The 72,089-nt window shown below is 37.1% G+C and overlaps 2 long non-coding RNA genes across 2 annotated transcripts; one reads left to right on the top strand and one right to left on the bottom strand.

Moving 5' to 3' along the window:
• Positions 1–24,037: 24,037 nt before the first annotated feature.
• Positions 24,038–58,309, bottom strand: LOC131517108 (uncharacterized). Its single transcript, XR_009264398.1, has 3 exons — positions 58,232–58,309; positions 41,645–41,780; positions 24,038–24,776 (listed from the first exon to the last, which is right to left on the bottom strand). It is a non-coding gene; the product is annotated as an uncharacterized LOC131517108 (long non-coding RNA).
• Positions 58,310–58,437: 128 nt separating this feature from the next.
• On the top strand, positions 58,438–71,812 carry LOC131517107 (uncharacterized). Its single transcript, XR_009264397.1, has 4 exons — positions 58,438–58,524; positions 67,159–67,257; positions 69,792–69,947; positions 71,149–71,812. It is a non-coding gene; the product is annotated as an uncharacterized LOC131517107 (long non-coding RNA).
• The last annotated feature ends 277 nt before the right edge of the window (positions 71,813–72,089 follow it).

Here is a 72,089-nt window from a genome sequence, read left to right as displayed (position 1 = left end):
TGCCAAGAACAAGGTTGGAAGGATGATGAGCCTTAACCCACTATATCTGCTACAACTCTTGCAATAAGGCTGCAAGGAAAGTACTTGACATTGATCTTTGTTTGCGTTGCTGTTTACTTCCTTCGGGTAGATTCCTGGAAGTGAAGTTACTAAGCCAAAGAAGAGAAACTGTTTAGATTCCTGATATATAAATACTGCCAAACTACTTTCCAGAAAAACTAATCACTATACACATATAAAGCAAGATGTGAAAGTGCTCATCTCACCATACACTTCCCAGTACCAAGTACTGAATCTCTTTTTAAAAATCTTCAAGATCACCATCAATGGTGGAAATCTGATTCTAACAATCTGGTTATCCTTGTATTAGTAAGAGAAACCAAGAATTCCTCTAGGATATCTAAGGGACTTATTAGATTATACACATTCCTAAAGATCCATTACAAATGAATTCCCCAACAACAACACAGCTAATCATATTATTGCCTTCGGAAAAGGCACTTCACAGCCTGTACAGGACTTCTGACATAAAAGAACCGTGGTACAGGATGTAAACAGAGACTGTGCAATAACAGCAATTTCTGAGATAAAAGGCAAAGGATGGGATACAGATGTTTGAAGCTGTTTTTCCTACTAGGAACCAATAGCAGTGTTGAGGTGTCAACTGGGGCTTCTTTCTCCACCCATTGTAATTTCCATCAGCACTTCTAAGTCACACCTATTAGACAAACAATCTAAATAAAAACAGTCCTCTTGCTAGGCAAATTGAACTTCACAGCAAGTCCTTCTGGTTGTTTCAGTTCTATTTAGACTAAAGCCCTTGAGTCCTTCCTGTATACAAATCCTGTAGCTGCACTCTTTGGACCTATATTACCACTTCTACCCCTCTCACAGTAAGAGTAGAATGTAAAAGATTCTTAAACTTTATCTCCGCCCCTGTGTAGGTTTCAATAGCTCTAACTATATACAGCACATAGCACTAACACCAGTGTCCTCAAAACTCAAAAATGACCACAATCATCATTTCTCTGTAGAGTGGGATTCATTTCATGAAAGCCCCTCAGAGGAGTTCTCTCTCTCTCTCTCTCTTTCTCTCTCTCTCTCACTCCCCTTCTCTGTCTCTCTGTCTCTCTGTCTCTCTGTCTCTCTCTCTCTCACACACACACACACACACACACACACACTGTCTTCCTCTTTCTCAACCTTACTCTATGTTTCTAAACACATTCTCCTCTTGCTAATCACTGGCGAATCCCCTGTATCAGGTGTCCACCTCTGGACCAATCAATGGCCACTACTTCCCAAAGAAATGTCTATGACTTCTTCTGAGCTGAGGACTTAGAGGGAGGCTATTCGGTAGAACAGTTCTCAAAGTGTGGCACTGGACAAGCAGCAACACCTGGGAACTTTTTAGAAAAGCAAGGCTTTTCTCAGGCTTCACAACAAATCTACTGGATTGAAACGAGTTGGGGCCCACCTGTTTAATAAGCCATCCAGGTAGTTCTTATGTGCATTAAGTTTGGGAAATACCTGGCTAAAAGATACAGGTGTGGGTAGCACTGTGACAGATGTGCATGGTATGGTATCATAGGGGAAATAATTTGGCTTGGATTATATGATCAGGGGAGTGGACCCAGGCAAAGTCATTTTATAAAAGACAAACAACATGCAGCCAATTATACGACTCCATGTACTTCTACTCAGCACATTCTTCTCACCAAAAGAGAGAAAAAGATTTGAGGACATTATTCAGGAGCCAATGCCTATAGCAGTGCAAAAAGGGAATCAAAGTTCAGGATAAAATGTTAATGTGGAGTTCCATTTCTAAAATTTGTAAAAGATGACAGTACTGGGATTTTAGCAGTCTTTAATGCTTTAACTACTATCTGATGTGGTAGACCCCCAGACTGGAAGTCACAGGACCTGGGTTCTAGTCTTACCTCTTTTCTTCAGTTATTTTATCATAAGGATAAATCAGGATCTCAGTTTCTTCATTGTAAAATGAGTGTTAATTAAGGTCTCATTCAATTCTAAAATAACTTTATTATCTTATGAGACTCTTTGAGATGGAGTCTCAAAGTTGTGACTACAGGAAAGGATCCTAAAAGAAAGCAGGGCATGGTGGTATCAGGAAAGGAAAGAGTGGGGGTAATCTGAGTTAGTGGAAAGTATGGGCAGGGCCCAGCATAAAGAGAAAAAAGAAATTGCAGACATAAGGAATTTCAATCTAGGCTTTACAGCTTCTAGAGCTTCAACTCACTAGTAAATAAGCCTGGTTGAAGATTCCCTTGAGCAAAGTCTGGAGGCCCAACAGAAGATGGAGGGAGTAGGAAAGGAGCAACATAATTAAGGGAAAAAACACAGAAAAAGGTCAAGCATTGGCTATTTCACTTCCAGAAAAGAAAATTGCTTTCTGCTGAGGAACTCTGAACAAATCCCAAGTTCTCAGCCAGTATTTCCTCCTCTCAAAAAAAAAAACAAAAAAAAAAACAAAAAAAACCCCAGAATGTCAAGGTCAAAAGGAGACAACAGAAGTGAAGTTTGTAGCATGTTCTTGGCACAAAGGATCTCCTTTCTCTGCCTCCCATCCAACCCCACAAAAAAGTGACTTGTCCAGGCCACAAGGAAGAACCAGAACCCAATGCCAGCCTCAGGACCCATGAAACTCCTTTCCAACGGAACCAGTGTACTCCCACTTCACATTCCACCCTATTATCCACTTGGCTCAAAACATCAGCTTTGTTTGATCCCTGTTTTGGTTCAGAAACAAAACGCACACACATAAATTCAACCTTATGGGTACCATATAAAGCAGCGCTGGTTTCTACCAACAGCAACCTAAGGGGGAAGAAAGTCATACATCTATCTCATTTTCATCATTGTCCATTGTAGGAAAAAGTAAATTTTATTAGTGTTTATTTATGTCAAGGTTTTAGATGACTTTTTCAAAGACTGTATTTTCTCAGAGAAGTTTGCCTGGATTAGCAATTCTATAAAGTTGTTATGCACTATTTTAATCTCTTGCCTGACAGAATAATTTCTGCACAGATAAAAGCACAAGTGAAAAGCAGCTATTGTGTATGCACAGTAGCACATTTTTAAACCCTATCCTATTAAGAAAGAGAGAATAACAACAAAATGTGCCCTAAGAATCAAGGTCCACACTTTACATTACTGGGAGTTATGCCATTAAATCAATGCATGCTGGGTGAAAACTTTTCCCCTAATGTGTGTACAATTTCATAGGTTCTTCAACCTCAGAGCAAAATGCACAGGTACTGTGAGGCTTCTTAAGTCTATAATTCTTTAATAGCTTTTGCTTTTAGTGTTTCCCTCCCCATCTGTTCAGTAAATGGTTCATTTTATATTGAAAGTCAAAGATAATTGAGCACAAAAGTGCTGAGTTGGTATGCTTTCTTAAAGGGTCAATGACCAACAGGTAGCGAGTTAAAATTAAAGTAGGTGAGAGGAGGAAGAGGTGCTGGGCTGTACCCTAAAAACTGTTCCATTTTGAAGGAGTTTAATTGACTATATCTGGCGATTTCTGAACCAAAATCAATGCTGATATATGATGTCAGAAACCAGACCCTGACAAAGTTAGTGTAATCTCTTTAGTCTCTCTCTATCTTAAGGGGGTCATAGGGAACTGAGAGAGGTTTAATATTGAGCAACAAAGATGATAATAAGATAGAAAAAAAGGAAGGGCCCCAAAGGGCTTTAGAATGAAGATGAAGATCCAATGTTCCAATTTCTACTTAAGGAGAGGAAATAGCATGGCTTATAACTAGCATGATATTTCCTAAACTTGGTTGGAAAAACTGGCTAAATTAAAAGAGTAGGGAGGTGGGGCACCTGGGTGGCTCAGTCAGTTAAGCATCCAACTCTTGATTTGGGCCCAGATCATGATCTCACAGTTCACGAGATCTGACAGCACAGAGCCTGCTTGGGATTCTCTCTCTCCTCTCTCTCTGACCCTCTCCCTGCTTGTGTGCTCATACAGCGCTCTCTCTCTTTCCCTCTCTCTCTCTCTCTCTCAAAATAAATAAAATTTAAAAATTTTTTTAAAAAGAAAGAAAAAAAGACAAGGGAGGTATAAATTTGACACAAGAGTAGTCAAGGTAACAAAAAGTATAGAGGTAAGGTGAGAAAAAAGAGAGCTAGAGTATCCTAGTGGATGTAGAGGAGATATCAAGGTTTCAAATGGGAGAGAACACATTCATCTTTAAACTGCACACACTTCCTCACCTGCCAAACAGAATTTTCAGAATCATGGCAAACGTTTCTATAGGTGCCAGCAAATACAGCAAATCTGGAAAGTGATGTCTTGTCCAAACCAAACACCTAAAGGAGGTTCTCTTCTCAGAGATCTAGAGATAATTCTTCTCTGTGGAATGTCTAGTTATAACCAGTCCAGAGCTGCAGATGTCTGAGAGCTGAAGAGGCTCCAAAGAGCAAGATGAGTGCCTTAGCAAAGACAGCTGCGATGACATTCAGCCTCAGCAGCCAGGTTACCCACCAAGCCAGACAAATCCTTAAAGAGACACACACATGTTCATTGAAAGAGGAAAAGGAAGAAATCACTCAAGGCAGAAATGGGGAGTTCGAGCTTTGTGTTTAATTAAGGTATTTATCTGTAAAGTCCTGAGAACTCAAACGAGAATGCTTTTGCTTTACTCTCCTTAAATAGTATTTTTTACTCTTTAGTTAGAGCTTATTTAAAGAAAAAAGATGAATTAGATAATTCAAGAAAGGAATTCTGCCCGTCAACATGCTTCAAATGCAGACCAGTGCTACTGTTCACCTATACCCAGATGAATCTAGGAATCCCATCTATTTGCTCAACATGGTACATATTTTGCAACCCAAAATGTGTTCTGGGAATGAATGAATTTACCAAGAAGAAACTGGGAAATTGAATACACAAAAGGAAGTTACAAATTCTGGGGCCATCTTGTCTTTGGTTCTTTCTTTTATACTTCTCTTTCTATACCTCTCTAGCCCTTAATTTCTTTGCTAGAAAAAAAAAATGTTTTAATTCCCTCCTCTGCCTAACTTACAGAGACGTTGTGAAGTTTAATGAACGATCACTCATGAAAGCCTTCTTTGAGCTCACCTCAAAGAGCCTTTGTACTCTCTTTGAGCACACCTTTCCTTTGGCCGAGGCCTATGTATACCATGTTATTATTGTCCCTTTAGATTAATAGCAGTTTTGTCCTTTTCTTCCCTCACTGTTAGCACCCAATACAGTAATAATAAAATTCTTGTGCATTTCCAACATTTTTCCTACCAACTGCTATTAGGCTATTTAAGGCCTATATTTCATTCAATAGATCACATACAACAGTATTAGTATAACAGAACTAGCAAATACATTAATCCACTAACGAAAATAAAACCTTACCACTCATATTCTCCATCTCTGATCCATAAGGTAATTTTTGAGAATAATATGCTGATGATAGATACCTGGAAATATGGATTTATTTTTCTTTTTTTAAAAAAGTTTAAATGTTTATTCATTTTTTGAGAGAGAGACAGAGCGCGAGCAGGGGAGGGGTAGAGAGAAAGGGAGACACAGAATCTGAAGCAGGCTTGAGGCTCTGAGCTGTCAGCACAGAGCCCAACGCAGGGCTCAAACCCACAGAGCTATGAAATCATGACCAGAGCTGAAGTTGAATGCCTACCTGACTAAGCCACCCAGGCGCCCCTTGAACAGTTTTTCAAAGCATCTTTGTTTTGAAATTTGGTTCAGATAATCTAGATAATCTCTTATTCTACACAAGACAATGTGTTCATCACTGAGCTCTCAATTCTTTAGATTAAAACTTTAGTAACCAGATCATGTTTTGTTAAACATGAAAAGTACCCAAACACTTTCACTGGAAGAAACTAAACCAATTCTAGTTGTCAGGGAGAAGTGAATACACAATGATATCAGATATATCAAATATCAGTGTTGCAACTACCAGAGGGCCAGTTTCCCTGAGCTGGTCTATGAATCACACTCACCAGAATCTCCAGAGAATTTGTTAAGAGGCAGATACCTGGGCCCCACACCAGACCTACTAAATTCAAAGCTGTGCTGGGGCTTCAGTTGTCAGATTTAACAAACAAAAATACAAATACAAAAATATACATAAAGCATGCATCAGTAGGGACCCAGAAGTCTATAGTTTAATAAGCACTCCAGATATACCTTAAGCACACCTAAGCTTGCAAACCACTGGCCCAGGCAATGTGGATTAGAAATAACAATGAAATATTACTACATACCCTCCAGAATGGCTAAAATCAAAAAAGACTCATAGCACTAAATGTTTCTTGAGGATGTAGAGGAACCGGAATCTTCACATGCTGGTTGTGATAGTATAAAATGGTACAAGCTCTTTGTAAAAAGGTCAGACAGTTTCTCATTAAACTAAATATATTCCTACTTAATAATTTAGCAATTCCACTCCTAAGTATTCACTCAATAGAAATGAAAACATTATGTTTACACAAAGACTTAGGAATGTTTACAGCAACTTTATACATAATAGCCCAAAACTGAAAATAGTCAATAGTAGAATGGACCAACAAACTGTCACATATTTATTCAATGGCAATATGACTTGGCAATAAAAGTGAATGATGTATCGATATACACAATAATAGGGATGAATCTCAAAAACATGCTAAGAGAAAGAAACTTTATACAATAGTAGATACTGTAAGATTTCATTTATTTGAAGTTCTAGAACAAGGAGACCTGTTATATGGTGGAAATAAATTTGAAAGGTGGTTTCTTCTGATGGAGAAGAGGTAAGGGTTAACTAGAAAGGGGTACAAGATAACTTTCTGGAGTGATGGTAATGTTCTGTGTCTTGCTAAGCATTCGAGTTAAAATGATGTACACAGTTGTCAAAATTACCTGAATAGCACACCTAAGAATTGTACATTTCATTCTTTGTAAACATTACCTCGAAAGAAAAACTGTAAACCAATATTCAATTCTAGTTCATGAGATATATGCTGAAGTATTTAAAGAGAAGTATGCTGATGTCTGCATCTTACTTTGAAATGCATCAAAAAAATTTTTAATGAATAGAAGGTGGGTACACACACACACACACACACACACGCACACACACACTATAAAACAAACATTGTAAAATGTTAATGGTAGGGCCTAGATGATGGAAATATGAGTGTTTACTATAAAATCCTTTGACCTTCTGTTTGAAATTTTTCAAATTAACTACTGGAGAAAAAAATCACTGACCCAGAGGAACCACAGTTTTCTGACTGAGGATACCAATTTTAAAGAGGCTTCTACTTCCATCTTTAGGCACCTCTTCCTTCAGCACCTGGGAAGCACAGACTCACCCTCCTGGAAGAACCTGTCCTTCTTGTCACAGTCCTTCCTTCACTCCCTTCTAAACACTCACTTTGATTCTTTTTTTTCCTTATAAACTCGAATTTTCTGCACTTGCTTTTGTTTTCTGCTGAGGAACTCTTTTTTTTTTTAACTTGTCTAAGTCATGACACAGAGAGTTGTTCTTCAAACACTTGAACATTCACCTTTAGCATGGTGACCAACTTGCGCTTAACACACATGAATGGTGCTTGCTTCAAGAGAGAGAGCAAATAGCTCACAGTGTAGCTTTTGGCTCCCATGGCTCTTAGCTCTGGGTTCTCAAGTAGCATCAGAGTCTTGGAGGTAGCTCCATCGCTCTCTCAGATAATCACTCAAGGAATAGCTTCAGTGAATAATCCTTTGTACTGGCCACACTCTGATGAACACAGAAGATGAGAGTTTGCTTTTCAAGTTATATTTGTAATTTGTCTTACCTGGTTTCTCTCTTTCAGATCAGGCCTAATTAGCTCACAATGGCCAGCAAAGTACTGGCAATTATTAGTCTGCTACCTGCTCACTCTGTAGTAGCCACACTATGGTGATTCATTAAGCAAAGTGGGTTCCTGAATTCAAATGATTTCTTCCTGAATCAAGACCCAGCTAGGTCTTGTTTATTTCAGGTTCTGATCAGTCATTGTGGGCTAAAAGATCATTTTAGTGTGTGGGAGCCAGAAAATTATAACTGTATAACAAGAACTGCTGAAGGTCAAGCTAATGCTTTTATATCTTTGGAGGATGTGTTCCTGGTTTAAGAGAGATTTGAAGAGAGAAGAGTAGTATTATTTGAAAGCTTTCTCATTTTTTAATTGCATTTGCAACATCTATACTTTAGCTTTCTACTTAATTACAAATTTATTATATTCTCAACACAGAATATTTGGAAAACACAGAAAAGAATAAAGCAAAAATAACAAAATTTATCTATCATTTCACCACTTAAGATTAGTACTATTGTCCTTTTGATATATATCATGTTTTGTTTGTTTTGTGTCAATTGCTGTCCTCCAGTAATTACTGACTTCTACACATAAGAATTATTAACTATTTGTTTTTATTGTTTCCTATTCCAGGAAGTATTCAAGACAATCAAAGTCACCAAACTATGTGCATGATTTTTAAATTGAGTATTATTTTTTATTTATTATAAAAATAAGAAATTCTGAAAAACATTGAAATTATTGAAAAATATACTTAGCAGAAGAGTATATCTCCCCCTGCCCCATACTCTATAGCGATATCATTAGCAGATTGACAAATCTTTTCAACTATCTCTGCTGGTGAAACTATACATGTATAATTTTTATAAAAAATGAGATTATGCTCTATATATCATTCTATAACTTATTAGTGGATATTTAGATTATTTTCAATTCCTGGCTATTACATATAATGCTGCGATGGTGATCTTTCAACAGAATTCAATTGCACATATCAGTCTGAGTAGGGTTTTATGCTGTAATAATCAACTCAACATCTCAGCTTCTTAAGACAAAATAACTTATTGTTTGTGTAAATCACAGCCTAATATGGATTGATGAGCAATAGTGGTGATGGGCTCTGTTCCACACAGTCATTCAGGAACTCAGGCTCCTTCATCTCACAACTCCACTCTTCTTTTGGTCCTTCCCTCCTCTGCATTCTGCCCATGGCTGAGGAAATCAAGCAAGAATAGAGAATGTGCTCCACTCACAATCACCTCAGCCTAAAGGTGACCTACATCAGTTCCATTCATATTCCATTGGAATAGGTAGCCACATGTCTCTATCTTTATGGAAATTCAGACTCATGCTAGAAAGAAAAGAGCTCAGATACTGAACAACACTAACAGTTCTTATGATAGTTTACTAAACTTTCCCCACAGGACACATTCATAAACATGGGATTGCTGAGTCAATTATGAATACTTTAGTTTTGATAATGTCAAACTATGCTCCATGAAAACTGAACCAATTTATATTCTGCCAATAATGTGTTGAGTGTCTCTTACCCCATATTTTGTCAACACATTTTTCATTATTTTAAGTATTTCTCAATTTGAAAGGTAAAAAGTACTATCTTGAGAGTTTCATTTTGCACTTATTTATGTATAAGTGACGGTGCATATCTTTTCATACATTTTAGTCATTTATGTGAGCCTGTTCCTGTCCTTTTGGGGTTGTTCATCTTGTTGATTTATAGTAGATATCCATGAATTGCATTAACTTCTGTCATATATTTTGCAAATATTTCCACAGCAGTTATTATTTTATGTTAACTTTGTAAGATCATTTATCATACTGAATTTTAATAGTGTAGATATTTCTAATATGTTTTTCCATTTATGGTTTCCAACTTTAGCATTATACTTAGAAAGATCCTCCCAGAGGCACCTGGGTGGCTCAGTCGGTTGAGTGTCAGACTTCAACTCAGGTCATGATCTCACAGTTCATGAGTTCAAGCCCCACATTGGCTCGCTGCTGTCAGCCTGTCAGCGCAGAGGCCACTTTGGGTCCTCTGCCTCTCCCCTTACCTGCCCCCACTTGCACTCTCCCAAAAACAAATATTAAAAAAAAGACTTTACCAAACAACAAATTATAAAAATTCTCACTACTGTTTTCTTATAGTGCCTTTATGGCTTTATTTTCCATACTTGAACCAATGTAATAAACTTGGAAAACAAGTTAAGGACAATAGAAAAATGTAAAATCACTACCAATCCACCACCTAAAGATTACCACTATAAACGTTTGGGGTATTTCTCTTTGCCTGGTTTTACATTGATGTAAGACCACCTAGCTGAAAAGGCAATATCTATATACCATTTTACATTGTGATATATGTTCCAGAAAAGTATTAAGGCAACTAGCTACGTGTGTGCTATAAATGGACCTTTAAAATATTTTAAGAGTTTTGATTGGCTTTTATAAAACCTAAAAAAATGTTTATTACATTGAAGAAATATACAGAAAAATAATTCAGCTGACAATGTGTATGAAAGTGAAGTGATAAAAAGAAAGGTTTGTTGTCAGTGATGTCAAAAGTGAGAGAAAGCAAATTCAAAACAAGAACCATGCATCTGACTTTACTGTTTTTGAGTAGCTATCCTCACTAGGGAAAAAAATCTTCCTATTCTGATTCCAAAACTCTTTACAAACCTTTTGTTAGGTACCCTTTCATAACTATTTTTAAACGAGGCAATCAATGCAAAATACATAGTTACTAAGACAACGTTGGAACGTGTGGGGAGATTACACCTAAAAGTAGTCATATATTCTTTTTTTTCATTGAAGTATAATTAACATACAACATTATGGTCATACATTCTTTATATATTTGCCTTGTGTAAGCATCCTTGCAAATTTTTATAAATTTCTCAGGCAATTTATTTAATGGAATATTGCCATAGGATAAATTTCCCTTTCCCAATATTCCAAGAAATCCCTTGACAAAGTTATTTTAACTGAAGTAATAAAGAAATTTTAGCATCTAATACAATAACAATGAGGATGTAGACAGTATGCAGGTAAATCTCAGTCCACAAAACCCACTCCCCTGTACCTCTAAAACCATCATTGTTCTGAGTGGAGTCCTAAGGTGACACAGGGAGTGAGACCACCTCTGAGAGCAGCCTTTCAGCTCCCTAGGCCTCAACTGCTTTCATGGAATATGAGAAATCACCAGGAATTCTTTCTCACACTCCCTAGCCTCAACTGAACTTTCATCTCTTTGTGGACACTGGTTCCACAGTGACTTAACTTTAGATTGCTTTGTTTTTCAGGCTGTGAGAACCCTCACACAGTTTAGATACCTGTCGCTGCCTAACCTATCCTCTTTCACACATGGCTGAGGTCACTGGGAGGCAGACAGAATAATCACAACCCCTTCCCTTCTTCTACATATGACTTTTCCTGCTGCAGCCAGAACCACCTTTCTTGACAACTGGGCCCCTATCTTTATTTATCACTTTATTAATTCTTCTGTCAAATGACTCTATTGAAAATATTATATAAACTTATTTTTAGAGAAATGATGGCTATAACTAAAAAAAAAAAAGGTTGTTTTTGTTTTGTTTTTTAAGCTGACAGCCATTTTTGTTGGTTGCTCTGGCAGAACAGTAGAATTCTTCCTGAAGAGAAAACTTCTATTTTGTTTGGGAGGCATCCAATGGGCTTTTTGAACTGAATGAGGCTAGACCCCAGGAGAGTCTGGACAGGAGAGGGTGAGCCTAAGGGAGAGCCAAATTTCTTTGCATCATAAAGCTACAGGAATTTTGGAGTGGGTTCCTCCCACCATTGCAGGGCTGAGGAGGATCAGACCATGAAAGAGGGATTGAAAACAAAAAGTTTTCTTAGAGTCTAGAGAGCAGAGAGCATGCCCCAGAAATGCATAATGAAAGGGCTGCCAAGAAGGAGTCCTTGAGGTAGAGATGTTAGATAACTTTAGCCTTAGTGCTGCTCCATACTCAGTTTTAAGTCGTTCCCTGCTATATTACATACACAGAGGAATATGCTACAATTCCTCTGTGTTATGCATATAAAATAAAAATGTAATAAAACACTGCTACTCACCACAGCATTGTCATGAAGGTGAGAGTGAGTCTGTATTTTGAAGCAAAGCAGACTTGAACCGCCTGGAGCAGCCTGTAGGAGCCATGGACAGATGAAAAGAAATCAAGAATAGTCAGAAGCAAGAGGTGGAACAAGAAAAATTGGGAGGACTAAGTCTCAACCGCAGAATCAGCAGAGAACTTGGAGAACACATTGGACTTCCAACAATTTATCGTATGGTTATTAAACAAAAGATGACCTTGGAAGGATAGAGTTGAGGACTTTGGATTATATGAATAACCTTTATATGGAATATTACATTTTCTCACTGCTTAAAAAACAATAGGCTTGCACATTTACTGGCAGTGACCTACACCAGAGAAATGGGCACAGAAAATGAGGAAAGGCTGTGTCCTTGCAGTTTGTCCCATTAAACTAAAACAGTGAAGCAGGAAGCCTCACATGTAATAATGATGAGAAAAAGCTCAACAGAAAGTAATCATACTTTCAGAACTTATATAATATCCAAAGACTTTACTGAATTGGTTCATGGTTCACTTTAATGCTGTCATTTGTTCCTTCATTTCTTTGCAGGGTATCTGTAGGCATAGCTACCCTACACTCTATTGCTGCATCAATCTAGAACCACCTTGCAAGTACTACTAGGCTCAGTTCCAGAAATTCCTCTGAAAAATCTATAAAGTACATTTACCTTGAAACATGAAGAAATGTTTTTTCCAGCAGAAATATCAGAGGCCAGGGAGCTAATACAAACTCTCTCTTCAAGCAGCTCAGTATCTAAGACATCTTAAATTTTTGAGGAGTGATGTACAAAATACTGGGAGGGGGGCAGGGTGAATTAGTAATGGCCCAGGAAAAAAACACAAGGACTGAATTTTTTTTTCCTCTAGAGATAAACAGGATTCATAAATGAAAGAGGCATGAAGAGGAAAAAAGTGATCTGAGACTAAGGCATTTCTTTTTATCCTACTTCTACCTCGTGTGTGAGAGAAGATTGTTCTGGAAAAGTCAACTCAGAGGCACCAGGTCAAAGGCTGAATGGAATAAGTGTCAAACCCAAGATTTTGCACTGAGAAGGAATACTCAATCATGTGGATAAACACTATTTTTGTAATATGCTAGTTTTTCTTTAGATAATGACATTTCAGCTTGTGTTGTAGCTTCCTGGTCATTAGCTCATGGTTATTGCATCTTTGATGTATCACTCAAAGGTATAATTATATTGCATCAGTATACCATTTTGGTCCACTAAGACCTTAAAACTGTACTCTAGAAAAACAACAATCTAATCACTCATGACATTATGTATATGTACATATATATATAAATATATATATATGTATTTATATCATTTTCTTAATTGAAAAGACTCCTACTTCTTTAATACTACCAAACTGCTATTTGCTGCCCAGATTTTCCTCATGTCATTGGTTTTTTGCTTTCTGGATGAATTCAATATAATTATGGGAGTAAAGCTCTTTTGGAAATTAGGAAAGCCCTCCAAAGTTATCGTCCCAGTTGCCAAACTGGAAACCTGTTTAATTTTGTAACAAAACTACAACAATGATGCTTAATCGCAGGAAGTATCTTTCAGAACATACAGTCAAAGCAAGTTACAAATATAAATTTAGAACTAGATTTCCTTAGTTTTCAATGAAGTTTCTCCAGTGATTCCGAACAAAGACAAGTTAAATTATAGTTGTAAGCCAAAGATTGTAGAGTAAGTTGGCAGATAAGTCATAATGCTAAGGAGTGGGTTCTTCTTTCCACTTTCTTTCTAATCTATCTAGCAAACAATTTAATAATTCATAAAAACATGTTTGTGCCAGGCACTCTGCCAGACATGGCCTATATGATTCTGAGTTTGAAATAATTAACAGGAACTTTTACCTAAGTTTTTACAACTGGGGTGGGGATTATGTAATGACAATGCATAGAAAATGCCATGGTGCCTATGTTTCTGCCCAATGCAGAATGTGATTTCAGGTAGGACTGAAATCAAGAAATCACTCTTGAACTTCTACTGCCAACCATGATGGGGTGATTGATACTGGATGAAGCCAAAACGATTCCAAAACTGGGCAAAATACGTGAGTCAGCTGATTTCGGGCATTGTCTAACAAGCAATGTAAAACTGTGATTCTTGAGAGAGGGGAAATGCATGAGGTGAGCTGCACAATTGGCTCAGCTCTTTGCCTGGAGACAACTTCCTGCCCACGGTACAGATTATCTGGAGTCTAAGCAGAGCAAGCAGGTCCTGTTGAGCTGAGGAGGAAGATATCAGAGTTCACAGTGGCTGAAATAGTTAGAACCTGTGGAAGAGGGAGCAATGCAGAGAGGGGATCCCAGAAATCTATTAGGGTTCTCCTGAAATCCATGGCTGAGAGCTGGACTGCACATGTGCAGAGTAAGGCAACCTGGGCCTTTAGTATCAGCTGCTATGGAGTCAAAAGTGGAACCAAGATACTAGAAGTTGAGCAATGTTTGGGGAAGAGCAGTGGCAGGGGATGACAGAGTCCTGGCCCTGCCAGAGTAAAAAGGTTATTGAAAACTGCCGACATTCAGTTAATATACCACAGAGTCCACATTTAGCAATGAGACATACCTCAGAGAGAGACCTACTCTAGACCTACCCTAATAAAGTCTAAAACCAAACTTCAAAAAGACTTGTGGGGAAGACTCTGTTTGAAGAGTACTACCAAGTTAGAGAAGTTTGGGAAGTGCCTGAGGCTTTCCACAGATATACACTAACAATACAAAACACCAAGATCACACAAGTTAAAGTGATCAGCCAGTAAATGTACTGCCTTCTTAAACAAGAATCAACTTTCTTCAGAGGAAGATTACAGACTCTAGAATTTGTAGAATCGGTTATCCACAAAGTTTAATATTTAATAAAAATTCACTAGGCATACAAATAATTAAAGGAAATTATGTTAAAAGAATTCAAAGAAAAATTCTATCTTAATTGAGAGCTCAAACAGGAAATCTCAGCAGGAAATGAAGACTATAAATACAGTCAATCAAACAAAAATTCCAGACCTAAAAAGTACAGTAACTGAAATAAAAACTGATGGGCTTAACAGCAGGTCAGAGTTAGCAGAGTGAAGAGTGAACTGACACAAGCCAATAGAAATTAACCCAAAGAATAGAAAGAAAAAAGATTGAAGAAAAACAAACATTAGACAATAATGAGGTATCACTATGCACCTATTATTGGAATAGCCAAAATCCAGAACATTGACAACACCAAATGCTGACAAAGATGTGGAGTAATAGGAACTTTTATTCACTGATGGTAGGAATGCAAAATGGTACAGTAACTTTGGAAGGCAGTTTGGCAGTTTCTAACAAAATGAAACATATTCTTAACCACATGATCCAGAAACTGTGCTTCTTGGTATTTATCCAAAGGAGTTGAAAACTTACATACACACAAATAGCTGTTTATGTGAGTTTTTATATGAGTTTTATTCACAATTGCCAAAACTTGGAAGGAACCAAGATGTCCTTCAGTAGGTGAATGAATAGACTGTGATGCATCCAGACAATGAAATATCATCCCGCGCTAAAAAGAAATGAGCTATCAGGCCTTGAAAAGACACAGAGGTAAGAAACATAAATGCATATTACTAAGTGAAAAAAGCTAATCTGAAAAGCTTACATACACTGTATGATTCCAACTATATGACATTCTGGATAAAGCAGAACAAAAAGACAGTAAAAAGATCAGTGGCTACCAGGGATTAGGATGGAATGAGGGATGAATAAACAGAGCACAGAGGATTTGGAAGGCAGTGAAACAACTCCGTATGATACTATAACCATGGATATGTGTTATTATAAATTTGTCCAAACCCACAGAAGGAATAACACAAGAGTGAATCATAATGGAAACTTTGGACTTTGGGTGATAATGATGTATCGATATAGGTTCATCAATTGTAACAAGTGTACCACTCTGAAGGGCAATGTTGACAACGTGAGAGTAGAGAGTATATGGGAAGTCTCTTTACCTTCTGGTTTTTGCTATGAACCTAAAACTGCTCTAAAAAAATAAAGTCTATTAAAAAAATGAAGATTAAAAAATAAATCTAAAAAACCTCAGAGACCTGTGAGAGGATCAGTCAGCCTAGCAAGAGAGTAATTGAGTGCCAGAAGAAGAGAATAATATAGGGACAAAAATAATTTGAAGCAATAATGACTCCAAACTCCCAGGGGTCAGAAAAATACTGAATTATAGACACAAGAATTCAGTGAATCCACACAGGATATAAAGAAAACCAGACCAAGGCCCTTCATAGCCAAACATCTGATAACCAAAGATAAAGACAGAGTCTTGAAAGCAACCAGAGAGAAATAAAGGCACTTTCTCTATAGGAGAACAAGAATAAGAATTATCACTGACTTCTCATCACAGACAATGGAGGCCAGAGACAATGAAATGACTTCTTTAAAGTGCTGAAAGAAAAAATCCCCATCAACCCAGAATTTTATATCCAACAAAAATAGCTTTTGCAAGCAAAAATTAAATAAAAACATTTGCTAGAGAATGGAAGCTGAGAGGATTTGTTTCCAGCCCAGCTGCACTCCCTGAAAGACAAACTTGGATCTACAAGAGAAAGAACAACAGAAATAGTAAATAAGATGGGGAGCTGAACTATGAAGAATTGGACAAATTTCCTCAAGACCATGGTAAAGATAGAGCTGATGATGCAACTGAAGTGCCTGCAGACTTTCAATTCCAAATTACCTCTACCTAAGAATTAACTGTCTTGGGGCACCTGGGTGGCTCATTCAGTTAAGTGTCTGACTTCAGCTCAGGTCATGATCTTGTAGTTGGTGAGTTTAAGCCCTGCCTCAGGCTGTCTGTTGTCAGCACAGAGTCTGCTTTGGATCTCTATCCCTCTCTCTCTGCCCCTCCCCCTGCTCTCTCTCTCAAAAATAACCATTAAAAAAACCACCTTAATATCTAGCCCTTATAATCAGAATGAGGCCAAAAGGTAGCCGGAAAGTTTTTAAAATTAAGGTATTACTTTTCTAGTCTTGTCTGGGAAACTGCTACTTTATTTAATTTAACTTAACATTGAATATAAAAAGTTCAGACTCTAGTTTCACAGTACCCATCTACTTCCTTTGGCCAATAGAATAGAGCTATAAATCAGAGTTAAATTACTGATTGCTTCCATAAATACTTAGTAAAAGAGTGACTCATCTAATGTGTATAGAGTTTTATACTTTTATTCTCAGTACATTTTTGAAAATTCTTCTATAACCTTGAAATACTCAAGAATTATTTTAACTCACATAAAAAGAAACATAGGAACTAGCTAGTACAGAAACAGATATCCCAGTAATGTGTACTTACAGTTATATCTTTTATAAATACCTAATTTTGCTTTAAATAGAAAGCACACCATGTATCAGTCTATCTGTAGAATCTAATAAAAGGGCCTGCTATAAGAGTTTAATATTTTCATTTCATTTTTTTTTTTTTTTTTTAATTTTTTTTTTCAACGGTTTTTATTTATTTTTGGGACAGAGAGAGACAGAGCATGAACGGGGAAGGGGCAGAGAGAGAGGGAGACACACAGAATTGGAAACAGGCTCCAAGCTCCGAGCCATCAGCCCAGAGCCTGACGCGGGGCTCGAACTCACAGACCGCGAGATCGTGACCTGGCTGAAGTCGGACGCTTAACCGACTGCGCCACCCAGGCGCCCCTCATTTCATTTTTTAAAGCACCCACTATTTTTTTGTTTCCTTTATTCATCCTGGTAACTCCAGAATAATTTTTCTATTCTGGCAAAAAGATAGGTAGAATCCTAAGAACTACTTTATTAAGGATATAATCATACTCAAAGCAAATCTCAAGATTTTTTTATTCAACGTTTTTTATTTTTATTTTTGGGACAGAGAGAGACAGAGCATGAACGGGGGAGGGGCAGAGAGAGAGGGAGACACAGAATCGGAAACAGGCTCCAGGCTCCGAGCCATCGGCCCAGAGCCTGACGCGGGGCTCGAACTCACGGACCGCGAGATCGTGACCTGGCTGAAGTCGGACGCTTAACCGACTGCGCCACCCAGGCGCCCCTCAAGATTTTTTTATATTAATGAGAACCAATTATTTGATGATGAACATAGAAGTATTCTGCTACTAAGACAAAATGAGGAGGCTCTTTGGGATAGGAGAACATAAGAATTGTCTGGAATCCTAAGTTATTGGGTTAATGTGTTGGGGGTGGGGAGGAGACTGCATTAGACCAATCAGATACTGAGGTATAAAAAACCAAGTGCCAGAAATGAATGGAGTACAGATGTCATAAATAAAGAATACAGATGTCATAAATACATACTTTATGAGACATGATAAATGCAGTACTTAAAATGTAAGTGCTTAAAATGTAGTTGGAAGGCTATGGGGAGATCATTTGAAAACAAGGAACATTAAGCAAATGTTCGGAATTGGCAGGGGGAGTGAAAAACCTCTTCAGATATTACCATAATTTTCTATAAATTTCTAGTGGCTCTGGTAGTTACAGAGTTATTTACATATTTTTATGCCTGGAAATTAAATGATACCATTTTTTATTTTCTTGTTAATTTAAGAAAAGAACTAATCAAAGATCATTAGAAATTTTTGAGCTAGACTCTAATACAAATTTTTTTAAATTCTAATCACTAAAGATCAAAATCAAAATCCTCTATATTTTTAGTTGTCAGAGTAGATGAGCACAATAAATAGCTTATACATTTTCATGGGTTAGTACATTAACTAAAAATACTAAAAAATATCTAACCATCTATAGTTTTAAATATATTTACATGTCCAATCCAACCCTGGAAACCCACTAAAACACAAATTCAGATTGCAATCCAGTTACAATGCAAGCCAGGCACAAAAGCCTTCTAATGATCTTTGATTAGTTCTTTATTAAATTCATCAAGGGAGCGAAGAAAATTTAATAATCTTCACCAGTTGTCATCTTTCTGATTAGAGTTTTGATTAGAACTTTCAGCTTTTATTTTTCTCCTTGCTAGCCTCTGCCAGAGCTTTGCTACTGCATCTAGTTGGAGAGGAAGAACAAGGCAGATGGAACATGTTAAATAACTCACATGTTAATATTCCCTAGGTATGCGTGTTGGGAGTTTACTGATGGAGAAAGTTCTCTTGTAGCATTCTCTGTGCATCCCCTCCCCACCACCTAGCCATCCTGATAGTGAACTTTTTGCTTTCACCAGCTCTTTGTCCAGGAATGCATTTTGCTTGCCTGATTTTTTCATATCATTAAGTTTACAAATAAAAATCATACTGAGGTTTGGTTAGTCATATCATACACATTTCATGAGCGAAAGCAGTGGCATTATAGGAACTACCATCCATAGGTATTTGAGAAATGTCCATTAGATTGTTCATAATAAAGGACTCTGAAAGGTCACTCAGTCTGGCATAAAAGGAGTAAGATGAACAATAATGGTGTTTACATGTTTCTTCCTCATACAGCATATGGGAGAATAATGACATTCAGATTTCTATATAGCACATTTCTTCTTAGTATTCACAAATATCGCCTCAATTATTTTTCTATCATTGCTGAAAAGTAGGAAATGTGTAGCTATTATCATCTCTATTTCCTAGTATAGTCTATGATGCTATTTTAGTACCTGTCACCTGAAAAGAAGGGCAGCTAGGTAGTGTGTTTATAATCACACTCTATCACCATTAGACCTCAGCACTGGAGAGAGATAAGAGGAAAGAAAGTAAAAAGAAATAATGAAAATGCAAACACAGGAAATCCTTAACCTATGAAAAGGTTGTATTCCCAAAGTTCATTTATTAAGCTATTGTGTGGAACTCAAAAATCTGTATTTCCATAGAAACAATACTATAACCAGTGGTTAGGTTCCTAGGCTAGCCTGTCACAGCCTATTTACTTATGTAGTTGAAAATACAATTATTACAAAGATTATAGTACCAGAAAACTATTTGGTTGGAAATATGTGGTATTTTAACTACACAGAAGGTTAAATAAACTTTTAGAGAATAACATATTAGCCAAATGTCTCTTCATAGCCCCAACTCAGTGCTTTGGACACTGGCAACAGTCAATGATGCTGTGACAACCACTCAAGATCTAGGAAAATCACAACCACAAACACAAACTCACAACCACAGGACCCTCAGAAAGAACTGCCCGACAACCTATCAAATAGGCCATCTTCCCCTTTCTAATTCCCAAAGCCACAACACAGTGGACAACCTGGGAAAAGACAGCTGGTATCAAAATTTCAATCCAGGATCCCAAGGGAATCTCCTTCCTCTCACTTCAAATATGGTAAAGGTTTCTGATTCCAAAGGGTTTCTTTCCAGTTTATTAAACTTGGTGTTATTATCAAAATATACTAGTTACATATAATATGCCAGGCACCACATTGTGAACAGAATACTAAAAATATTAATTTTGAGACCTAACAATTTATAATTTAAAGCAAAAAAATGTTTAAAAATATAGTACATAATATTTTAGAATCAGGGTGTATTTAAAGGGTGTCAAAATTAATGTCTAGCTTCATCAACTCCAATGAGCAAATGAAAATCTAAAAGGAATTGGCTGAACCAATTGTTAGACTAATTGGTGTCTGTTCAGAATATTGAACTGAGGCTATTCTTTCCCTGTTGCTACTGAGAAATGCATTTGAATTTAAACTATTAGTCATTTAATATGTATTACACACCTTCTATTTGCAAACAACAACAAAAAGATTCACACTTATAAAATGAAATAAGCATAAATAATACCCTCCCAGCATCAGAAAATCTCTAGCATTTTCAAAACATAAACATAAACCTGAGCATCTCAAAATACATGTCCTATTGCCCAGCATACACAGTATCATTTCCAGGCATAGTTCAACATTCTAGACTTTATGGTCCTAGATTTCTGGCATACTTCTATGACAGCAGTTAATATATTATACCATAAATCTTTGTTATAAATCCAATTCATCCACTAGTCTAGGGGCTCACAAAGGGCAAGGACTGTGTTTTACTTAGTGTTGTATTTTCAGTCCTTGCATAATGCCTGGACCATGGTAGGAGGTCAATAAGTGGAGAAGTGGGGATGCTTTTCCGAGAGCTTTATGTTTCCTTCCATGGGCATAGAGCTCTGCCAACTGTAATGCTCCTGGCCACTTTTTCTCTCCCGTCTGGTTCTTCTATTTTATTTATTTTGTACAGAACCTGGGAGGGCAAAGGGTGCAATTTATTGCTCTTTCAAACCCAACCAGATCTATAGGAGGAAAGATGATAGGACAAATAAATTAACCTGTTCCACATTCCTACTTCACTTTAAATTGTCATTGAATATATAATAACCAACCAGAAAAAGAGAGCAAACACTTCTAAACTTCAAAAAGCTATTCTGGTCAAAGCAGATGCCAGAAATAGACAAAAGAGTTTGTGAGATTCTGATTGTACCTGAATCCATTTGCACCTCTTTCACACAAAGGAATTTGTGTACTTACACACATACACACACACGCACACACACAATACTCATTAGAGATCTAAGACACCATTAATAATGGTAATACATATTCATAAATGTTTTTAAACTGTATCATTTATGCAATCGACATAAATAGATCTTTGAGTACTATTTTAATCTTATACTACAATTATATATTTAGGACACATTACCCATAGATTTAAAAATTCAAAAAATATTTAAAATGTACTATGTTTGCCTCACAGCTGAGTTTTGAAATGGTGCATTCCAGATTCCGTATGTAAAATTAAAAGCTCTCTGACTGAATCAAATGACAGGTTCAGTCCCCTCTACTACTGATCCAGTTATGTGATTTGGGACAGATTTCTTACCTCTCTGTGCCTCATGTTTCTTCATGTGTAAAATTAGGAGTCAACTAGACAGTCTCATAGGTCCCTGTTTTAGCACCGAAGTTTTATCATTCTAATACAATTATGGTACTTGTATTTTTTTCTACTATAGTCCTAAGCTGTTCGTAAAATCTTCTGTCTTTATTTTTTTTTAATCTTTGAGTTTCTGGTAATATTATTGCACCCCAGTGGACAGGGCTCTATGTATACCTGTTATGTTATGCTATCTATACCTGTTTTGGGAAACACTCTACTTCTAACATATTATTAGGGTAATAACAAAGAATTTCTGCAGCCATGTAAAACGTAGAAATTAATTAATTATCAGATCAATAGCTTAATTAAGCCAATAATAGGTTATAATGGAAGGAATGTAAGAACATGATGGTTTATTAAAGCAGGGACATCCTTTTGTAAGGGTAAGAATAACAGAAATGGAACCAACAGGTGGTTAATTCCACTTTCCAGAATATAGACAATGTACATGAAACTGGCCTGACAAAAAAGTGGTCTAATCAACCTAAGTCATACAGAGAAAATATCATGATAGAAAATAAACCATTCAGCAGTAACAGTTCTGAGCATCGTGTAAAACAATATTATTGGCAGGAGCTTTACCTTCAAGCTACCAGCCTCACTGGAACTTCAAAATTATACAATACATTGCCTGGGAACATGCCAGCCATCAGCAGGGGAGGGAGGCGGTATCTTTTTTTGTGAGAAAGCTTGAAATTTTTTAAATGTACATTATGAAATGGCTTGGCAGAAGCTTGGCATGTAAATACTAAGGTTAGCATATTCTTTGTTGTAGCTCTACAGAATGTTAAGCACTGTATTTTAAAAATCTTAACATTTTAGAGTGCTTAAAATGAGTACTCTTCCCATTTAATGGGAGCCTTTTTTCCCCTCTGATGGGCAGACTATGAGGTTTTATAAGTGCTTTCCCTAAGTCTTAGAATCAAAGAGGTTTGATTGGTTCTTTCTTTCACAAGCTTATTTTATTGTGTTGGATGATGACTTGGCTTTTCATGTAACCCTGGCAGAAAGGGATTTGTTTACACTCCCCTAGGTTCTGGGAGGAGATTTAGGCCCCTGAGGAAGAAGGCAGTTCTGGCTAACATTGAGAAGCTAGGATTTGGTAGTACAGTTGCATAATGAGACCACATTCTACCCAGGACTGAACACAACTGGCAGAGTTAACAAACTCCAAGCATTTGATGCAGAAGTTAAAGTTTCTTTAGTCTTCTTTGTGAATGAAATTGTATACTTTAACCTGTGGTTCTGGAGGCCAGTTAGAATAAACCATTTATAATGACACAATTAATCATGGCATCTAGAAGTTATGTATCGACATCTTTTCACCAGAGTACAAAGAAGCCAAGAGAGCTAACACAACAGAAAGAAATAGACCAGCTAGCTTCTTCCATTCTTTGTAATGTATTAGAAAATGATGAAGATTTCAATATAAAATATATTGGTGAAATCATAATAGGATTAATCATCCTGCAAAAAGGAGAAAACTATTAAAATACCTTTGCATTCAGCATTGTTGGATTTCAAATGGTCTTGGTTACTGAGGCACTTGTTCTAACATGTAAGCGTTTAACCTCTCAGCCACAAAGCTAATCAACCATGAAACTCATTATATTCCACATAGAGAATACAGTATAGCCCTTGTCAATCACCTTAGAATTTATAGCCAGAAGATATGAACTGCCCATCCTACCCCAACTTGTCAGACACTATAAAGTTGAGATGGTATTTTCCCCAATGGTAACTATACCATGCAAACTGCAATTTTAACCTTCTTGTACAGGCAACAGTGTTTACATTTTTGTCTATGTTAACTCTCAACTCTTCAGTAGAAGGGCATAAATTTAGAAAGAAAACCACCAGAAAATTGGCAATCCCTCCACAGTTGCCTCACAACATTAACTATTAGACAAGATGAATATTATAGTTTCTCTTTCTGCCTGACACATGAAAGTGACTATTAAACCAATGATAAACATGCATTCCCTAGTAGCTACAGAGAGATTTTCCAGATGACTGCAATGAATTATCCGCTAGATGTATGAAGTGCAAAAAGCTGGATGCAGAACAATGCATACGAGTCTACTGACATAGAAACTATGGAAATGTATACATTTCCATTTATAAGGACACACATCAAACACTTGGGCTGGGAAACAGTACTTTTGCTTTGCCAGGAATATTTGAATTGTTAACAAATTAAATGGATTAATGTATTACTTGCATTAAAATGAAAACAATTTATAACATTTAGAACTAAAACTTCAGACACAGCCAAGACTTAATAATTCACACATATTCTGCTTTGTTTTGGAAGGATTGTGTTTAGTCATTACATTCTCTGTGGCATATTTTACTGAAAAGGCATCAAGAACTTAGTCTAAAGTCAAAGGAAATTTGTGAGCATGCTGTTGCTCTACAGTACCTAAAATACTTTAGCATACCACCTAGCATTAAATCAGGCATGCCACAGACACTGGATGGATACATGAACAATAGATGGAGGAACAGATAGATGGATAAAGCAATAATAATAAGACTTCTTGAATTTACCGTTCATCTTGGTTGACTGATAAGAGAAACATGCAAACCTTTTGGGATGGTAGTTCCTTTGAGCAATTCTGATTGTGCAGTAGGTTTAGAATTGCTCATTTTTACAGTGCCTCTAACTGCATTTGAAAGAGAATTTCTCATCCTGTTCACTGATAGCTTTTCAAGGTTTGATATGTTTCAGGAGTCACAAACCACTAAGCAAATTTTCAAGAGTTTTCAAAGGCAGTAAGCCCTATAAAAACTCTATTTGCCTCACCAAATGTGAAACTTCATCCCGTGAGTTCTTCTACTGCTCCAAATCACTAGTTTCATTATCTTCCGCTACCAGATATTCAAAGATTCTATTAATTTCTACAAAAATCAAAAAGGAAAAATAAATAGGAAATACTTGTCTAATTATTTCATTATACTTAAGGGACAGGTAATCAGTAAAGTACCTGTAACATTTCAAGTTTTCTTTAAATAATTGTGGTAACTGTCTTTCTTTTTGACTCATTCTTAAATTTAAATAAATGCTTTTTGAGATTAGAAGCAAGGGATTGGTTTATTTATGTATGATTTTATTGTGATAAGAACACTTAACATAAGACCTACCCTCTTAAACAGATTTTTTAAGTGTTTAATACAGTATTGTAAATTATAAACACAGAACTCTAGAATTTACTCATCTTGCATGACTAAAACGTTATAACTTTTTTTTTAATGTTTGTTTAGTTTTGAGGTGGTGGGAGGGGCAGAGAGAGAGGGAAGCAGAGGATCCAAAGCAAGGCTCTGTGCTGTCAGCAAAGAGCCTGATGCGGGGCTCAAACTCACGAACCATGAGATCAAGACCTGAGCAGAAGTCAGACGCTTATCCGACTGAGCCATCCAGGCACCCCTAGAACTTTATACCTGTTGATTAGCAGTTCCCCATTTCCACCCACCTTCCCCCCAGTTCCTGGAAACCACCATTCAATTCTCTGCTTCTATGAGTTTGACTATTTTAGATGACTTACATAAGTAGAATCATGCTTACATGATTCAATCAAGTCAAGAAACACTAGTGTTCTGTGACTGGCTTATTGTACTTAGCACAATACCCTCAAGGTTCATCCAAGTTGTCATATATTGCAGGATTTCTTTCTTTCTTTTTTATTTTTTGTTAACTCTCAATCTGTTGTAATTATGTTATGCTGGGGGTAAATAAATGAAGGTAATGGTCAAAATGGAAATAATCACATGCATTCACACACACACACACACACAGACACACACACACACACACACACACACAACTGTTGAGTCACTTAAAGAGGTAGTAGAGACAGAAAGACCACAGGACTTCAGAAAAACATGTAGTTTGTTCTATATTCTAACATTGGGGCGGGACAGCTGTGCTTGATGTAGTGGGAGTGTGTACATAAAAAAGACACTACCCTTTGACTACCTTCTCCAAGCATCACATATTGTTTTTTCACTGCTTCCTCCACTGTCCTTTCATCACAGTCTTAACATAGTCTTATGAACTATTCCATCTGCTCTCTACTCCCTCCACTTCCAGCCATGCTGCTTTAGACTTGGTATCCCAGAGAATATTCCTTCACTAGCTGTGTGATCTTGGAGTAGTCAGTGATCCACTGTGGCTCCTTACGTGTACAATAAGAGTATCAGCCTGGACAGATCAAGGTTACTTCCAGTTCTTTTTTTTTTCTTTTTCTTTCTTTGTGTGTGTGTGTTTATTTATTTTTGAGAGAGAGAGACAGAGCATGAGTGAGAAAGGGGCAGAGAGAGAGGGAGACACAGAATCTGAAGCAGGCTCCAGGCTCTGAGCTGTCAGCACAGAGCCCGATGTGGAGTTCAAACTCACGAACCGTGAGATCATGACCTGAGCCGAAGTCAGATGCTTAACTGACTGAGCCACCCAGGTGCCCCTTTCCAGTTCTAACATTTGATATTTTCATGTCTTTTATAGAATTATTTCAGATGTAGATATCAAGGCTTATCAACCTTTAATGTCCTATCTCTTATCTTGCTGCTGTTCTCTCTTATCAATAATACTGGCAGATCTCAGACTGTTCTCACAAACCCTGTCTCAACAATTCAGATTTTCTTGAGTGTCTAGTGATGATTGAATCCAATCAGGAAAACATGCCAATGGCTCATGGTCACAAGAATTAAAAGATAACATATGTGGGCATGCTATAACAAATACTGATAAATGTTTACATTAGTAACATCAGCACTAAAATGATAATAGTAACCAAGGGTTGGTAGACATTACGTAGACTCAAGATTGGGTGAATTCATCTTTAAGATAGCTTTAATTAATAGACCTTTAAGCCCTGTGAGTCTATGACTACCAATACATTGCTCTAGTAATAGAGTGAGATAACTGGGACTAGTCCCACATTCTGGTCAAAGTAAGATGCGATGTCACCTGAAGAAATGGCTTGTCCTATGATATCAATTTCATCAACATTAAATACCAATACTATGAAAATATCATCTTCCAGTTGTTTATATTCTGAACATATTGTCTGATGACTACTGGCAGCAATGCAAAACTGCTGAGCAATTTAGTTAAAGGAGTGGGGACAAAGGGTATAATGGAGAAATGTACAGATTAAGGTAAGCAGTGTTTTTTAATTATCCATCTAGATGTGAAAACTAAGAGTCAATAAATCTACAAGTGTCCAAGTAAGGATAGTTGTTTTTAATTATACTCCTAATTTTAACCCATGTAAAGCCTTTTACTGAAATTTTCTAATTTAGCATGATGAAAAGAATGACTAGCTTTAAATTTTTTTTAATCTTTATTTAATTTTGAGAAAGAGACAGAGACAGAGTGTGAACAGGGGAGGAACAGAGAGAGAGAGGGAGACACAGAATCCAAAGCAGGCTCCAGACTACCAGCCGTCAGCACAGAGCCCAACACAGGGCTTGAACTCATGGACTGTGAGATAGTGACCTTAGCCGAAGTCGGACATTTAACTGGCTGAGCCACCCGGGCACCCCAAGAATGACTAGCTTTTAAAGTGCACTTGAATGGCAAATTCCCTTTATAAAATAACATATGAATGCAAGCTCAGTTTAAGACTGCAACTTTGAAATTGTCTAAAATATTTTCTACCAATGAACAATGAAATTCATTCATAACTATTTATATTCCTCTTTTCAAATAAATGCTTTAACCTTAGTATTTTTATAGCTCCTTCCTTTACGTCCTCACAAATAAAATCTCTTAGTTCCAGACAGACATTTAGTAAAAATATAATTCATCTCGCCTATCTCATTCTATCTATATGGCCTCTAAGTCTTACAAGTATAGGTAGAAATTGTCCATAGAAAATTGTTCTTGTCTATAGTTTTCTGGAAATTTCCGTGTTCAATTAACCACAGTTTAAGTTAATCAGAACATCTAGGAAATGAACACTGGTGAGACTGAATGAGGCAGAAAATTTGATTGTGTTATACATGAAATTCAGCTATTCAGTGAAATTCTCCAATTGTGGTAATTCCACTGTCCTGATTACAATTATTTCATCTATGTGGTGCATATATATTTTAATCTTCTCCTGACACTGTCTGTTTTTGTAAATGAATTTGTCTTCCCAGCTATTCACAAATACATTTGCATTATTGAGGTCATGTCTGACTATAGGGCTTGGTTCCATGATTTAAATAATATTTAATCTTAGCTCCTAGGATTATTTTTGCATTAGATAATAATTGATTGGAATCCACTGGCAAATAATAAAGATATCATTTTCTGTTAATGAGTTTGACAAAGGAGGATTCATATCCTTATATTTTTAAAAGAAACATTTCTTGACCTTGAATACATTGATAAAACTCCTGATATCATTAAACATTCATAACAGAATATTAGATTTCACAGGTTTTAGTCAAAAGTCCCTCTAGGTATGGGCAGAATTCCTCTAAAATCAGAGCCCAAATAGGATTTCAGCCTATGTGGCCTTATCTTTTGGAAGTTAGCCCATTCCTGTTATATTTTACGTCTAGATTTCCCTTCCCTCCTTCTATCCTTTCTTCCTGCTGCTCTCCCTGCCTTCTTTCTTTCCTCCCTTCTTCTTTCCTTTCCTAGCACCCTTTTTCCTTTGTTCTTCCTTCCTTCCTTTCTACACTGGGTGTCAAAATTGCTTTTTCCACTTTTCACTGTTGAGGCTGGATTCCATAAGGAAAAGGTACCAAAAAAAAAGCTGAAAATTCTAACTTGATCAGAAAAGCAAGAAATATATGGGGGCAAGTGACATATTCTATAATGTCCCCTTCTAATTCCTCCCCACTTAGGCTTATTTTTATTTTATATTTCAATCAATTTATACAACAAAACCTAAGACAAGCACTTATGCTTTAGAGGTTTTAAACTTGTTTCATTTTTCAATTCTTAAGCAGCTATTTATGTAAAGATTGTTAAATTTTTCTTCAAAAAGAAAAAATTCCATCATTCATAATTTACTGAAATTTTACTAAGTTTAAAAACATTTCTGTCCCCTTCTAATTCCTCCCCACTTAGGTTTATTTTTATTTTATATTTCAATCAATTTATACAACAAAACCTAAGACAGCACTTATGCTTTAGAGGTTTTAAACTTGTTTCATTTTTCAATTCTTAAGCAGCTATTTATGTAAAGATTGTTAAATTTTTCTTCAAAAAGAAAAAAATTCCATCATTCATAATTTACTGAAATTTTGCTAAGTTTAAAAACATTTCTGTTGGAGAACTGATGTGGTCTTGAATCAGTACCTAGATGTTCCCAGTACCGGTCCAAACTCCATTACTGATTGACTGACAGCATGGTCTTAGAAATGATGTAATTTCTTTATTAGCATTTTGGCTAAAGTAGGGATAGTGATAATATCCTAACAAAAAAAAAAAGGTGATTTGTTATAAATGGACTGTGAACTGTGTAGGAATACAAATTGCTTTCACTGACAGTTTGGTCATACAATTCAATAACCAAGCCCTGAATGATAGTGGAGTAGCCCAGGGATTCCAAGTCTATTGTGAAGTTGTGTAGGGGACAAAGAAAGAGAGGAAGAGATTTTCAATCAAGCAAATCTAACAATAAGATCTGGCAGACTTGGGCACCTGAGTGGCTCAGTGGGTTAAGCATCGGACTTCAGCTCAGGTCATGATCTTGCAGTCCATGAGTTTGAGCCCTGCGTCAGGCTCTGTGCTGACAGACTGGAGCCTGGAGCCTGCTTCACATTCTGTGTCTCCCTCTCTCTGCCCTTCTCTGTGCCCTTCTCTGTCTCTGCTCTCTCTCTCAAAAATGAATAAACATTAAAAAAAAAAAAAAAAGATCTGTCAGGGTCAACTGTGCAGATGGGTTGAATATGGACTTCTTTAATTATTACTATATTGTTTATTCCTGTGTCATCTAAGGACAATGGGTCTATTCAGATTGTCTCATGCTACAAATGACTGCAATTTAACGACCAATGATACATAAAAAAATAATATTAGGAGAGCCACTCATGAACTCCTGGGGAGTTGAGGTAACAACCAGATACTTATACATCTAAAGTAGTTTGTATATCATCATCTGATTAGGTTTTCTTGATAAAGGAAAGTTTTTACTGTGTAATCCCAAATTGTTATAAAGGATTCTCTCTTCTGTCTCGTATCTTTTCCGTTGATTCACACTGGGTGTATAGATAGATAAGTAGGAAAAATATTTCTTAGTCATATAATTACCTTGGAGCTCCAACAGTATAATTGTAAACTCCAGAATCTTTAATGATAAGGTAATTACATCCTTTGGTCATTTAATCTTCACCTCTTACAGAGTTCTTGCAAGAATTTGTACCTTTTTTCTGAGGGGGAAATTTGTGCCATGAAAATTCACCTTAAGTGGGATAAAGCACTGGTGGAGAGCACGATATTCGTTAAGGCACTTGTTTCTTATTTATATGATATAAGAGATTCTTATGTAAAGGAAGGTATTAGAGGTAAAATGATTTCGTTTGCTGACTCACTTTATTGAGCCTTGTTGAGCTAAACAATCAAATGACAACCACAAATGTTGAAATTAGACATTTGACCGGTTTATGAGACATTTCTACCTGGGTATCCCAAAGGCGCCCAATCCCGACATGTTTCAAACTAAGCCTACGTACACATACACAGTCAGCCAAACCTGCTATTCTTCTTGCACTCCTGATTTCAGCTAACTGTACCAACTTCCTCTCTAACCACACTACCTTAGTTCAGGCCCTCTTCACATCTCACCTGGCTATTGCTAATGACTCCTGATCCTTCATTCTTACCTCTTCCCAATCCAACCCGCACACTGTTCCTAAGGCAATCTTTATTTTGAGTAACATTTAATAAGATTTTCTTTTACCTGGGTATCCGCTTTGAGAAGTACCTGGTCAAGATCTTAGTCCATTTTAAAAAGTGGGCTGTCTTTTTCTTTTTGACTTGTAGGAGTTCCTCTCATAATCTGAATGTAAGTCTTGGGTACCGGAGTTCTTCATGCTGGATGTTAATCTTTGTACTGCCAAAACTATTAGTACTGTCAATACCTTTTCCTACTCTGAGTTGTATTTTCACCATCTCAAAGATGTCCACTGATGAAAAGAAGTTTTAAGTTTTAATGAAGTCCAACTTATCCACCTTTTCCTTTATAATTAGTGCTTTTTTTGGACCTGTATAAGAATATCTGTCTGCCTCAAGTGATGAAGATACATTTATATGTGATTACTACAGAAGTTCCATTTTTCATATTTAGTTCTAAATTCTATGTAGAAGGCTTTGGGTTTTCACTCTTTGGATGTGAAAAGTTTGGAAGTCATCACTCCTGTCCTCACAGCAAGAAGAAACCTGAACAAACAAAAAATCAGTAACTCTCCTTAGATTCGTAAGAAAGTTCTGGTCACAGAGCAAACCATTTCCTCAAAAACTGGAGACAGGCAAATACAGAAATTCACCACTTATCAGGAGCAGAAGCTACTGTCTGAAGCCAGCACCCATAGGGATGCTTAAATTGTAATTGACAAATTGCTGGACACCCAGTATGAACTAGCTTGAAAGTTAAAAACATCAGAGGGCCCAGCCTTAGGGAGACTCCAATACTTTCATAAGTTTTACCTTCAAGAGACCCATCAGGTTGTCATAGTGAGTGAGAAAAATCGCCTCTTGCTTCCAGCATGGAGAGGAGGAAAAGTAATCTTTTTGAAATATACACACGGGGAAGTTATCCATTTTGAAATGTGCCTACAGCATTCTATTTCTCTTTCTAGTCTCTGTAATAAAGCCAGCTCCCAAGGGAAACTACTTTGCAAAAGCCTTATTTTACCAGGGCAAGGACAATTAGCCAATGCAACCCTCGGCTAGTCTCTCAGTCTCACATAGTGGGGGTGGGGAGCAGGGAGGAACCCCAAGAGACTGTTCTGAAAGTCACAGCCCAGGGACTCTTGCCAAAATACATAAATATATATGTATAATTTATGTAAGTGTGTGTGTGTGTGTGTGTGTGTCTACACACAGTTATGAGATAACAGAACATTTTCCCTTCCTAATATCTTACCATCATATCAACAGAGCTCCAGGATAAATAACAAAGGATTACAACTAAGACAGCTGCAAGACACAGACTATTTAAGAAGTTACTAGGAAAACCCAAATACACAGAGGAAACAAAAACAAGATACTAGAAGAACCTGAAGCCTCTGATACCTGTAGCCATAGTCTAACTTCTAGCCAGATAAACAAAATTTCATACTAAAGACCTATATACCACGGTTCCTCTTGCCCAGTCAATACATTCTGTCTGGTTCTCAACAAAAAATCAAAAGGCATACTAATGGGAAAAAAAATCATAGTTTGAATAGACACAAAAAGCTTTGCAGCAGACTCAGATTTGACATGATTTTAGAATTATCAGGCTAGTATTTAAAATAACTATGATTAGAAAAAAAAAAAAAAAAAAGGGGCGCCTGGGTGGCGCAGTCGGTTAAGCGTCCGACTTCAGCCAGGTCACGATCTCGCGGTCCGTGAGTTCGAGCCCCGCGTCGGGCTCTGGGCTGATGGCCCGGAGCCTGGAGCCTGTTTCCGATTCTGTGTCTCCCTCTCTCTCTGCCCCTCCCCCGTTCATGCTCTGTCTCTCTCTGTCCCAAAAATAAATAAAAAACGTTGAAAAAAAAATTAAAAAAAAAAAAATAACTATGATTAGTATGTTAAGAGCTCTAACAGGAAAAGTGAACAACATGCAAGAATTTACAGATAATGTAAGCAGAGAAATAGAAACTCTAAGAAAAAATAAAAATAAATACATGGAGACAAGTGAAAATGAAAACACAATGGTCCAAAATCTCTGGGATGAAGCAAAAGCTATTCTAGGAGGGAACATTATTGCAATATAGGTCTACCTCAAGAAGAAAGAAAAATCTCAAATAAACAACCTAACCCTTCCACCTAACAGAGCTAGAAAAAGAAGAACCAACAAAGTCCAAAAAACACCAGTTATTAATATAAATTCTGGAAAATGTTCCATGTACACTTTGAAAGCATGTGTATTCCACTGCCTTTTGATGAAATGTTCTAAATATATCAGTTAGGTCTACCTGGCCCAATGTGTCATTCAAAAACAGTTTCCTTGTTAATATTCCATCTGGATGATATATCCACTGATGAAAGTGGGGTGTTAAAGTCCCCAACTATTATTGCATCACTATCAATTTCTTCCTTTATGTTTGTTAATAGTTGCTTTATGTATTTGGGTGCTTCCATGTTGGGTGAATAAACATTTACAATTGTTACATCTTCTTTTTGGACTGTTCAGCTTACAATTATATAGTGTCCTTCTATCTCCTATTATGGTCTTTGTTTTAAACTCTATTTTGTTCTATGTAAGTACTGCTACCCCAGATTTCTTTTTGCATTCATTTGCATGATAGATGTATCTCTATCCCCTCACTTTCAATCTGCAGGTGTCTTTAGGTCTAAAATGAGTCTCTTGTAGGCAGCATACAGTCGGGTCTTGCTTTTATATCCATTCAGTCACCCTATGTCTGTGTCTGTTTGTTTGTTTGTTTGTTTATTTATTTATTTATTTATTTATTTATTTATTTATTTGAGAGAGACAGGCAGAGAAAGAAAGGGAGAAAGAGAAAGGATCCTAAGCAGACTCTGCATTGTCAGTATGGAGACTGACACAAGGCTCGAACTCACAAACTGTGAGATCATGACATGAGCAGAAATCAAGAGTCAGATGCTTAACCAACAGAGCCACCCAGGTGCCCCACCTTATGTCTTTTGATTGGAGTGTTTAGTCCATTTACATTCAAAGTAATTATTGGTAGGCATTTACTTCTTACCATTTTGTTACTTGGTTTACAATTGATTTTGTAGTTCTTCTCTGTTCCTTTCTACTCCTGTTCTCTTTCATGGTTTGCTGGCTTTCTTTAGTGATATATCTGGATTTTTTTCTCTTTATTTTTTTATATCAATTATAGGTTTTTTATTTGTGGTTACTATGAGGTCTATATATAATCCTAAGCATATAGCAGTCTATGAATACAATCCCATTTACAGCTGCACCAAAAAGAATAAAATCCCTAAAAATAAACCTAACCAGGGAAGAGAAAGATCTGAACTATGAAAACCATAAAACACTGATGAAAGAAATTGAATATGACACAAACAGGTAGAAAGATATTCCATGTTCACAGATTAGAAAAACCAATATTATATCCATACTACCCAAAGCAATCTATATATTTAATGCAATCTCTATCAAAACACCAAAAGCATTTTTCACAGAACTAGAAAAAACAATCCTAAAATCTGTATGGAACCACAGAAGACCATAAATAGCAAAACAAACTTAAAGAACAAACCTGGAAGTATCACAATCTCAGATTTCAAGAAATATTACAAAGCTATAGTAATCAAAACAGTATGGTACTGGCACAAAAACAGACACATAAATCAATAGAGAGCCCTAAATAAACACATGACTATATGGTCAGTTAATCTACAACAAAGGAGGCGAGAGTATACAATGGGAAAAAGACAGTCTTATTAAGAAATGGTGCCAGAAAAAATGTCAGCTACATGCAAAAGAATGAAACTGGACTACTTTCTTTTTTTTTTTTTTAATGTTTTTTTGTTTTTGTTTTTGTTTTTTTGAGAGAGAGAAAGAGAGAGACCGACCAGAGGAGGGGCAGAAAGATGGGGAGAGAGAGAAACTTAAGCAGGCTCCATGCTCAGCATGGAGCCCAACGCGGGTCTCAATCTCATGACCCTGAGATCATGATGTGAGCCAAAATCAAGACTCAGATGTTTAACTGGATGCTTAACCGACTGAGTCACCCAGGTGCCCCTGGACCACTTTCTTACATCATACGTAAAAATAAACTCAAAATGGATTAAGGACTTAATGTGAGACCTGAAACCATAAAATTCCTACAAGAAAACATAGGCAGTAATCTTGACATCAGTCTTAGAAACATATTTCAGGGCCTCTGGGTGGCTTAGTTCGTTGAGCATCTGACTCTTGATTTTTGGTCAGGTCATGGTCTCAAGGTTTGTGAGATCAAGCCCTGCATCGGGCTCTGTGCTGACAGCATGTATGTAGCCTTCCTGGAATTCTGTCTCTCTCCCTCTCTCTGCCCACCCCCCTGAGGTCTCTCTCACTCTCTCTCCCAAAATAGATAAACATTTTTTAAAAAAGAAAGAAACGTTTTTCTACACATGTCGCCTTTGGCAAAAGAAACAAAAGCAAAATTAAACTATTGGGAATAAATCAAAATAAAAAGCTTTTGCATAGTGAAGGGAACCATCAACAAAGAAAAAGCCCATGGAATGGAAGAAGATATTTGCAAATGATATATCCAATAAGGGGTTAATATACAAAAAATATAAAGAACTTATACAACCCAATAGCAAACACAAAATAATCCAATTTAAAAAATGGGCAGAACAGACCTTTTCCCAAAGAAGACATACAGATGGTCAACAGACACATAAAAAAGATGCTCAACATCACTCATCACCAGGGAAATGCAAATCAAAACCACAATGAGATATCACCTCACACCTCTCAGAATGGCTAACATCAAAAACACAAGAGATAAAAAGTGTTGGTGAGAATGTGGAGAAGAGAGAACCTTCATGCACTGTTGGGGGGAATGCAAACTGGTGCAGCCACTGTGGAAAACAGTATGAAGGTTCTTCAAAGAATTAAAAATGGAATTACCATATGATCCAGTAATTATACCACTGGGTATTTATTCAAAGAAAATGATAACACTGATTTGAAAAGGTATATGCACCTCTATGCTTAGTGTAGCACTATTCCCAATAGATATGGAAGCAACCCAAATGTTCATTGGTAGATGAATGGACAAAGAAGATGTGGTATATGTATATGTATAACATATACACAATATTACTCAGCCATAAAAAAGAATGAAATCTTGCCATTTTCAACACCACAGGATGGATCTAGAGTGAATAATGCTGAGAGAAATAAGTCAGAGAAAGACAAATACCATATGATTTCACTGTGGAATTTAAGAAACAAAACAAATGAACAAATTAAAAACAAACAAACAAACAAAAGAGACTCCTAAGTAGAGTACAAACTGGTGGTTGCCAGAGGGGAGATGGGGCGGCGGTGACGGATGAAACAGGTGAAGGGGATTAAGGGTACACTTATTGTGATGAGCACTGAGTAATGTACAGAATTTTGAATCACTATATTGTATACCTGAAATGAATATAACATTGCATGATAATTATACTAGAATTTAAAAAATAAATAAAAATTTAAAAATAATCAGTGGTTGCCAGAGATTCATGGAATGGGATGGGAGGGATTAATAGATGAAGCACAAGGGTACTTTAGGGCAGTGAAACCAGTCTGTACGATTATGTAATGATGGATACATGACTTTATGTACAAAACTCATAGAACTGTCCAGCATCAAAAGAACCCTAATGTAAACTGTGAACTTTAGTTTTAAAAAATATATCCATACTGGTTGACCAACTGTTAAAACTAGGAGAAGCTGTGAGCAGAGAAGAGGGAGTATATGAGAATTCTCTACACTGTCTATTTTTCTGTAAAATGCAGAAAACTAAAATATGAAACACTATTCTAAGATATAAAATCTGTTAATCTTTCAAAAGATCTACATAGAATTGATTTGTGCATATATTCTGAATTAGACATGATGACTATATATGGATATATACACATATAGAATATGTACTTATATTCTATACACACATGGTATATATACATATATACGTGTATATATTCCATATACATTGATATTAAATTTACTCAGCAAGGGGGTGCCTGGGTGGCTCAGTCAGTTAAGCATCTGACTTCAGCTCAGGTCATGATCTTGTGCTTCATGGGTTTGAGCCCTGAGATGGGCTCTGTGCTGACAGCTCAGAGCCTGGAGCCTGCTTTGGATTCTGTGTCTCCTTCTCTCTGCCCCTCCCCGACTCCTCACACCCTCTCTCTCTCTTTCTCTCAAAAATAAACATTTTTTTAAAAATTAAAAAAAAATTTACTCAGCAGTAAGAAATATCTAACATGAAACAAGTGACAAGTGTCATCTCTTTCTTATTCTGTACTCTTTATTCTATTTCATGTTTTGTTTATTCTTTAATGATTCTGGAGGTGCTGATATCAAAATAATGCTGAGGACATAAAATAATTAGAAAGAACTCTCTCACATCCTATTCTCTAGAAGAAATGCAAGATTTATCTTATTTTTTCCTTAAATATTTGGAAAAATTGACCCTCTAGGCCTGTAGGTTCTTTGTGGAAAGCTTTTCAATTTTCAATTTCCTTAGAAGTGTTTCCTAAAAGCCTTCTTTTCTTAGATGTTCAATGTTAAACAATGTTTAAATTTATTAAATAAAGAGAAATAAACAACGTTTATTTAACATTAAATTTAAATTCAATGTTTAAATGTTAAACATTCAATATTTATTCATTTCCTTTTGTAATCACTACCAACCCACACCCTCACCTCCAGGTCACCAATAACCATTGATCTTATTTCTGCTATTATTGATTATTTTTGTTCATGTTAGAATTTTCTAGAAGAGCAATCATGCAATATATACTATGTTATGTCTGGCTTTGTTCTTTCAGCATGTTTTTGGAGCTCATCCATGTTGTTTCATGTATCAGTAGTTTGGTTTTTTAAATTGTTCAGTAGGATTACATTGCCTGAATATTCCATATTTAATTTGTTCTGGGTTGTTTCCAGGTTTTGGCTATTATGCTATTATAATAAAGTGGCTATCATCGTTTGTGTACAAGTCTTTGTGAGAACATATACTCATTCCTTTTGGGTAAATACCTATAAATGGATTTGCCGAGTCGTACACTAAAAGAATGTCTAACTATATATTAAACTGCCAAACTATTTTTTAAGGTGGTTGTGTGACTTTACATTCCCAAGAGCAATGCATGAAAGTTTCATATTTACACCAAGACTTGCTCCTGCCAATCTTTTAAATTTTAGACATTCTAGTAGGTGTGTAGTGATAGTTCAATGTGATTTTAATTTGCATATCCTTAATGACTAATGGTTTTGAACATCTTTTCTTGTGTTTTTTGGTCATTCCTTCTCTTATGAACTGTCTAAAATTTTGCTTAATTTTTGGGCACCTCGGTGGCTCAGTCAGTTAAGCATCTGACTTTGGCTCAAGTCATGATCTTGAGGTTCATGAGTTTGAGCCTCGCATTGGGCTCTGTGCTGACAGCTCAGAGCCTGGAGCCTGCTTCAGATTCTGTGTCTTCTTTACTCTCTGCCCCTCCCTCGCTCATGCTCTCTCTCAAAAATAAACATTAAATTTTTTTTCTTAAATTTTTGCTTGATTTTTATTGGGTTTTTTGTTTTTATTGAGTTATGCAGTTCTTAATACATCTTGAATATAAGACCTTTGTTAGTTATATGCATAGCAAATAATTTGACAGTCCGTAGTTTGCCTTTTCATTTCCTTAACAGTGTCGGTAAAAAATTTTGAAAAAATTTTGAAGACCAATTTATTAATTTCTTCTTGTATGTATTTTGTATTCTATCTAAGAAATCTTTGGCTACCCCAAAACATGAAGACATTCTTCCATGTTTTCTTCTCAAAGGTCTACAATTTCATATCTGATGTTTAGGTCCATTTTTAGATAATTTTACATATGAAATGAGTTAAGGGTCAAGATTTGTTATTTCTCCACCTGGATATTCTGTTTCTAGCCCCATTTACTAGAAAAAACTGTCCTGTCCCAAATTGAATTACCTTGCCACCTTTATCAAACAGCAGTGGACCATACATGTATAAGTCAATTTCTAACTCCCTACTTTATCCTTAATCTATATTCTATCTTTACACAAATTCCATTCTGTCTTGTTTACTGCAGCTTCATAGAAAGTCTTGAAATTGGATATTGTAAGTCCTTCAACTTTGTTCTTAATTTTCAAAATCATATGGCTATTCCAGATCCTTTGCATTTCCACACACATTGTAGAATCAATCTGTCAATTTCCATTGGAAAGGACTGCTGGAATTTTTATTAGAATTGTATTGGAAATATCAATCTATTTAAGAAGGACTGAGATCTTACAAATATTGATTTTTCTAATCCACGAAAATGGTGTACCTATTTATTTAGGACTTCTTTAATTAATGTCTTTTCTGTGTACAGGTCTTTCACATATTTTGTTAAATTTATTTCCAAGTCTTTCATATTGTTTGATGCTCTTGTAAATTATTTTAAAAATATTATTTTCCACTGTGGGGTGTGTGTGTGTGTGTATGCATCACATGTATTACATATGTAAGTATTATGTATGCCTATCTACCTATTTATACACACACACATGCAGTTTTTGTAAATTGACTTTGCATTCTCTGTTTTGCTAAAGACAATCATTAGTTTTAGTTTTTTTTGTAATTCCTTATAATTTGATCCATACATAATGATGTCTATTGAGAATTCTTGTCTCTATGTTCATGAAGGTTATTGGTCTATAATTTTCTTTCCTTATGAGGTCTCTGGTTTTGGTATTAGGATGATGCTAATCTCATAAAATGAGTTAGGAAGTGTTCCCTCTTCTATTTTCTAGAAGAGATTGTGTAGAATTAGCATTACTTCCTCCGTGAAGGCTTGGTAGAATACTCTGAAGAGCTAACTGAGCCAGTCAGAATTTGAACATCTCCTAAGCCTATGTGAGCAATGGGAATTATTCAGTTTACAACATCCTGGTAGTTCTTTACCCTGCCCCATAGAGTTTTACTTTATTCAAGCTCAGTTTAGCATTCAGCAACACACTTAAGAACTAGACATCTGGAACTATTTATTTGCACACTTCCCTTCTCCCTGATATACTCTGCCCCACCCATTCCAGCTGCCTTATTAGACTCCCTGAACTTTAATCTTGGTCTCCCAGTTGGGATCTCTGCGCTCTGTTCTGTTTGCCGTTTCCTATGCTGCAATCTGGAAAGGCTCTCCAGTCAGAGAGCAGGGTGATCATGGGGTTCACCTTGTTTGTATTTCTTCACTCCAGGATCACAGTATTGTGCTATCCGTAGTCCAATGTCTCAACAGAGCAGCATCATAAATTATACCCAATTTCCTAGTTGCTTATTTATGGCAGGAGGACAAGTCTAGCATCAGCTATTCTCTATGGCTAAACTCCTATTATTTTTTAAATGTCTTTAGAATTTGTTGAGATATTCCTCATATTGGTATTTAATACTTTCTTTTTTCATGATGATTTTGCTAAGGATTTGTCAATTTTATTAGTGTTTTCTAAGAACTAACTTCTGGTTTTACTGATTTTCTGTAAAATGTTCCCTTACTTTCTATTCTTGTCTTTATCATCTCTTCCTTCTCTTTTCTAGGTTTAATTTGCTGTCTCTTTCTAACTTCTTGGGATGGGTACATAGATCATGGATTTTCAGATCTTCTTTTCTAATATATATATATATATATATATGCAAGTAAGACTATAAATTTCTTTTGACATGTTATTTAAGTTGCATTGGACAATTTTTCAAATGTAATGTTTTCAATATTATTAAATTAAAATGTTTTCTAACTTCTACTGTGGTTTATTCCTTATCCTATTGGATTTTAAACTTATCTTTAGGGGCACCTGATTGGCTCAGCCGGTTAAACATCCAACTTTGGTTCATGTCATGATCTCTCAGTTTGTGGGTTCAAGACCCGCGTTGGGCTCTGTGCTGACAGCTCAGAACCTGGAGCCTGTTTCAGAATCTGTGTCTCCCTCTCTCTGCCCCTCCCCCACTCATACTTAGTCTCTCAAAAAATTAAATAAACATTATAAAAATTTAGAAAAAAATAAACTTATCTTTATAGTTCTCATTTCTGACTTGATTCTACTATGTAAAAGAACATACTTTATATGATTTTAATCCTTGAAGTGTGTTGAGACTCGTTTTACAGCCACGCACAAGGTCAATTTTGCTAAGAGGAGGTTTGGGAAGATATATCCTATAGTTGCTGAATAAGTGCTTTATAGATATCCGTTAAGTCAGTTTATAATTGGTATATTCAAATTTTATTTTTTTTATTCTTCAGTTTTCCTATCAGTGTGTTAAAAAATTTTTTTATGATTGTAGATTTTTCTTTTTTTCCTGTTTTTCTTTTTGGTTTTGTCAACGTGTGCTTTATATTTTTGAGGTTGTGCTGTTAACTGCATACAATTTTAGAAATATATATGTACTTTTTATCACAAGTTGCCAATGGCATTTTATTTTTTCCTTTTTCCTTTTCAACATCCTGTTTTTCAGCTTCCTTGGTCCTTTTTGCCAACGAGCTTGGCATTGGCATGAGTCATGCAAATGCTGGTGAACCATTGTAGTTCTCTGAGATGACTCTGGCCTTCTCCGTCTTGTAGACATTCTGTATGGGCATGACTGGTCCTATCAGCTGGGTGGCCAATTTGAGTTTTTAAACAGAGCTGTCTCCCTTCTTGGGAGCTGAGGGCTTCTTGGGTAAGAGAATGATTTTGGAGTGGTACTCCTTCAGGGGCCACATGTTTGCCTACAGAGACTCTGTGGACTTGTTCCACTTTCTTGGATCCACTGAGATCCTAATGGTCCATGCCACTTTCTTGTGAATTCCAGCCACCCTTAACTCACAAACCAAAGCCCCTGCCAGCCTTCACCTCACTATAGGCTGGATGGGCCCAGACACGAGGCACAGGGCAATGTGGCCTACCTTGGCTTGCTGGGCCTTGGGTCTTCAGATCTTCTGTGCTATCTGGTTGAGCCACAAAGCTGTTGCCAAGCTTGTGGAAGTGGGGCTCAGGATCAGGCTATTCTAGATGGGTACCATGGCTGTTGCCTATGGGCCTCTGAGGAAGAATGGCCAGCAAAAAAGATATAAATAGTATATACTATTAATTGTTTAACACCTTCATCAACATATAATGCCTCTCTTTCTTCTTTCATCAACTGGCAGGTAAGCTGGCTGGATGTTCAAGGATGGCCTCAGTTACATGACTGGTGGTTATTGGGCTGTTGGCCAGATCCTGACAGATTATTGGCTGCGGCACCTTGGGTCTCCTCAACACAGCCTCTCATACCTTCAGCATACGGGTGATCTATGAGCTTCAAGTGTAGCAAGAGGGTAAACCCCCTTAAAATGTAGCAAGAGGGCAAACACCCAGCTTCAAGACAGAGTAGATACCAACTTTTGTTAGAGGATTTGAAAGGTGACATTGCAAAGGGACATGTTTACAGGAATGGGAAGAATCTGTGGTCATTTCTATAATCTACCACAACTCCTAACCCAAACATGATGACCTTGTGTATAGTCTCTAACTCCACTTCCTCCTTTCCCCACCACTTCTCCTCTCTCTCAATCAAACAGCAAATATATTGGCTTTCCATTTTGAAAGAGATAGCTTAGATAAATTATTGAATTTATATATTTTGTTTTATAAATACTACTGGATACAAACAAATAAACTGCCCTTTTATTAGAAAGATTCCTCATGTTCATACATAACCTGAATATTTCAAGAAGTCATATTTGTCAAATGCCTAAATACTTCCCACTTCATACTTTGTGCTTAGTTCTTTTATTTTTTTTAAGTATTTATTTATTTTGAGAGAGAGACAGAAACAGCACAAATTGGGAAGGGGCAGAGAGAAAGGGGAAGAGAAAGAATCCCAAGCAGGCTCTGCACTGACAGCCCAGAGCCAGATGTGGGGCACGAACCCATGGAACCACGAGATCATGACCTAGCCAAAATCAAGGGTCAGATGCTCAATTGACAGAGCCACCCAGATGCCCCCTTAGTTCTTTTAAAAGAAGGAAATAAATTAGCATATATATTTCAAAGTGGGAAAAGTGAGTGGCTATTTTTAACCATATCTGTCTTTATAGCAATAAAATTAGTATTTAATAAATGTTAATGTTTAAAAAATATTTCCAGCATTATACTATAAAATTACCATTTTACAGAAGATATAAAGCATCCACTTACTAATGGAAACATTATTATGGCATTCTTATTTTATATCACGAGCCTCTCTATGGATTTGGTCAGAGCAGATGAGCCCTGGAAGTAAAATACTCATACATGGATTAAATAACAAAATGTAACACCCTCTTAGGGACTAAATAGATCTATAAGGAATAACTTTTTAATAATAATTCTGGGAGTCTTAAAATACAAGCCCTTTCTCTAACAATCTTGTCAAATACTTAAAAAGCATTTGGTTCTGAAGAAAGCACCAGTTTTAGATAATATTTCATAATCAAGCAGAACTAGACATAGAGCTCCTTGTGGTTAAGCAGATATTGTTAGTGTATGTACTCTCACATACAGTCCTTAACCAGAATCCAACTATCTTCTCTCCATTAAAAAAAAATGTTTCTAATTTTTCATCTATGAGATCTCTAAATCTCAGTTTTTCTAATGATTCTTCTGCCATTAACTACCTCTTTTTCCTGTATGCCTAACACCCTTTTGATACATTTCTGCATAAAACATTTCAAAATTTTGCTCAAGGAAGCATTTCACAAGTTTTTCCTTAAGGGAAGATGGCAGCAGAATAGGAGGGCCCTAGGCTCACCTTGTCCCACGAATACAACTGGATAACTATCAAATCATCCTAAATATCTCAGAAATTGACCTGAAGACTGGCAGAACAAACTCCACAACTAAAGGCAGAGAAGAGGCCACACTGAAGAAGGTAGGAAGTACAGAGACATGGTGTGGGAGAGAAATGGAGAGTGCCACTGCAGTGGAGAGGGAGCCTCAGACGAACACACAGGGGAGTGTATGGGGAAAACAAATCCCCATAGATATTGTCTTGGAAAGCTAGACAGATTGAATTTTGTGAGTTCTTGTCACCAGCAGGGCTTAAAGATTGTAGTTCCTAAAGGTCAGCAGGCTTGGCTTGAGGAGAGCCCAGAGGCATTGGTGCTCCTCTTGGAGAAAAGGCAAGACAAACAGCCCCTGGATACACAACTTAGAAATAGTGATCTGAAGAACACCTGAGTGGCAAGGTTATTTGCTCATCTTGGAGTGTGTGCCAGAGAGGCAGCATTCATGGAGAGATCCCTCTGAGAGCCAAGGAACTAGCAGGCACCATTTCCTTCGCCTGTCCCTCAGCATAACCACAGGGCCACCTACAGGAACCAGCACAGCACTCACACTTACTACTTCACTTGCTTACACTAAGCCCAAACACCACCATGCTCTTTTGGAACCTTCCTTTGAAACCAGTCACACTTGCCTCAGTCCCAACACAGTGGGACCCTCCCCCAGAAGACAGGCCCTACCAACACTGTGTCTCCCATCCTGAGAGTTTTGTGGAGCCTCAGTTTCCACAGCATGGCAACAGGTCTCATTTTATAAGCAGACAAGAGCACACCTAGTTAAAATGCACCACAGTCAGGCCAGGAACCCATCACTGCTCACAGCAGGTAAGGAGAACCTCTGCAAATGACCAGCCCAAAGGATAAAGCAGCTAGGACACAAAAGCAGAGCACATGCAGTACACATTGGAGACATTCCCGGAAGTGCCAAGCCCTAGGGAATAAGGGACAATACATAGCAAGACACTACAGGACCTCTTCTTCATGAGGCCGTTACTCTCAAGAACAGGCAATATAGTTGACTCTCCTAACACAGAGAAACAGGCACAGAGATTTAGACAAAATGAGAACACAGAGAAATTTATCCTAAATGAAAGGAAAGGACAAGGCCATAGCCAGAGATCCAAGTGAAACAGGTATAAGTAACATGCCTGATGGAGTACTTAAAGCAATAATCATAAAGATACTCAATAGACTTGAGAAAAGAGTGGGAGACATCAGTGAGGTAAAAAAGAACCAGAGATGAAGAGTGCAGTAAAAACATGCTTAATGCAATGAACAGCAGGCTGGAAGAAGCAGAGGAACAAATTAATGACCTAGAAAACAGAGTAATGGAAAGCAATCAAGCTGAACAAAAGAGAGAAAAAATAATCATGCAAAATGAGAACAGACTTAGGGAACTTAGTGACTCCATCAAACATAATAACATTCATATTATAGGAGTCCCAGAAGAAGAAAAGAGAAAAGGGAGAAGAAAATTTATTTGAAGAAATCATAGCAAGAAACCTCCTTAATCTGGGAAAAAAACAGATATCCAGATCTAGGAGGAACAGAGAACCTCCAACAAAATCAACAAAAGCAGATCCACACCAAGACATATTGTAATTAAAATGGGAAAATATAGTGATAAAGAAAAAAAACTTTTTAAGCAGCAAGACAAAAGAAGACAGTAACATACAAGGATAATCCCATAACTTTATCAGGGGATTTTTCAGCAGCAACTTTCCAAGCCAGAAGAGACTGGCATGATACATTAAAAGTGTTGAAAAATGAAAAAAAAATCTGTAGCCTATAATACTCTATCCAGCAAAGCTATCATTCAGAATAGGAGAGATCAAGAGTTTCCCAAACAAACAAAACTAAAGGAGTTCATGACTACTAAACCAGCCCTACAAGAAACATTTAAAAGGACACTTTGAGTGGAAAGGAAAGCTCAAAAGTGACAGTATGAAGGTAGGAAACACAAATACAGTAGAAATAAAGATTTCTTTAAAAAATGAGTCAACGAACTCACAGAATAAAAAGGTGTAATATGACACCTTATATACCTAAAATGTGGGAAGGAAAAGAGTAAAGAATTGGCTCAAACTTAAATGACCATCAACTTACTACAAACTGCTATATATAGATGTTATATAACCACAAATAAAAAACCACCAATAAATATGCAAAGAATAAAGAGAAAGAAATTCAAATATATCATTAAAGAAATCCAGCAAACCATGAAAGAGAGAAAGATAGGAGATGATCCGTGAAAAATCCTCAGAAACAACCACAAAATGAGTAATCAAATGTCAATAAATACATATCTATGAATAATTACTATGAATGCAAATAGACTAAATATTCCAATTAAAAGACCTAGGGTGACAAAATGGATTAAGAACAAAAAGACCCATCAATATGCAGCCTACAAGATACTCATTTTAGACCTAAATATACCTGCAGATTAAAAGTGAGGGGATAGAAATACATCATGCAAGTGGATGTCAAAAGAGAGCTGGAGTAGCAATACTTATACCTGACAAACTAGACTTTAAAACAAAGACTATAACAAGAGACAAAGAAGGACACTACATAATAATAAAGGGCATAATCCAACAAGAAGATTTAACAATTGTAAATATTTATGCACCCAAAATGGAGTATCCAAATACATAAACTATTAACAAACAAAAGGAAGTAGAAATGATAATACAATAATAATAGAAGACTTTAATACTCCACTTACATCAACGAACAGATCATCTAAATGAAAAATCAACTGGGAAACAATGGCTTTGAATGACACACTGGACCAAATGGATTTAACAGATATATTCAGAACATTCCACCCTAAAAGAGTAGAATACACATTCTTTTCAAGTGCACATATTAGGTCATTAAAATTACAAATCACATATTAGGTCATTAAAAAAAAGCCTCAACAAATTAAAGAAGATAAAAGTCATGCCATGCATCTTTTCTGACCACAATGCTATGAAACTCAACCACAAGTCAACCACAAGAAAAAATCTGGAAAGACCACACATATATAGAGATTAAATAACATGCTACTAAACAATGAATGGGTCAACCAGGAAATAAAAGAAGAAATGAAAAAGCACATGGAAACAAATGAAAATGAAAACACAATGATGCAAAACCTTTGGGATGCAGCAAAAGCAGGTCTAAGAGGGGAATTTATAGCAATACAGGTCTACATGAAGAAGCAAGAATAATATCAAATAAACAACTTAATCTTATACATAAAGGAGTTAGAAAAAATACAACAACAAACAAAACCTAAAATCAGCAGAAGTAAGCAAATAATAAAGATTAGAGCAGAAATAAATGATACAGAAACTAAAAAATAATAGAACAGATCAATGAAATCAGGAACTGGTTCTTTGAAAAAAACAATAAAATTGATAAACCTTTAGCCAGACTTTTAAAGAAAAGGACCCAAATAAATAAAATCAGAAATGAAAGAGGGGAAATAACAATCAACACAACAAATATACAAAGGATTATGAGAGAATATATGAAAAACTATATGCCAAAAAATTGGACAACTTAGAAGAAATGGGTAAATTCCTAGAAACATATAACCTCTCAAAACTGAAACAGGAAGAAATAGAAATTTTGAAGAGACAAAGAAATTGAATCAGTTATCAATAAACTTCCCACAAACAAAGTCCAGGACCAGATGGCTTCACAGGCAAATTCAACCAAACATATAAAGAAGATTTAATACCTATTCTCAAACTATTCCAAAAAATAAAAGAGGAAGAAAATCTTCCAGATGCATTTTATGAGGCCAGCATCATCCTGAGACCAAAACCAGATAAAGACACCACAAAATAAAAGAACTATAGGCCAATATCTCTGATGAATATCAATGCAAGAATCCTCAATAAAACACTAGCAGAACAAATCCAACAATACATTAAAAAAATCATTCACAATCAAGTGGGATTTATCCCTGGGATGCAAATGTAGCTCACAAATCAATATGATACATCATATCAATAAGAGAAAGAATAAGGACTACACGATCACTTCAATAGACACAGAAAAAGCATTTGGCAAGTACAACATCCATTCATGATAAAAAGCCCTCAACAAAGTAGGACACAGCTAACATCATCCTTAATGAGGAAACACTGAGAGCCTTTCCCCAAAGGTCAGGAATAAGACCAGGATGTCCACTCTCACCACGTTTATTCAACATAATACTAGAAGTCCTAGCCACAGCAATTAGACAACAAAAAGAAATGTAAGACATCCAAACTGGTAAGGAAGAAGTAAAACTTTCACTATTTACAGATGACATGATACTATATATAGAAAACCTGAAAGACTGTACCAAAAAAATGCTAGAACTGATTGATGAATTCAGTAAAGTAGCATAGAAAATCAATCAACAGAAATCTGTTGCATTTCTATACACCAATAATGAAACAGCAAAAAAAAAAAAAAAAAAAAAAAAAGAGAGACAGAGAGAGAAATTAAGAAAACAATCTAATTTACAAGTGCACCAAAAGGAACAAGATACCTAGGAATAAACCTACCCAAAGAGCTGAAAGACTTGTACTCTGAAAACTATAAAACACTGATGAAAGATACTGAAGATGACACAAAGAAATGCAAAGACATCCATGTTCATGGATTGGAAGAATAAATATTGTTAAAATGCTTATTACCCAAAGCAATCTATACATTTAATGCAATCTCTATCAAAATACCAACAGCATTTTTCAGAGTCAGGATACACAATCCTAAAATTTGTATGGAACCACAAAAGACCCTGAATAGCCACAGTAATCTTCAAAAAGAAAAGAAAAGCTGGGGCATCACAATTCCAGACTCCAAGTTATATTACAAAGCTGTAGTAATCAAAATAGTATAGTTCTGACTGGGACAAAAACAGACATATAGATTACTCTTCAACAAAGCAAGAAAGAATACCCAATGGGAAAAAGATATATAGTCTCTTCAACAAACAGTATAGGGAAAACTGGACAGCTACATGCAAAAGAATGAAACTGGACCACTTTCTTATACCATACACAAAAATAAACTCAAATTGGATTAAAGACCATCATTTTTCTGCTCAAAAGACATCTTATCTTAATAAAGCCATTTCTATATATACCCTATATAAAATAGTACCTCCCCCACTACACCTGATCTTTTCTGTAGCCTTTACCATATCAACTGTTCCATGTTTTCTAAGATTACTTATCAACCTTACAGTTGCTCCATGTCAGAAATTTTGGAGTCATCCTTGACTCTTCTCTTTTTCTCACATCTTATACCCAATTCAAAATCAAATCCCCTGGGTTCTAATTTTACAATACATCAAATTCCAAGTATTTCCATTATGTTTGCTATTACCACTCAGATCTGAGCCACCATCACTCTTCAATTGGATTACCTTGATAATCTACTAACAAGTCTCCCTGCTTCCATCATTACTTGCGCCCTCTCCAATGAACACATAATCTGTTCTTTACCCATCAGTATAATCATTATTTCTCTACTTAAATCGAGTGATTTCTCACCTTGCTTAAAGTAAAATCCAAAGTTCTTATATAGGCTACAAGACCCTCCATAATATGGCCCCTCAACATCTCTGATTTCATATTCTAATGCTTTTCTTCATGCTTGTTTTATTGCAGCCACACTAGCCTTCTTTTTTTTAATGTTTATTTTTGAGAGAGAGAGAGAGAGAGAGAGTGAGTGGAGGAGAGACAGAGAGAGAGGGAGACACAGAATCCAAAGCAGGCTCCAGGCTCTGAGATGACAGCACAGAGCCCAACATGGGGCTTGAACTCACAAATCATGAGATCATGACCTAAGCCAAAGTCAGATGCTTAACTGACTGAGCCACCCAGGTGCCCCACCACACAAGCCTTCTTGATGTATAAAAGATGCTGAATAGTCAAAGTAATGTTGAAAAAGAAAACCAAAGCAAGAGGCATCACAATCCCAGACTTTAGCCTCTACTACAAAGCTGTAAGCATCAAGACAATATGGTATTGGCACAGTAACAGACACACAGACCAATGAAATAGAATAGGGAATCTAGAATTGGACCCACAAATGTATGGCCAACTAATCTTTGACAAAGCAGGAAAGACTATCCAATGGAAAAAAGACAGTCTCTTTAGCAAATGGTGCTGGGCGAACTGGACAGCAACATGCAGAAGACTGAAACTAGACCACTTTCTTACATCATACACAAAAATAAACTCAAAATGGATAAAAGACCTAAATGTGAGACAGGAAACCATCAGATCCCTAGAGGAGAAAACAGGCAACAACCTCTTTGACCTCTTTGCAGCAATTTCTTGCTTGACCCGTCTCCAAAGCCAAGGGAATTAAAAAGCAAAAATGAACTATTTGGGACCTCATCAAGATAAAAAGCTTCTGCACTGCAAAGGAAACAATCAGTCAAACTAAAAGGTAACTGACAGTATGGGAAAAGATATTTGCAAACGACATATCAGATAAAGGATTAGTATCCAAAATCTATAAAGTATTTACCAAACTCAACACCTGAAAAACAAATAGTCCAGTGAAGAAATGGACAGAAGACATGAATAGACACTTTTCCAAAGAAGACATCCAGATGGCCAACAGACACATCAAATGATGCTCAAAGTCACTCATCATCAGGGAAATACAAATCAAAACCAAACTGAGATAGCACCTCATACACACCAGAGTGGCTAAAATTAACAACTCAGGAAACAACAGATGTTGGCGAGGATGTGGAGACACAGAAATCCTCTTGCACTGTTGGTGGGAACGCAAACTGGAGCAGTCACTCTGGAAAACAGTATGGAGGTTCCTCAAAAAATTAAAAATAGAACTACCCTACAGCCCAGCAATAGCACTACTAGGAATTTATCCAAAAGATACAGGAGTGCTGATTCACAGGGGTACATGTACCCCAATGTTTATAGCAGCACTTTCAACAATAGCCAAATTATGGAAAGAGTCTAAATTCCCATCAACTGATGAATGGATAAAGAAGATGTGGTTTATATATACAGTGGAATACTACTTGGCAATGAGAATGAAATTATGCCATTTGGAGCAGCGCGGATAGAACTGGAGAGTATTATGCTAAATGAAATAAGTCAGTCAGAGAAAGACAGATATCATGTTTTCACTCATACGTGGAACTTGAGAAACTTAACAGAAGACCATGGGGGAAGGGAAGGGGGAAAAATAGTTACAAACAGAAAGAGAGGGAGGCAAACCATAAGAGACTCTTAAATACAGAAAACAAACTGAGGGTTGATGGGGGGAGGGGAAAATGGGTGATGGGCATTGAGGAGGGCACTTATTGGGATGACCACTGGGTGTTTGTTGTATGTAAGCAATGAATCATGGGAATCTACCCCCAAAACCAAGAGCACACTGTACACACTGTACACACTGTATGTTAGCCAACTTGACAATAAATTATATTTTAAAAAATAAAAATAAAACGTATCAAGCATGCTCCCACTTCTGGGTCTTCGTGCTTGTTCTGCCTGCAGTGCTCACACCCCAGATATCCACATGTCTTGCACCCTCTTCCATCATGTTTCTGCTCAGAAGACATCTTCTTAATAAAGCCATTTCTGTATATACCCTATATAAAATAGTACCACCCATTACTTTGAACTCTTGTTATTCTGCTTTATTTTTCTTTGTAACACTTATGAAGAAAAAAGAAACACCGTATGCTAAATTTCTGTCTTTTCCTTCCAGAATGAAGGCTCCTCAAGAGCAAGGGCTTTGTGTTGCTTGATTCTGTATCCCCAGCAGCAAGAAGAAATCCTGCCACAATATAGGTATTCACTAAATATTTGCTATAAATGAAAAACTTCTACCCTTCCTTCAAGACCTCTTTTCCAGAGACTTCCCTGATCTTCTCAATAACAAAGAACTTTCTTATCTCTCCAGACTCCCAAAGAATTGTTTTGCATCTCTTCCATAAACCTATTATCTCTTTTCACTGTTTGATGGTATCCTATTTGCATTTGACTCCCTGCCACCTAGCGTAACATCATTTAACAAATATTCAATGAATTAATGAATGGATGACTTGATAAAAGGCCTGTATTATAAATACACATTTTGGGTAAATAGAATAAATCCTCCCCTCTCTCCCATCCTCATACTTCTGCTCTCATTTTTTTTCCAACCATGCCAACCTGAACCCTGAAACTTACTATTACCCTCTCCTTTGCCCATGCCTTCCTACAATCACATTTTCTTACTCTTACCTCTAAGTAATCCCAGATTAGTGATCTCAGAAACTTAAAGGACAAATAGAAAACTTCTAAAGCACAAATAGAAAACTTAAAGCAGCACTGAAGTTAAAGATCTAACAGTAACCTTTACCCCATGCTTTCTCTAGGGAGACAATATTCAAAAGGAAATATATCACCAATATATCATCAATAAAACAAAAGACAGTGGGTATCATGGGTGGTTATGCTCCCAGTAGTAGTATTTCTTAAGACATTCTTAGAAGGTTTGATAATAAAAGAGATTTAAAACACAACAAACGTTCAATTTCATGCACTTTCAACTGCATTATCAGCACTACCTTCATCACCAAAAATTATTATTAAAACCCATGACACATCACGAGCAGCAGACAGAAAATCATGAGGCCAGTGCCTCTGAGGATCAGAGTTGCAGGGACAAACATCACAGTTGTCAAGCAGTTATCCACAAATGAGACATTTGTCAAGTGGGAATTGATCACCCCTTTTTTTAATACAAAGAGAGATTACAGAACTGTGGAATATTAAAGCAAGCAGCCCAAGAGACAAACTGACTTGCCTAAGGTCACTCAACAAATGGCCAAACCAGAATTTGATTCATACTTGAACTCAATTTCTAATTCCTCATAATGCATGTTTTCTACTAACCAAAGTCTCTGTAGGGAAGATTACCCATGCACATGCACACATGCAAATTCTATTCATATTAAGGTGTGTTTCCTTTTTTCCTTATGGTAATAACAAGAATTAAAAGCTCTTTGATTATAAAGTAAACTTCAATTTTTCCTTCTTGATAGGTTTTCAGGTTTTCCTCTAAAAGTATTTAAAAGTACTACTCAAGTTGTTCTTAGTTGTCTAGAGTGGTTTATGCTGCCATTAGCTTCTATAGCACCATCATTAGAAAAATGGGCTGTACTTCTTCTTAAATCTCCACATGCAGCCAAAATTGGGTTGCTTTAAAGGGCAAGATGTCAAAAGCAGATAAAGCCTTTGTACTGTAATGAGCATAATGATGAATAATGGTACTTATGTGCAATAAATGATGCCCTGCCCATAAACAGCCTTTCCACCCAGATACTCTATTTAATTCAATAATATATTCCAGGTAATTTGTGGAACTAGATGAGAAATTACCTCAACCAAGAAGACTAACTGTGGAATTTACTAAAACATACCATGTTGAAAATAATTAATGGAAGCAGAGTTTGCAGAAGTAAAATTATGGCATTAAAAAACCCCATTACATGAATTCTTCTTCCAAGTGGCCTGCCTCATAGCAGCTATAGAAATAAGGGCATTGTGGCAATAAAATGATGTTGGTAATAAAAGACATGCTAATAATATCCATGTGCCATAGTATTCAGTGCTTTTGTGTTTGTTTCAGGAAAAGAGATGATAATCAATATAGTAGCCTATCTGGACTACTTCAAAATCCAGCTGATTCCCTTACTAACTATATTCCATAGAACAAACAGACAAATGTAAATCCTATCACATCATTCCTCTTATCAAACTATGTTATGGTTTCCCACCAAAATCTGAATAATCCAAAATCCTTACTATGCCCTATAAGACTGTAACAGGACCTATCTTAGGCCTACCTCTCTGACATTGTCTCCTACTACTCTCCCCACTCTACTATACCATGTTAGTTATACTTGCTATATTGACAGTTCTCAGATACTCTAAACTATCCCTGCTCAGAACTTCTGTTCTTTCCACAGAACTAATTTTTGCATAGATTGCTTCTTTACCACATTCAAGTATCTACATATATATCACCTCCAACTTCTGTTTCCAGCAATGCAGCAAACTAGGTATCTTGAAAAAACGCCTCCCCAGTAGAGCTAAAAATGCTAGATAATATATTTTAAATATTTTAATGCACATTATTTCAATGTATTATTTTTATATTATGTATTAATTTGTAACGATAGATACTATATTTATAATAGTTAACTGATAGTAAATTACCTCACCAGAATGCTAGATAATATATTTTTAAATATTTTTAATGCATAGTTTAATGGAAAAGTTTTTTCAATCCCAGAAACCAAAATGTTAAGCAAAAACATTAATCTCAAGAGGTAAGAGAACATTGGAAACAGTATTTTGTAATTAATGTTTTTGCTTAAACATTTTGGTTTCTGGTGTTGAAAAAAACTTCTCCCATGGGGAGTTCTATAGTATGAAAGCACCATATGGTTATTCCATGAGAGGCAAAATGTTCTGACTTTTTTTAAAGACCAAGCTTGTACTTATTAATTCTTTACATCAAGTATCTTCCTCATCAACAAATTTTTAACTGGAGTTTTACAGCCATGTTAACACAAATAATTTAGGCATAATTTAAAGCTTTATTATTTTCATTGTTCATTTTAATTTTTTCTATATATTTTTAACATGTGCTGTTTTTTAATGTTTTATTATTATTTATGCCAAATAGAAAACTGTAGGAAATGTACCAGATATTGATATGCTCACTACTGAGATTAAATCTCTATTAATATATTGCTTCTATTTAATATCCTCTTTAGATTATCTTTATTTTCAACGTTTTGTTTTTTTTATTTATTTTTGGGACAGAGAGAGACAGAACATGAACGGGGGAGGGGCAGAGAGAGAGGGAGACACAGAATCGGAAACAGGCTCCAGGCTCCGAGCCATCAGCCCAGAGCCTGACGCGGGGCTCGAACTCACGGACCGCGAGATCGTGACCTGGCTGAAGTCGGACGCTTAACCGACTGCGCCACCCAGGCGCCCTAGATTATCTTTATTTTCAAAGAAACAAAACACTACAAATACAAGTACAGTCCCACTTTCCACCCCTATCTACCCAGAAATAACACCCCACTTAAAATGAGTATTAACAAACTTATACATATTTTGTTCTTCTTTTGAGTAAACTTGCTAAATGTTTGGTACCATATCTATACTCAACCTTTTTTTTTTTTAACCTACAAGTTTTTGAGATTTGTACACATTGACACATTCAAATCTAGTTCATTCATTTCATTCTTATGCTTCTCACTGGACCAAACTACAACGTATTTTTTCATGTACAAATATCTTTGTACATGCCTCCTTGAACAAGAGTTTCTCCCTGATAAGCCCCAGTAGCAGAAACGTTGAGTTACAGAGAACATGCATTGTCAATTTTATTTGCTAGTTCTAAATTGCCTTCCAAAATTATACCCATTGCCCTCCCTCCAGTCCTGCATTAGTGTTCTTATTTCTCCACATTATCACTAACAGTTGATATTAGCAAAATTAATAAATATGAAAATATAAAATGTTATATCTTTGTTTTAATTAACATTTTCTAATTCCTAAAGAGGCTGGACATCTTTACATATATTTATTGGACATCTTTCTTCCTCTCTGAATTTACTATTACATCTTTCGGCAATATTTCTTTTGATATTTTCAATTTCTAAAAGCATTTTATATATTCTGGACATAGATATTTCATTGGTAATATGAGTTGCAGCTGTTTTCTCTGTGACTTGCGTGTTCATTTTTTTTTTACGTTTTATCATACAGAAGTTTTTTGTCTTAATGTAGGAAAATGTATAAATATTTTCCTGTTTGCGCTTTGCATTTAAGAATTATCTACTAATGGCATAAAGAATACCTCCCATTTTTTTATTAAAAGTTTTAGAGCTTCTTTTGGTATTTATTTATTTAAAAAAATTTTTTTAATGTTTGTTTATTTATTTTTGAGAGACAGAGTGTGAGCAGGGGAGGTGCAAAGAGAGAGAAAGACACAGAATCTGAAGAGGCTCCAGGCTCTGAGCTGTCAGCACAGAGCCCGACGCGGGGCTTGAACTCACAAGCTGTGAGAGCATGACCTGAGCCAAAGTCAGATGCTTAACCAACTGAGCCACCCAGGCGTCCCTGGTATTTAGATTTTTAACCTCACTGGAATGTATTTTTGTGAATGATGTGGTATGGAAATCTAAATTTATCTTGTACTCTAACATAGCCAGTATCTTCAGAAGTATTTGTTAAATAGCTCATCCTTTCCTATGGATTTTATCAGCTCTCAAATATAAAGCTCCCAAATATACATTGGTCTGATTTCAGTCTCTCTATTCTCTAGCAGTCTATTTGTCTATCTGCCCAAGTACCTCACGGTTTTAAACAATACATTTTCATATTACTGCCTAGGATCTGATAAAATGACTCATTGACCTTTTGTTGTTTTTTTCCTAGTCACTAAGGCTAATAGACTTTTGTACCCTGCCCCTTACATCAGTCAAAGGCTTCAGGCTGCCCCCTGGATGAGAGGGCAAAACTTCCAGGGCATTTCTGGGTAAGGTGGCTCCGTGAGCCTAAAGGCAATTCTCTGAAGTGTGTAGTCATAAGCCATTAGCAGCAAATACTTACAGCAGTGGAAAGATGGGTGAATAGTAGAAGGGATCTGGGTAGGTTTCTGGTACTGGGTCTCAAAAGTAAATAGACGGCACATTCAAATTGGGATAACTTATTTATTTTTTTTTTAATTTTTTTTTAACGTTTATTTATTTTTGAGACAGAGAGAGAGCATGAATGGGGGAGGGTCAGAGAGAGGGAGACACAGAATCTGAAACAGCCTCCAGGCTCTGAGCTGTCAGCACAGAGCCCAACGCAGGGCTCGAACTCACGGACCACAAGATCATGACCTGAGCCGAAGTCGGCCGCTTAACCGACTGAGCCACCCAGGCGCCCCTCAAATTGGGATAATTTAAAGACAGCGTATTTGCAAAGAGACTATAAATGTGTGTTTAGGGTTAGGAAAACTACAAGGGATAGAGGTGTTACTATTTCAAAAACTGGGTGGGGGTGAGGGAGGGCAGAGGGTAATGGCATAAAGCAGTTACTGGAACCATGAAAGTTTCATGAAGAGAAAGTTGCTTTGAGAGAAGTAATGACCTTCATCAGCCCAGAGTGACTACTGGTGGGGAAGGGAGGGAGGTTTAGGAAAATAAATACCCCAGTTTCATTCTCTTTCCTCCCTCTGACCTACTGCTGGACTCTCCATTTGCTAAGCTCAATGGGAAGCCAGAGGAAGTTTTTAATACACTGCATATAGAACAACCCCCTGGAGGAGAGCTCAATGGGAAGGATGGAAATGAATGCGGACATTGTTTTCCATAAAGGCAAATAAAAGATGTTTCAGACAAACAAATGTCACCTTCTCTGAGCAATCTTTTCAACCATGCTATCTAAAATAATGTGCCTCTGGGGTGCCTGGTTGGCTTGGTTAGGTTTCCAACTCTTGATTTAGGCTCAGGTCATGATCTCACAGTTCGTGGGGATGCTGGGCTCTGTGCTGAAAGCATGGAGCCTGCTTGGGATTCTCTGTCTCTCTCTCTCTCTGCCCCTCCCCTGCTCACCTGCATGTGCTCTCTCTAAGTAAACTAGAAACTAAATTAATTAATTAATTAAGGTGCCTCCAATCTCTGTCCTTTGTCACTACCCCAACCCCCTACTCAGCTATCTCCCTTCAAAGCACTTATATTTACATGAAATTATATTAAAATTTTCCACAATAATGAAAAGGCAAACCCAAGATAGCTGGGCAAAGTACAAAAATAAATAATTCACTAAACAAAAGTATAAATGTTTAACCACATTAATAATCAAATAAACAAAACGCATTTTAAAATACATAATTTTTTACCTATCAAATTGACATATATTTTTTTAAAATTTTATGATGTTTATTTTTTGAGAGAGAGAGAGAGTGCAAATCCGGGAAGAGCTGAGAGAGGGAGACACAGAATCTGAAGCAGGCACCAGGCTCTGAGCTGTCAGCCAACAGCCTGAGGCGGGGCTTGAACTCACAAACCATGAGATCGTGACCTGAGCTGAATCCCGGCGCTTAACCGACTGAGCCACCCAGGTGCCCGGACAAATATTTAATACAGCAATTTCCAATGATATGGTTTGAGGAAAATACCTAAGGCCGGAGTATAAAATTGGTGAAATATTTCTTAACAGTAATTTGAGAATTTCTACCAAAAAATTTTAAGATGTTGTTTTACCCAGGCATTCCTCTCTTAGGGATGTATTGTGGGAAATAATTCAAGATGTTCCCAAAGATGACAGTTATTTACAATGGCTAAAAACTGCCAACAATCTATCTGTCCAATAACAGGAAATAGTTTATCGATGTCTCCCAAAATGTGTTCCTTAGAGCACTAGTGTCATAAGATTCTGCTTGAGAAAGAGTTCCACAGTAATTAAGTGTGGGAATTCCCTTGGAATGAAAGGAAAAATTTACAAGCCAGGCTCACGTGACATAAAAGCTAAGCGACTACGTGGGTTCATAGTGAGTTCAAAATTCTAAATTTCGTCTTATTAGCCCTGAGTGCCAACCATCAGAACTAACAGAAGCAGGTCCACTATGAAGGCGTTTAGCCCTCCACAAAAGTACCTTGTGGTCAGGTGGAGGGGTGACCCCCCCGCTACAGCCACAGCGACCTCCGACTTTTGTGCTTTTGGCTCTCCCGACTAGAGCCTAGCCAGCCAAAGGACACCACACCACGCAGGCGCAGGAGCAGGCGCAGGCGCAGCGAGCAGCCAGTAGCGAGGCCAAGCCACGCCCCCTGCCCTGCAGCGCAGTTACGCCTGGGCGGGGATTTGACAGCAACTTTCAGTCATCGCACTACAGACGGTAGTGTGCCCTTTCAGATCTTCAGCCCAGCACGCACACTGAAAGTCTGAGTGGTGAGTTCTGATGTCTGCAATACGGGGCAAAGTTAACTAATTGGTTCACTAATTAAACGGATTGATTATCATTTTAACTGAAATTCATTTTTATGTTTTACATGAGATAATTCATTGTGTCGTTTGTTACCCATTTAGAATTTTAAAAGAACGAACATTTATTATTTCACAGTTTCTGTGGGTCAGGAATCTGGGCACAGCTTAGCTGGATGGCTCGGACTCAGTCAGTCATGAAATTGCAGGCAGGCTGTCAGCTAGGTCTGGGTTCACTTGACCCGGGAAGGTTCAGTTTGGAAGCTTACTCCTGTCATTGGCATGATGCAGTTCTTCACCAGCTGTTGGCTGAAGGCCTCCTTCTGTTCCTATCCATAGGACATACCCAATATGGCAGGCAGCTTCTCTCAGAGTAAGCCAGAAAGAGTGCAAGAGCCTAAGAAAGAAGCCACAATCTTTTTGTAACCTAATCTCAGAAGTGACATCTCATCACTTTTGCCATATTCTGTTAGAATCCAGGCACTAGGTGCAGCTCACACTCAAGGAGAGGGGTTACACACAGGCAGAACACCAGGAGGTGGGGATCACTGGGGCCCTTTAGCTGCTGCCTGTTACAGTCATTAACATGAAAGCCCTTGAAATTCTTAAGCGACTAAGACTTGCTAAGTAGCCCCTTCTCTAATCACAACGGAGATCTGACAGAAGGGTGGAGGAAGGGACCACAAAGAGATACTGAATTTGTGAAATAGATGGGTAGATACCTAACATCGGGTTTTTTTTTCCAATTTAGTTTAGTGAAGATTTTCACTGACTGGAGGAGGTTCTTGGGGCCCCGGGGAAGGAAAATGGGAGTGGATGGGTACTGACAGGAAAGGCAAAGGGTGGAGAAAAGAGAGAAAAGTTCTCAGAAACAATTTTCCCAAGGGCTAATTCAGCTTTATCACAGCAGTGTCACTTCAACCCATTCTGGGCTCATTTCTGGTGCAAATAATCTAGGCCTCTTGTGGCTCATCTGCTTCCTCCTGCTTTTATGTACATTTTTTGCCATGTCTTGCTCCTTTGTACCTTAAGAAAATTCAGAAAGGAAAGAAAAGCTGGTAATATTCAAAGCAATCCAGTATTTTATTGCACTTAATCTCCAGAGTGAAAGAATAACGTTCTCCACTCTTGTTTCCAATGCCTATGTAGTTACACAGATAATTGGGTAAGTTAACGGGGAAACTCTAAATAATTGCACAAGTCAGCACAATCAATTGAGGAATTAAAAAAACAATTGTTTTGATCTTAAATCCCTCAAATGTGGGACCTCAGTCAATTTATTTGTCAATAAATTGGTACCCCTCTTTCTCAACATTTGTGGGAATACTGTTTTTCCTCCTGAATTGACACAAACGATCTCATCCTTCCACCTACAATTTACTCAGTGAGACATATAAAAGTGGGGTCTATTTTTGGCTCCCTAGCAAAGCTGCTAAAGGGTATAATCTTTTTCTCTGCCCTGCCTGAGATGGACTAGGTGCCATAGGAGGTCTTTTCTATTTCTAATTTTTACAACACCTTTCAGCAAACAGCAGGTAAACAATTTTAATACAAGGCCATTTCCATTATGTGTCTGCTAGAGAATATGTCCCTGCATTAAAATAAACAGTAATAATATAAAAAAAGTTTGCTCATACAATAATAGCAACCTTCCTAAATTACAGTGATTGTGCCACCCAGCAGTATAATACAAAATGTGGTTTTTATCCCAAAAGACACAGAATTTATTATTTTCCACCTACCTGGCATTTTAGAGCACTTGGAACCAGGTTTCTGAAAGAACAATTCAGTACATTAGCTCTCAAATACAAAAAATATATTTTCAGCATTGAAATGACTCATTTAAAGCAGCACTTCAACAAAATGCTGTCCACCCTGCCCTGGTAATTATGTCACGTCTGGTGTATACTAATTTACACAGTGTATTGTTTTCCTGCGTAATTAAGGCTATTAAGCCGAATTCTGAGGCTGTGGTTAATTAATTAAACAAGCACGCAGAGAAGTTACTGACAGAGTCAGAGCCTTGTTTCCACTCTCCTGGTGGGCAAGATGCTAAAGAAATGGCTGTCACCTGGGACTCTCCCTCAGTCACAATTTTCTATTCACAGGGAAAAGTACAAAAGTCATTTCCCAAAAAGTAGACATTTCAATTCATCGCCCCACAATCTCTCACCACGGAATCACCAAGCATGACATAGTATTTAGAAATAAAAGCATATAATGAAACTGATTACCACTTCTCCATACTTTCATCAAAGTGAAGGGTGTTCCAATATACTTGCTTTGGGTTACCTTCAGATACTATCTCTTCATGGATTATAAACTAGATTAAGTCAGGGGAAGGTGCTTTGTCCAGACTTTTCATTCTTTTCAAGGTGCTTTCTCCAGACTTTTCATTGTTTTCAAATTCATCCAGAATAGTAGATCTAAGTGTTCTTTGTGTCAGCCACGAACACATATGAGAAAATCCTAACTGGCTTGGGTTTCACAATCCTTAAACAATTGTAACATTTCTAATTTTTTTTACACCACACCAATGCTGTGCTTTCCACCCAGTGCACTAGCCCAGGACACTGCCCCCAAAGCACTGGAGAAAAGTAGGATACCCAGAAGCAATGATCTTCAGTATCTCTTTTTCACAGTTATGTAGCCTTTTCAAACATGTCCTTAAAAACTAATCTTTAGACATCTCTTTCAAATGTTCTGGTTTTTTTTAACTTTTTATAAATGTAAATTTGTATTACAAAATAAATATTTGTATTTCACAATGACTTCATATTTGGAAAATGTTAACTTCTCTCTTTCAACTATTCGTAGTGATTATTTGATTATTACTAATCATTGCAGGAGTAGTTATCGAATCTTACTACTGTTACTGTGTCCAAGAACCCAGATCTTCAGGAGAAGTGGGGAACCCACTGTATGAAGAAATGCTATAAATCAGATAAATGCCAGTGTATGGTACTATTCTGTGTATGTTCTGGCAACATAATTAGGAGATCAAGTATAAGACAATTCAGAATTCTTTAATGCACTTAAAATCACTGTCATGAAGCAATGGATGGCAAATTTGCATGTGAAAGGAGTGTGAACAGCATGTAGGAAGAATTGTGAAATTACTATAGTATTTATTATTATAACTTGGTGTCATGCTAGTCTCATTTTAGAATGAACTATAAGAATGGATTAAATTAGTGCCATTTTCTTTCCTTGTTAACATCTTTGTCACAAGAGCAAGCTGTCAGAATTTTATCTAAAATAGGCCATGGATTATTCCTCATGATAGTTGGCCATTTCTAAACTGTGGCTTTGATTGGTTGTTCTTACCCCTGTCCATGCAGACATGTAGGTTGAACACAGGGAAATAATAATCTTTTAAGAAACTAATCAGGTTGCAGACACCCTGATAAAGGTAGGAAGGACAGTATTATGTTACGATTTCAAAACAGCCTTTGCTCATAAAACATTATCTTCCGAGAAAATGCTTTTGACTATTGCTAAAAAAAATACTCTTTGACACATGACTTTAGAATAAGGACTACTCAGAGATGTGTAATCTTATTAGTATTTCTCCAAGTTTTTTAACTGTCAGAAGATAATGTACAATGAACATTTCTCTCAGGGGTCAGGAGCACCATGGTCTAGTCAACTTTAAGATAAATGGTGATCAGAATTTGATGATTTGTTACTTTCTTCCTGTGTCTTTATCTCACTCATTGGTCCCCTAGGCCTCAGTTTCTACATATAATGTGGAAGCTCTATTAGTACAGCTTTTTCAGAGAAACAGAACCAGTGGGATATAAAAGGAGATTTATTCTGAAGAATTGACTCACCCAATTATGGAAGCTGAGAAGTGCCATGACCTGCCTTCTGTGAGCTGAAGACTCAGGAAACCCAGTGGTGTAATTCAGTTCAAGTACAAAGGCCTGGGAAACAGGGCAGCTGATGTAAATCTCAGTTGAAGGGCAAGAAAAAAGGTGATAAGCCCACCCACTTTCGGGAAGGTTAATCTACTTCACTGAGTCCACTGATTCAAATGCTAATCTCATTCAGCAACATCCTCACCGACACATCTAGAAATGTTTAACCAGATATATGGGCATCCACTGATTCAGTCAAGCCAACACATAAAACTATCACAGATGCCCCTTTCCACTATGATTTTCCTCCCTGCCAATTCCTCCTAACAGGGGTTACTATAGGTCTTGGTTTGCCTGGGACTGTCCCACTTTATGCCTGTTGTCTTAGTTCAACTATTAGAAGCATTTTCTTTCACTCTCAAAAGTACCCCAGCTTGAACAATACATTATATGATCATACAATCATAATACTTTCTAAGAGCCTCTCTGAGACTCATCACTGTTTATATTTTACTACATAGATATGTCTTTATATTTTACTACATAGATAGCTCCCTTACTAGACTGATTTGAGGACAGAATCTAGCTTCACTCATCTTTTTGGTTATCACAGGGCCTTGTACAGAGTATATACCTAATAAATATTTTTTTAATTAATGAAAATATAGAGTGCTAAATCACTTCAGTGCCCAAAACTATAGTCATTAACAGTTTTGAAAAACTAGTATCTAGAAGAAGATAGCCTTATTTTATACTGAGTAGATCAAACCCCACTTGAAACATCTGTGTAGTAGGTGACAAGGCTTCTGGGTAGAATTTTCATGTGTACCTTAGATGAGAGCACCCAGCTAAGGAAGCGAGTGCAGCTAGCATTCAGCCTTACTCCATTTGTCATTAATATATGTTCTATTTGGTCTAGTGGAGACCTGCTACCTAGTTTCCAGAGGTCAACACAGGTTTTATGGGACCTGAAACTTATACAGTTTGGTGTGGGGGTGGGGGGGCAGGAGCACTTTCAGAATCAACAAAAAAACTTATGAATACAAAACTAGGTATGAAGGTCAATACTTATTTAGAATAAGAAGTCAAATTTGGAAAAGTTATCAAAGTATCACAAAATTCATAGGAATAATGCAATACTTTTGTTATTTATCTGTTTGGCATACCTCTATAATACTGTTTCTCCTGCTTTTTGGCTACAGAAACTTTTTCTTAAAGACTATTATATTATTTCTTTTTTAAGTAATCTCTACCCCCAACATGGAGCTCAAACCCACGACTCCCAACATCAAGCATCTCATGCTCTACCAACTTAGCCAACCAGGCACCACTGGCTACAGAATACTTAAGTGATTTTTTGGCATGTGGTACCCCTTTCCCCAGTGCCATCTGTTGAAGAGACTGTTCTTTTCTCATTGAATGGCCTTGGAGCCCTTGTTGAAAATCAACTGACCATATACATAAAAATTTATTTCTGGGCTCTCAATTCTATTCGATCAGTCCATATGTGTATCCTTATGCCAGTAACACACTGTTTGGATTACTATATCTTTGTAGTAAGTTTTGAAATCAAGAAATATGAGTCTTCCACTTTGTTCTTCTTTTTCACAATTATTTTGATTATTCAAGGTCCTCTGAAATCCTATGTATTTCATTTCAATTTTCAAATCAGGACTATAGCAGCTAGAGTAATTTAACTGTATACAGAAGTGATTGCAAACATATAAATGGATCCCACTGAATCCAAATAGTATGCATTCCAAATCAACTTTCACTTAGTTGTATCCAAGAACTGCTACGGGCTGCTAATGCACTACCCTACCTGTGATGGACGGGAAGTTGAAATGGAAAGGCATAGACAGCAATGGATAAAATACCTTCTTTTGGCAAGTTTTGCTAAGACATATGCCCATATGAACTCATTTCTAGGGCCCCATGTGTGTGAGGTACCCTGAAATTTTTGCTTCACTGTAAATTTGGCTCCTAGGCTTTATGAGCCCATGAGAACAACCCGCAAATACCTAAATGACATCATATAGAAGTTGGAATTAGGATTTGACTGAGACTACTCTGAGGGTACTGAATGTACTGACTTTAATCTCTGAGAATGATTGATTTAATAATCTGTATTTTGGGGTCTACACCGCACCAAAGCAGCTTTGTGGAAAGTAAGAAATAAATCCAGTCAATCATGTGAATTTATCAACTACACAATCCCAGATAACCTGATGTATAAACAAAGCTTCTCAGTTTAGAACATTATCAGTGAGAAATCTATCTTTTTACATCTGTTTCTGTGTGTCTCCCTTCATTGATCTTAAGTTTAAGAACAGAAATTCTCGGGGCGCCTGGGTGGCGCAGTCGGTTAAGCCTCCGACTTCAGCCAGGTCACGATCTCGCGGTCCGTGAGTTCGAGCCCCGCGTCAGGCTCTGGGCTGATGGCTCGGAGCCTGGAGCCTGTTTCCGATTCTGTGTCTCCCTCTCTCTCTGCCCCTCCCCCGTTCATGCTTTGTCTCTCTCTGTCCCAAAAATAAATTAAAAAAACAAAAAAACGTTGAAGAACAGAAATTCTCCATCTTTAAATCCCCAACATCTAGCTCAGCATCTAGCCTATTCTGGTTGCATACAAGAGGTACAAATATGTTTTTTTAATCAGTGGAGGAATTAATAAAGGTTTAGATTATTAACCCACAATTTTTATTTAGTGCTTATTGTACACAAAGTATTATGTGGGAAAACTTTTCTTTTGTCCCTCAGGAATCACATGACATTTTAAGAAAATAAGAATTATAGGGGTGCCTCGGTGGCTCAGTTGGTTAAGCATCCAGGTCAGGATCTCACAGTTTGTGAGTTCAAGCCCTGTGTCAGGCTCTGTGCTGACTGAGCAGAGCTTGGAGCCTGCTTCAAATTCTGTGTCTTCCTCTCTGTCTGCCCCTCCCCTACTCACACTTTCTCTCTCTCTTTCAGAAATGAATAAACAATTAAAAAAAATTTTATTAAAGAACGGTAGGGAGACTATCACAGTTAATTCAAAGGAATTGAATGGCTCTGAGTGAAATAATAGACAAGTAGAAATAAATAGACCAGTTTCCGGTCAATGTCACATTTACTCAAGTTTGTTTAAAGCCTTCGGAGTGCAGACGCCCCAGGGCTCTTTTTGCTAAAGAAGAATCATTCCTTCAGTGACAACTTGTGCTGTTCCCTTAGGAATACACTAAGACTGACATATTCTGTCCATGTGGAGCTAATAGTCCTACAGAACTAGATACACACAATCACAATCCCCAGATGATGATGAGATTCAACTACAGCAGCTTACATTCTTTTATTATTAAGGGTCTTCTGACCCCAGTTTCTAACGTGCAAGGGTGGAGGGGGACATGTTTTCCCAACAACAACAGCAACTGCTGTCTACTTAAGATAGCATCATATTCCACAGGTAAAGGGGGTCACTCCTACAAGACAGCCCTTACCCCCCCTACACACACACACACACACTTCAGATGCCAGTAGAGAGTTCAAGTTGTCACCGGGGCTTTAGATGAAATTGCTAAAGGTCAGAGATTCCAACCACCCACTCCTTGGGTCTGATTAATTTGCTAGAGCAGCTCACAGAACTCAGAGAAACATTTTACTCACTAGATTACTGAATTTATTATGAAAGGACATAACTCAGTAACAGCCAGATGGATGAGATGCCCAGGGCAAGGTATGCTGGAAAGGGCTCCAGGCTTACCATACCTTCTCCAGGGTGCCAGTCTTCCAGCACCTCCATGTATTCACCAGTCCAGAAGCTCTCTGAACTTTGGGTTTTTATGGAGGCTTCATTAAAAAGGCATGATCGGGGCACCATGGGAGGCTCAGTCCGTTAAGTAGCTAACTTCAGCTTAGGTCATGATCTCACGGTCCATGGGTTCAAGCCCCGCATCAGGCTCTGTGCTGACAGTTCAGAACCTGGAGCCTGCTTCAGATTCTGTGTGTCCCTCTCTCTCTGCCCCTCCCCTGTTTCTCTCTCTCTCTCAAAAATAAACAAACATTAAAAAATTTTTTAAAAATAAAGGCACAATTAAGGAAATCATTGATCATTGGTGATTGAACTCAACCTCCAGTTCCTCTCCCCTGCCCAGAGGTCAAGGGGTGAGACTGAAAGTGCTGACCCTCCAATCACATGGTTGGCTCCACTGGCAACTAGCCTCCATCCTTAGATGCAGTCCAAAAGTCACCTCAGTAACATAAGAAGACACCTGTATAGCTGTCATCAGTTAGGAAATTCCAAGGGATTTAGGAGTTCTGTGCCAGATATGGGGATGAATACCAAATACATATTTCTTATTATAAATCACAGTATCACAAATTGTTAAGTTGCTCAGGTCTCTGTCTCATGCAGTTAGCAGGTGGCAGTAGCTGCCCCAGTGAGGTAATCAAGATCCCATCCAGGAATGAGCTACAGATAGCAGTCAGTACTGCCAGTGTGTTCTGTAGCACTTAGACATCAAAGCAGAGAGAAATTGAGAATTGTAACAAAAGGTTTTTTAGTTGAATTGTTATTATGGACTGAATGTTGTGTCTTCCCAGAATTCATATGGTGAAACCCTAATCTCTGTGTGATAGTATTTGCAGGTAGGGCCTTTGGTAGGTAATCAGATCAAAAAGGTAGAACCCTCATAAATGAGATTAGTGTCCTTATAAGAAAAAAACAAAGTGAAACAAGAACTAACTAGCTCTTTTTCCACCTTGTGAGGACACAATGAAAAGGCAGCCACTGCCAACTATGAAGAAAGCCCTTATCAGAAAGTGACCATGCCAGCACCCTGATCTTGGACTTCCAGCCTCCAGAACTGTGAGAAATAAATTTATGTTGCAGATAAACCATCCAGTTGATGGTATTTTTGTTATAGCCACCCAAATTGCCTAAGACAACTGTTCTTAAATTTCTTTCATTTTACCTTTTTTGTGTGTGACAAATTTTGCCTTCAAATATTAACCATGCTTAGTCAGTAGACATGCTGTTTATGAGTGAGGACAAATAAAACATTAAAAACCAAAGCTTATCTGCCAAAAGCAAAACCAGCCTAAATCTCAGATATACTACGTGTGGAACTAAGAAAGGTAGATGAGAGGAGAATAAAGAATGTCCATAAAAATGGACATTGCTCATTTGGATAAGGCAGAAAAGAAACAGTAATGTTTTATTCTCTACAGTAAATTTGATGATTCAGGAAACAGAAGCTTAAGTGCTTTAGTATTACAAATTTCGATATTTTAAAGAGAAAATTTTAACCTGTAGCATCAAAAACATTGATGTTTGTTAAGTTTAGGAGAAGCGAGAACAGGACCTTGTTGTGGGAGTCTGGAACAAAAGGACCTGCAGGGAGAGGCAGAGTGCTGAGAGGCTGGGTGCCGGCCTTGGTAACATGTGGCCTGGGCTGGAATCCTAGCTCTGCCTCTTTCTCACTCTTCGACTTTGGACATGTAATTCTACATCTCTGTGCCTCAGTTTCCTCATCTGCTTTATGGGGAGGAAGATATTAATATTTGTATTCTAGATTACTATGCATAATCTCCTATACCTACTTTAATTATACTAACGTAGTGTTATGAGGAGATAACTTAGTTAAATCATTTCCTCTGCCTTGCCTAGTACCTGGTACTTCATAAACACTCAGTGAACTCTCAGAAGAAAATCTTTCAGGGGCACCTAGATGGCTCAGTTGGTTAAGGGTCCGACTTCGGCTCAGGTCATGATCTCATAGTTCATGGGTTCAAGCCCCAAGTCAGGCTCTGTGCTGACAGCTCAGAACCTGGAGCCTGTTTTGGATTCTATATCTCCCCCTCTCAGCCCCTCCCCTGCTCACTCACTCTCTCTCTCTGAAAGATAAATAAACATTAAGAAAGAAAGAAAGAAAGAAAGAAAGAAAGAAAGAAAGAAAGAAAAGAAAGAAAGAAAACCTTTCAAATTTTACTGACTTTTTTGCCTGGTTCTATATACTCAATATTTTTTTTTTTTAATTTTTTTTTCCAACGTTTTTTATTTATTTTTGGGACAGAGAGAGACAGAGCATGAACGGGGGAGGGGCAGAGAGAGAGGGAGACACAGAATCTGAAACAGGCTCCAGGCTCCGAGCCGTCGGCCCAGAGCCTGATGCGGGGCTCGAACTCACGGACGCGAGATCGTGACCTGGCTGAAGTCGGACGCTTAACCGACTGCGCCACCCAGGCGCCCCTATATACTCAATATTTGACTTTTATTAAAATGAGTTTTAAAAGACTGCTATTATTGCCATAACTATTGAGTGCCTATTACTACATCATGAAATGGGTGAGCATATATGACAACTATCAGCATTTAATCCAAACGGGCAATCCTGGACCCTCTGGCAATTTTTTCCATATACTAATTTGTTATTAGGTTCATCTGGAGGTGCCATTTATGAGACCCCCACACAAACCAAACCATTAATCAGAATTAATCACAGGAGTAAGATAAAAGCCTATGGCCAGCCCTGGGCCAGAGCAGCCTCTTACGCAGTCAGAATGCATTAAAACTGTGGACACCGCAGTTTTTTGCAAAGGATGTGGAAGGGGAGAGGAAACAAGCAAACAGGTTTCAGAGATTAAAGAAAATATGATCTTCAAATGAACCTGACTTAATGCCGCTTACAAGGGTCAGATCAAGGGTGAAGAAATGAGAATTGGCCAAACACTAGAGCAATTTCCAGCTATATAAAAAGCCACATATTCTTTTCTTCACCTACAACAGAAAATACACTGAGAGACAAGGAGGGTTGATCGTGGATGCCAAAAATGTACTTTCCATTCTTTGAGGCTTCTAAAGTCTCTTCCTTTATCCATTTTCTATTTTTCCTCATATTGCCATTCTCTGTTTTTGTCAATGACCTTTCTTCAATACAACTCAGCCTCTGTCTAATGGCCTGAAGAGGACTTCTTCACATGATGGAAAGCTTTAGATTTAAGATCCACCCCCCCCCCCCCACTTCATTAGAGGGAAAAGTGAACAGCCTCTATGTGCTGGGTGTTAATGAATGTGAAGAAAGATTTTTTTTTTTATGTGTTTTACACATTATGTTCTTGACTCCTAGAGGTGCTACAATAAATTGCCGCGCTTCATTTACAAGGAGCCATAACAGAAGCAAAATGAGAATCTGGCGACAAATTGCTTCTCAGTCACCCTGGGTCAGGCTGTTGGGGCTAATGAGAAGAGGGGCTCTAATTTTAAACTCCTCCTCAACCAAGCTATTCCTGCATTAATGTTCACTGTTGTAAATTGTAAAGTCAAATGAAGGAGCGCTGTTGAAAATTAACCAGTATTTTTATCCTTTGAGTACCCAATAGAGCATATTTTGGCTTCTGTAGCTTGTGGTTATCGAAGGCAGCTCAGCTTACACCAGGAGTGCCAGCCTTCTCCATGGACTCCCCCCCCTCCTCGATATCACACCACTCTCCTAATTCCTCTGGCTTTTACACCCAAGCCTTCCTTCCACCTTCACAAAGAAAAATCTACTGGCAAAAGTAAGTAGTATAGGTTTTCAACAAGATTATAATGTGGCCTACAGGAACAGTGTTTGAAACCAGCCTTTTTGTGGGTCCATTGAGCAAGATCCCATACACAAGCATTCAAAGTCAGAGAATTGTACTCTCCATTTAGTCCTGCTGTAAGTTTAATGCTCTGTAATTGTGCACATGGAGGAAGAGCCTAAGTAAATCACTGACCCTGTGAGGGCTGGAAGCACTTTGTCTTTGGAAGCCTAAAGCAGGATTTGAACAAATAATGAGAAACCAATGCAGTACCTGCCTTCCACAAAATACTTTCCTAATCCCACATTTTGCCAGTTCATAAAAGTAAACAGCAGGCAAAAAGAGATGCAGGAGAAAGGAAGATGTTTTATCAGACTATGTAGGATTTTGATCCCACATGGATGAACAGGCAACAACTCAAAATTCAAGGTTTGTATTTTGGGTTTTTTTGGTCATGTGTTTTAAGCGAGTATTAATGAAATGAAGTTCCTCTTCTGTGTAATGTGTCTGTCCGGGTGCATTCTTCCATGGAATCACTACATAAAATACAAATTAACCACACTACCCTAGTCTAATCATTGTAATCAGTTATGTTTTCATGTGTACATTACTGATATATAAGGCTGTTGTAGTTCTTGTGTGTGGTTTAATTGCTTGTTTTTGCATATCTTGTGTGATTGATGATGTTCTAGAAATCTTTTCCCCTAAAGGAGACTTTGTAAATTACTTTGTTTAGATGCTAATGATTGTATTTCATTAGTGGCCCTCTCATCCAGAATCATCTTTAAATGAATGAATATGCCATAATTAAAAATCTGAATTATGAATTACTTTGAAAGGAGACAACATTGTCCCGATTTCCCACTGCGACACAGTGTTATTTCAATTATGTAAATATGTTTAATCATTCCCCTTTTGTTTTTCTAATTATTTAATATTAATGTTGCTTTACCCCTTTATTGCTACAAGAAGGGATATGGCATCTTAAATGAGAGTACTTAGACAAGTGATACACAGATGACTAGATTAAAGCAGACATTTATCAGAATGCATAACCCATTTCAAAAACAAACATGCTATTAACATTCATACTAATATAGCAACACTGGCTATAATTGCACTTCATGAATGTTTTGTCTGTACAAATCTAATGTATTCACAATGAACAATTTCCAATTATTGTTTTTTCTTATAGAAAGTCCAAAACCCCTGGTGAAAGTTTCAATTATCTAGAGGTGTACATCTGAACCAACCAGAAGATCCCCATTTTTTCTACGGTAGGAAATACGCAGCTGCTCGAGTACTACTAGACATGACATATTCGACTTTCACCCACCCACCTTTGAACCTTCAAAAAACGTTTGCTAAAAAGAATGTGTTTTTAAGTCCCCCCCCTTTTTGCACTCACTCCCTGAAGTAGGAGAAATATTAGGAAATTTACTCTTCCACTCAACAGCTCTCACATGAGCCTTCAAGAAGCTACGCTTATGAGAGAAGCATGAACCCAGCAGAGGAGAGCTCCGGAGGGGTCACCGTGTATGACAGTCAACTTTATATATTCACACTTCAGGCATCTTATTCAAACCAACTGCAGAAGCCTGATTTGTTCTTTCGAAAACATTACGCTGACTTCAATTTAGACATTTCTATTTTGGTGCAGCTAGACTACACAGGAGTGTGTTCCTCTACCATTTAGTAATTTAGATACTTTCAATATTATTGCTAACTGACTCTTGAGGTATAAGAGCCTTAATTATGTTGGTTTAATATTTTGTGCTTAAATATTGTTATTTGTAAACTAACAGTGGGAAACACTACAACTTCCCCACGTTCCTTTCTTATTTCACTGTTACAATAAAATATGCTATTGTTGATTGACTGTTGAGTTTTATTAATAATATTAATATTAAGATCATGATGAAAATATTTGTACTTTCATTACATATTAAAAGAGTGAGAAATCTTTAAAGACCTCCTTTCTCAACCACATTTTTTTTTTTTTACTAATTTGAACCTTTAACTTTAGTAACCACAGAGACAAGAATTGGTGTTTAATATTGTATCTGGGTATAACTTGCACACAAACATACAAATTACTTCACTATATCTACAAAACCCTCGATGACATCACAGTAT

This window comes from Neofelis nebulosa, chromosome 7 (assembly GCF_028018385.1).
Source record: "Neofelis nebulosa isolate mNeoNeb1 chromosome 7, mNeoNeb1.pri, whole genome shotgun sequence".
Lineage (NCBI taxonomy): Eukaryota > Metazoa > Chordata > Mammalia > Carnivora > Felidae > Neofelis > Neofelis nebulosa.
The sequence above is the reverse complement of the archived record's forward strand: the minus strand, read 5'-3'. Positions and strand labels throughout refer to the sequence as shown.